Genomic DNA, 72,089 nt, shown 5'->3' on the forward strand with positions numbered 1-72,089 from the left:
ATGCAATTCATAGCTACTAACATCACAAGGTCATTCCACGAGGGCATATACACGAAATATTACAGTAACACGGAAATGGGCGTGGCACTTGACGGACAACGTATTGTAAAATTGACGATATCCCGGAAAATTATCGTCAGATTTTCATGAAACAAAGCTCGTTTTACAAAAAAACTACAAAGCATTAGAAAAGACCATAAGAGAAATTTCAATTTTTTGAGCCGATTTCGCGCATGTCTCCCCTTACGGTGTTGATTATTATGATTATTTTTTGTTATAATAATAATAATAACAATAATAATATTAATTATTATTATTATTCAGCCTAAATTTACCTTAACTTCGACTATCTAATGAATTCAATGGAACTCTCCGTAGAAACTATAGAAAGAAACCCGAAATTTATAACTGCTGCAGCGATGGCCTCGAAGATCTCTTTGATCAGCTGCAGAACTGTTAATGATAGCTCGATCGCCTGGAAAAACGAAAATGATTCTTTACTTCCACTTTAGAACTTTCTGTGACTGTAAAAGTGCAAAGCAGTTCAGATATGAAAAGTAGAGAACCGTCCGTTTGGGTAGGAAATTCACCGAAAGTTATTCACCAGTTAATAAATATTGTTCTCGGTGTATCAACTGTGCCTTCAGATTCGTCAGGGAGCATTCAAAAATCATTGTGCAAAAGTTCTATACCAGTCACTGTCGAACAATATTTTATGTAGATCACTTTAAACAACATGAAATTAGTATTTATCTTGTGACGTAAAATAGTGCATTTTCTCAATTAGAACACTCTTTGGCAATGAGTGACGTAATTAACGTCGTACAAAATAGCAAATTAAATTCGATAGATTCTAATGGCTGCAAAAAGGTGGGCATAATTTCTCCACGAGACCGGCTCTATAAGCATCTTTTATCCTCACGTCTGATTACATGGTGCTATATGCAGCTAATGAGAGGCACTCAAGAATCACCCTACACCCCAATTCTGAACTGGGAAATATGTCACTTCGGTTCTAACAGTGCACCAGGCTAAAGAGGGCAAGTAAACAAATTAATTGCAACCAATAAAACCTTAGGGTAACGACCTCACCATTCTAAATCTCATAGACATATCACTATTATAAGCAAAACCCCATTTAAATGAGCAGAAGCTTACAAATGACCAAAAATGGTCAATAATAGAAATGTGCAATGTACCAATACCATGGAGCACAGTAAAGTGAGCTTCAGAGAGTTGTGAAAATATCATGATCTATGGATCGAACTAGCATTCCCAACAGTGGGACCTACAATATGGCAATTTTGCACAAACCAACTCACCAACTCTATCAAAACACCCTCATACTGAGAATAAAAGAGGAAAAGACTGCTGATGGAGAATGGTTTAGCATACAGGAAACACTATGGTCAAAGACGGAAGATTTTGGATTAATAAGGAAGTACACAACAATGTGTAAAACAAGAAAACACCCATCAGCCTAAAGAACACAATAAATTATCATGTGTCAATAAACCCTAATGAAATTGGTAGTATAATGTCAAGGACAGAAACTAAGTATGATAACGTCTAGGCAATAAGCTAGATATCACACTCACAGAAAAGACTATACCCGAGTGAATCTGCAGTGAAATATAATATCAGTAAATATGGGTCACCAAGGAAATTAATAATGGACATCCAATAAGTAACAGGAGGTCCATGCACTCCCACAAAAGACAGTAAAAACCATCCAAAGTCCAGTAGGTTTTGCCAAGCTGTTATGTGACAAGTACTTGTGTTAAGCAATGTACTCTTTGACACAAAACTGACAGAGCCATCTTGGGAAGGACGCAACCACTCTGTAATGAAACAGGATGGTCATAAGTTTGCAATATATATATATATATATATATATATATATATATATATATATATATATATATGGAAAAAGCCTTGTGAAAAGTTAATAGAATCTAAGGTCAGGTGCACGATACTAGCTTTCCGCACCCTCGGCAGGCCTCCTCAATTTTATAAATGGCACCTGTACTATAGAAGGCGCCAGCGGCCATTTGCAGCAACAAGCAGCAATACTCAAACTAAAGTTTTATTCGGTGGTTTTGATCAAGTTAGAATTAGAATATTATTATAATGAAGTTTTAATACCACCTTACAGAATTTATTAAATGAAATATGCCCATGAGTGGGACATAGACAGGTGATTAATTCAAATACGCATACCAAATATTCTGTGAAATGATAAGGGAATATGGTGTGGCTGGGAGAAGTCACTGTAACATATTTATATAATAACACAATCACATTTATTCAATAAACATTATCATCTCAAATATTCCCTCTCACTTATCACAGAATGCTGGCGTGATAGAAATAGTATAATATCTAAGTAAACTTAGTTAAACATCCGGCTAACATGTGCCGTGAATCGACAATGACTGCCGCCTGCACATTTCTATCATCATTTAGCCACACACTAACATTCACTCTATTCATTTTATCTAACAGATAAAAGAGGAAGGTTCCCATACACCAAGTGGGACAACATTGGGAGAGAGCACTTGGTTCCAACTGTAACTTTAATTTGGGCAAGTCCTGTCTTCACGTTTAACTAACTCCGCGAGTTTTACTGAATAATATGAAGGAACAATTAAATCACACGCATGAATTTACGTAGAAGATCCAGCTCGATCACGAAATGTGATTACCTCGAGCTGAAGCTTCTCACCAAGAACTGCACGGGGTCTGCGGACAACGTGTTACCAATCTCTCCACAATCAGTAGTCAATAAACACATTTAAATAAAATACACTTTGCATATATACTTCACACTCACACTGAAATGCAAATTGAGCAATTCTGAGTATTACTCGGCAATGAGCGCCTGTTCACTCCCAAGTGCAGTGAACACAATTCCCATGAAATTACTTTGCAAAAGAAATCATCTCCCTATCTCTCCTAACCGAGATGATTCTAGGAAATACCATAGTAACTTTCCTCAGCAGGGAGCTGCTTCCAAGTTCAAAGTGAACATGGAGTTCTAAATCTTTGCTATCGGAGCGATAGAGCAGACCGTGCTTACTCACCCAGGTCTTCCCAGCAACAACCCCAATATGGTCTCCCTCGTCCGGGTCCACACATCGTGGCCGCAAGGACTCAGAGATACCGCACACGGTTATTTGCCAACCTAACGAGCGCTAATGACGCGTGTGGAGCTTATGCCTCTCTGGTCCAGTGCAGTCGCGCTCTACTAGATTCGAGGTTGGCTACACTTCCACTGTGCCTATAGCACACCCACAGCCGACATCTCACGCATACCACATCATACGTTCGCATTCACAATTCGCAGACAATTATCATATCTAATATTCAAATGATCGTCTATATTTGAATAACCCTATCTTACTAATTATCATGAGGCTCTTCGCTGAGTGTCGGAAGGGCACTCAGGTGTCTTTAGTTGTGGGGTCGAGCCATGTAGCGGCTTACATGGAGCCGTTACACAGGTACACTTCAAGGTAGGATGTTCTATATTTGAAATCACACCATGTTATAATGGTACAAGTGTGCAATAAAAGAAGTGCTGGTGTGTGCAGTTATTACTGAAATAAAAGCGTCGTAGTAAACCACCACTAAACTGAGGCAACACCTGCGGTTTATACAAAAAAATGTTAAAAGAGAAGCAAGACGAACTAACTTTAAAGCCCTGAGCTATCGAAAAAACCGCTTAAAAGGAAACTACAAAATCGTTATTATAATTGCGGCGATCAGATCAAATCATCCCTGTGGGGAGAGGGGTATGACCGTAAGATCACTACTATATCTTCTTTCTTTTATATTTGATGATAGGATTCCTAAAACAATCGAGGTTATGAACCCACATGCCCCTAGGATAAGAGCAGATAGGAAGGTGCATAAAGTAAATGTTCCCCTGGTACCAGTCATTAGTTGTGTAGGGGCTCGAACCTATAAGTTACGCTGCAAGTTATTTGAAATTCTTGTTATCAATTACAGAGAAGTTTCCTTGTCAAGAATACTTACGATTTAGAGGGTGGATTTAGGGATTTAAAAGCCCAAATTGCCTAAAAATGGGTATCCTTAGATGTAACTATCCACTAATGTGGCCATTATGGAAACCATTGGCCGTGTCAACACTTATTTCCTTAGATTTAAATTGTTATTAGTAGAGAAAATTAGGAATTTATACGATTACTTGAACTAGTTCTCTGTTGTAACTACATACACTTCAGTGATCAAATTCTGCAGCGATAAGATGGTTTAGCATTGTTTTTCTGGGAAATTATCCAATATTTTTCTCAACCATATTGAAATATCCGCCTTTACACAATACCCACAGTTGAAAAACATCATTTTATATTACTATTATCATGTGGACAGTATTATTATGTTATACCAAAAGGATAATTATGACCTGTATGACCAAATCTTAGAATTCACGTTGTCACTTCTGTGATGAATAGGTGTTGTGTACATAGTTTTGCTATTTTCAGAAAGCACCCTACCTCAGACACATTTGAGTACGAAAAAAAATCTCTTATTTTATAGTCTTGTTTGTTTGTTAAATAAAATCCCTTGGATATTTCAGAAATGCTTAGTGATACAGCGGTGAAGAATAATCACTAACACCTGAGAAATTGATAAAATTAAAAAAAATTCTTAGGAAAAACTGCAATTTTCTGCGCAAAATCACGCATAACCGAGTTGAAACAGGAAAAACAATGCACCCAACTATTAAGTTTAAACTTTCCATTCCTTGCAATGGTACAAAGATCTTCCATAAAATCAAGCTCAATGCCGGTTTTGCTAGCAAAAATACTCTGACTAAGTCACTGATCCATTCCCTCGAAGGACATGGTCTCTAATTGAGTTCTGGGGATCTGTAAAATTAAAAGCAGTCCTGTAATGCAATACATATCGAACAAACTGGTAGGATTTTCAGAGAATTATTTCAGGGGCATACAGTCCTGCATGTCCTCAAGTATTCTATTTCTATGGAACATCTCGGAAAGGCAAAACATAAGGTCGTTGGAATTAATGGTGATCTAGGGCTATTGCACATAGTGGATAAAGGTGAGACGGTGTAAGTTCCTGAAGACATATAAATCTATGTTCATTCGAAAAAGGAAAATGAGAAACTTGTAAAAGAGCAAATATAATCAAGGAATAAGTTCTTTTTCGAAAATATTCGAAATTTATTGTGAATTTAGTTCCAGAATCATGATCAGAGTTTTTATTGCTTACCACATCGATGCTCTAGGGCTTTCTATGACTTGCTTCACCTTCTGATTTGGCCTTTTGAAGTCTTTATTTGGGACTAAATCGCATATGTTGTATTTGTTCCGACTGTAAATGGAAATCAGATTGCAAGTCTGTTCTTCCCTTGGTCCGCCTGACCTCTGAGTATCCGTTCATGACGATATGACATACCTATCAATGCCAACGACAGCTATCTTTTATTCTATGACTCTGTTTTGCCATCTTTGACAACTTTCTTCGACTGCTGGTGTGTTCAGTTGTCAAGTCTTCGAAGTACACAGTCCACAAAAGTGAGTTGGCATTCAGTATGTTTGGGTTCGATATTCATCTTGATTTGTAACTGAAGATTAAACTTTTGTGCTTTCGTTTCAGAATTCACGGTATCCAGATGCTCCTGTTTGGCAAGCATCAATGTTCCTGTTTTTCTGTACATGAAGTGTATAGCTGAGTCTTTCTCTTGCTGCAGTTGTTCGTAAGACAGGCTTTGCAGAGTGGTTATTTTACTTACTGTTTAGATATATTTCGCTACTGGTTTATTGTAAATATAGATGCGGTATCATTATTACCTTACTATAATACATTTCTCGTCATTTTCCTCACATGGAGGTGTCATTTTGAAATCTTCGTGACAATGCCCTTATTGTAGAGGGACTTTTTGCCTATGTAGTAAATAACATCTTGGTGTGGCACTTATCTGACGATCAAACACCTCCACACAGGGGTGATTTCATTTGGTAATGTGGCATGATATTAACGGTAGCGTAGTATCCTTTGAAACGGTTTGTGCGACGGCTGAGGACTCTAAAATTAGTTCGTCTTGTTCCTCTTTTACATCTTTTCACATAAGTCACAGGTCCTGCCACAGTGTAATGATCGTTTACTATTGACTATATTTCAGTAATGATTGGGCATTCAAGCGTTTTTTTACGGCTACTTGGACCACTATATCATGATGTGGTTTGACGTGTAGGACAACCTGTGAATGTGATATCTAGGTTTCACATACATATTACTTACTTACCGTACTTACTTATATTGGCCACACAAACCACAGCCGGTCCTTGGCCTCACTCAGGCCAGCCTTCCTCACTTTCCTGTCATCTGCATCTTCATCTCCCACACCCAGTATCTGCATGTCTTCCATGGTATTATCCTTCCATCTCTTTCTCGCCTGGCCCAGTGATCTCTTTCCTTCAGCTTCTCCATCCATTACAGACTTTATTACCGTGTTCTCCCCTCTCCTCCTCACATGTACATACCATTTTAGTCTCTTAATTTTCACGTTCGCTAAGACGTCAGGCAGTGCCTATAATTGTATATGTTCTCTATTTTTCCTTATTCTCCACTTTTCATTTTCTTTCACTGGTCCATATATTTTTCTCAGTACTTTATTTTCAAAAGTGATGAGATTTTTCTCTGTTTTCTTTGTCAGAGTCCATGTGATCAAATTCTGCAGCGATAAGATGGTTTAGCATTGTTTTTCTGGGATATTATCCAATATTTTTCTCAACCGTATTGAAATATCCGCCTTTACACAATACCCACAGTTGAAAAACATCATTTTATGTTACTATTATCATGTGGACAGTATTATTATGTTATACCAAGAGGATAATTATACCTTGATAAAATCCTAGAAATTTTCAACAACTTTCACCAAATTTGATCACTATTAGCTTGATGATGGTCTGATATATTCTTATTTTTGCCTGCCTAGATAGTAACTTCGATCGTATGACATCGTGCATAGCACCTAGACATCTTTCCCCAGCTTGAATTCTTTATACTATCTCTTGTTCTATAAGGTTTTTTGATTGATATTGACACCGAGATACGTGAATGTGTCTGTCTTCTGTATTGTTAGATTTCCGCTTTTTAGATGGTTTGTCCTAAATGAGCTCTTCTTCCTACTACCATAAACTTTGTTTTATTTTCATTTATACGTGCACCTACTTTCTAAGCTTCTTCCATTAGCACAGTCACCATTTTCTCCAGGTCTTCCATGTTCTTTCCTGTCTGTACAGTATCATTCGCAAAATCCAGAACATTTATCTTTTTTCCTATGGTGACTCCTGCACTTTCACATGTTTCAGTCCTCAGGGTGTTGTTGAGGGCCAAATTGAACAGAGTTGGTGATATAATATCGCCCTGTCTCACTCCTGCTTTTACTTCAAGCCTTCTGAGAACTCCCCCTTTACTTTCTCTCTAAACTTTGATTAAATAACACTCATTTTAGTTAGCTTTATCAGCTTTTCAGGTATCTCATACTCTGCCATTATCCTCCACATTTCCTCTCTTACTATGCTGTCAAGTGTTTGAAATCTATAAATAGGCAAAAGGTATCATGATTGTGCTCCCAATTCTTATCTAATATTTGTCTTAGTGTGAACATTTGGTCGATTGTTGATTTACCATTTCTGAATCCTGCTTGTACTGTGTCTAGTATTTCCTCAATGCATGGGTTGAACCTGTTCGTTATAATTCTTGATATTACTTTATTGCATGTGCATAGGAAAGATATCCCTCTGTAGTTCTGTGTCAGCATTTTGCCTTCTTTCTCATATATGGGACATACAGCAGCAGTTTTCCATTCCTCTGGCATTACTTCTTTTCTCCATACCTCTTTTATCAGTTCAGCTAACCATTCATGTATCCTCTCTCCCACTTCTTTGATGAGGTCTGCTGATATCATGCTTATCCCAGGGGCCTTACCAGTTTTAGTCTTTTCATTGCCTCCTTCACCTACATCAGAGTTGAGTCTTCGACTAACGGTTGTACGTTATGATTAATTTCTGCCTTATTTTCATTGTTGTAGGCACCTATCAGTTTGTTCAGCAGTTCTTTGAAGTATTTCCTCCAGTTCTCTAAATTTACTTCATTCATAGTGATCAGTTTTGCATTCTCCTCCTTCATTATCACTGACTTAGCTCTTTTCTATAGCTATGCATTGTCCTGTAAAACTATTTACTAATGTTCTGGTCATAGTCCTCCTCAGCCTTCATTATCTGTTTATATATGAGTGCACTTTTCTGTCGCCTTATTATACTCTTCCTTTCTCTTATGGCTTTTCTGTGTGTTGTTTGGTTTTCATGGTTGTTATTGTTCATCATTGCCTGTATGGCTCTCTTCCTGTCTTGAACTGCTTTTCTAAATGTCTTACTGAACCATAATTTTTGCTTTATATTGCAATTATTATTATTTCCTGAGATGTCATGCGCTGTCTCCCTCATTAGTGTTCTCATCTTCTTCCATTTTGTGTTGATATCTTCATTTTCTTCTCTATTGTTGTCATTGTTTAATTTAGCATATCTATTTAAGCTTAATCTTCAACTGTTCATTCACATCTTCCTCTTTTAGCCTTTTCAGATCTACTCTTTGAGTTCTTTTACCACTGTTGTCCTTACTTGGTGATTTTGGTAGCGATTGTTTAATCTTTAATAGCACAAGACAATGGTCTGATCCTATCCCAGCCCCTCTCACTATTGTAACATCTGTTACTGCCTTTTTATGTTTTTTCTCTATCAAAATATGGTCTGTTTGGTTCCTAGTTAATCCATGTGGTGAGGTCCATGTTGCTTTATGTAGGTCTTTATGGGGGAATTATATACTTGCTATTCTCATGTTTCTAGCTGTGGCGAAGTTGATAAGCATTATACCATAATCATTTGTTTCAGTGCGAACACTGAACATGCCTAAATGTGGTTGCCATTGCTGTTCTTGTCCTGTTTTGGCATTTCAGTCACCCACGACATTTTTGATGTCATACTGTGGTAATCTGGAGTATATCTGGTCTAAGGTATCATAGAATTCGTCTTTTATGTCTTCCTCCTTGTCCTCAGTTGGAGCATGGACACTTACTAGTGAGATATTTCTATATTTTCCTTTGATTCTGATATGTCATATAATTTCACTGACATTTTGTAGTGCCATCACATTGGCCATTATTTTATTATGAAGCTCAGATCCTGTCCCAAATATGTGGTGATCATGCTTGTTTCCGCTGTATATGATCGTGTAGCTTTTTCTCTGTGCATATCTCGTCCAGTCCATCTTATCTCCTGCAGAGCTGTAATATCCATCTTGTATTCTGTTACTTCTGCGTCAAGTATCTTTGTCTGTCCTGCAGTTTACAATGTTTATACGTTCCATGTACCTATTCATAGTCCTAGGGTCATTTTCCGTTACATCCACTCCAATCCGACGCTGGTTGTGAGTGTATAGGAATGCGTCAGTTTTTTTACAGTGTTGGATGGTTATCATAACAAATTATGTTATGTAATTCCCATGGAACGATTTCTGTCCTTGACACTACACTACCGATTTTATTTGACTGTATTGACCCACTATATTTTATTGTATTCTTTAGCCCGATAGATGTTATCTTCTTTTACACGTAGTTGCCCACTTTCTAATGAACCCAAGTTAATTATGGAAGTGTGCTGAATCGTCCAGCTGTTACATATTGTAGACCCCCTTTTTAGGTGCACGGGTACAAGACACAGTTCTTAACATTCCTGCAACTCTAAGCATATTTCTTCACAATACTCCATACAATGAGTATGTCGCATGTTTTTATTACTGGCACCCTCTGATCATTTGTAAGCCTGTTCTCAACTAAGGTAGGATTTTTCTTATGATAGTGATGTCTATTTGAGATTTAAAACTGTGAAGTGGTTGTTGTTCCCCTACGCCTTGATTTGTGGTAATCAATTTCTTTGCATTCCTTTTTTAGCCTGGTGCATTTTTAGATCTAAATTAACATATTTCCCAGTTCATAGTTGATGTATTCGGTGTTCTTTGTTTGCGTCTCATTAGTTGGGTTTCGATTTGTTTAGTATAGTTGTAGCTGTGTGACCCTTACTTCACCATATACGTTATGGAGAAATTTATGGTTGTGTTCTTACCATATACACGAATTTTTCGGCTATCAAGAGCTTTGATTGACGTGAACCTGATGATAGTTATAAGTTTTGAGTAAGTTATGATCCACTGTCCCCCCATGAACCATGGACCTTGCCGTTGGTGGGGAGGCTTGCGTGCCTCAGCGATACAGATAGCCGTACCGTAGGTGCAACCACAACGGAGGGGTATCTGTTGAGAGGCCAGACAAACGTGTGGTTCCTGAAGAGGGGCAGCAGCCTTTTCAGTAGTTGCAAGGGCAACAGTCTGGATGATTGACTGATCTGGCCTTGTAACAATAACCAAAACGGCCTTACTGTGCTGGTACTGCGAACGGCTGAAAGCAAGGGGAAACTACAGCCATAATTTTTCCCAGGGCATGCAGCTTTACTGTATGATTACATGATGATGGCGTCCTCTTGGGTAAAATATTCCGGAGGTAAAATAGTCCCCCATTCGGATCTCCGGGCGGGGACTACTCAAGAGGATGTCGTTATCAGGAAAAAGAAAACTGGTGTTCTACGGATCGGAGCGTGGAATGTCAGATCCCTTAATCGGGCAGGTAGGTTAGAAAATTTAAAAAGGGAAATGGATAGGTTGAAGTTAGATATAGTGGGAATTAGTGAAGTTCGGTGGCAGGAGGAACAAGACTTCTGGTCAGGTGACTACAGGGTTATAAACACAAAATCAAATAGGGGTAATGCAGGAGTAGGTTTAATAATGAATAGGAAAATAGGAATGCGGGTAAGCTACTACAAACAGCATAGTGAACGCATTATTGTGGCCAAGATAGATACGAAGCCCACGCCTACTACAGTAGTACAAGTTTATATGCCAACTAGCTCTGCAGATGACGAAGAAATTGAAGAAATGTATGATGAAATAAAAGAAATTATTCAGATTGTGAAGGGAGACGAAAATTTAATAGTCATGGGTGACTGGAATTCGAGTGTAGGAAATGGGAGAGAAGGAAACATAGTAGGTGAATATGGATTGGGGGACAGAAATGAAAGAGGAAGCCGCCTGGTCGAATTTTGCACAGAGCACAACATAATCATAACTAACACTTGGTTTAAGAATCATGAAAGAAGGTTGTATACATGGAAGAACCCTGGAGATACTAAAAGGTATCAGATAGATTATATAATGGTAAGACAGAGATTTAGGAACCAGGTTTTAAATTGTAAGACATTTCCAGGGGCAGATGTGGACTCTGACCACAATCTATTGGTTATGACCTGTAAATTAAAACTGAAGAAACTGCAAAAAGGTGGGAATTTAAGGAGATGGGACCTGGATAAACTAAAAGAACCAGAGGTTGTACAGAGATTCAGGGAGAGCATAAGGGAGCAATTGACAGGGATGGGGGAAATAAATACAGTAGAAGATGAATGGGTAGCTTTGAGGGATGAAGTAGTGAAGGCAGCAGAGGATCAAGTAGGTAAAAAGACGAGGGCTAGTAGAAATCCTTGGGTAACAGAAGAAATATTGAATTTACTTGATGAAAGGAGAAAATGTAAAAATGCAGTAAGTGAAACAGGCAAAAAGGAATACAAACGTCTCAAAAATGAGATCGACAGGAAGTGCAAAATGGCTAAGCAGGGATGGCTAGAGGACAAATGTAAGGATGTAGAGGCCTATCTCACTAGGGGTAAGATAGATACCGCCTATAGGAAAATTAAAGAGACCTTTGGAGATAAGAGAACGACTTGTATGAGTATCAAGAGCTCAGATGGAAACCCAGTTCTAAGCAAAGAAGGGAAAGCAGAAAGGTGGAAGGAGTATATAGAGGGTCTATACAAGGGCGATGTACTTGAGGACAATATTATGGAAATGGAAGAGGGTGTAGATGAAGATGAAATGGGAGATATGATACTGCGTGAAGAGTTTGACAGAGCACTGAAAGACCTGAGTCGAAACAAGGCCCCCGGAGTACACAATATTCCATTGGAACTACTGACGGCCGTGGGAGAGCCAGTCCTGACAAAACTCTACCATCTGGTGAGCAAGATGTATGAAACAGGCGAAATACCTTCAGACTTCAAGAAGAATATAATAATTCCAATCCCAAAGAAAGCAGGTGTTGACAGATGTGAAAATTACCGAACCATCAGCTTAATAAGTCACAGCTGCAAAATACTAACACGAATTCTTTACAGACGAATGGAAAAACTAGTAGAAGCCAACCTCGGGGAAGATCAGTTTGGATTCCGTAGAAACACTGGAACACGTGAGGCAATACTGACCTTACGACTTATCTTAGAAGAAAGATTAAGGAAAGGAAAACCTACGTTTCTAGCATTTGTAGACTTAGAGAAGGCTTTTGACAATGTTGACTGGAATACTCTCTTTAAAATTCTAAAGGTGGCAGGGGTAAAATACAGGGAGCGAAAGGCTATTTACAATTTGTACAGAAACCACATGGCAGTTATAAGAGTCGAGGGACATGAAAGGGAAGCAGTGGTTGGGATGGGAGTAAGACAGGGTTGTAGCCTCTCCCCGATGTTGTTCAATCTGTATATTGAGCAAGCAGTAAAGGAAACAAAAGAAAAATTCGGAGTAGGTATTAAAATTCATGGAGAAGAAATAAAGACTTTGAGGTTCGCCGATGACATTGTGATTCTGTCAGAGAGAGCAAAGGACTTGGAAGAGCAGTTGAATGGAATGGACAGTGTCTTGAAAGGAGGATATAAGATGAACATCAACAAAAGCAAAACAAGGATAATGGAATGTAGTCTAATTAAGTCGGGTGATGCTGAGGGAATTAGATTAGGAAATGAGGCACTTAAAGTAGTAAAGGAGTTTTGCTATTTGGGGAGCAAAATAACTGATGATGGTCGAAGTAGAGAGGATATAAAATGTAGGCTGGCAATGGCAAGGAAAGCGTTTCTGAAGAAGAGAAATTTGTTAACATCGAGTATTGATTTAAGTGTCAGGTAGTCATTTCTGAAAGTATTCGTATGGAGTGTAGCCATGTATGGAAGTGAAACATGGACGATAAATAGTTTGGACAAGAAGAGAATAGAAGCTTTCGAAATGTGGTGCTACAGAAGAATGCTGAAGATTAGATGGGTAGATCACATAACTAATGAGGAAGTATTGATTAGGATTGGGGAGAAGAGAAGTTTGTGGCACAACTTGACCAGAAGAAGGGATCGGTTGGTAGGACATGTTCTGAGGCATCAAGGGATCACCAATTTAGTATTGGAGGGCAGCGTGGAGGGTAAAAATCGTAGAGGGAGACCAAGAGATGAATACACTAAGCAGATTCATAAGGATGTAGGTTGCAGTATGTACTGGGAGATGAAAAAGCTTGCACAGGATAGAGTAGCATGGAGAGCTGCATCAAACCAGTCTCAGGACTGAAGACCACAACAACAACAACAACATGATCCACTGTTTTGAGTCATAGGATTTATTATGTGGCTCAAAACTTCTGACATATGTAGTCTCATACTACTACATTGGTTGTAATATTCACCTCATGTTCCTGACTATTTGCTCCATTCGATGACTGGTTTATAGTGTGAGATCGTTTAACAACGCTTATTCCGCTCAAAAATATCACTCCTTTTTTTGTACCAGTATGTTCTTCATCTTTGTATTCTTGCTGGTTCTCACACACTCACCCCACTTGCTTGGCCCATTCCCACAGCACCTTTCGCGAAACAGCTTGTCGTTTGTTAGTGCATATGTGGCCAGGTTTAGTCATTCTGTAAATAGGTTGGTGATATAATACCTTATATTCGCAAAGGAAAAGTAATTACACAGGCGACTGAGATTTTTGGGGGACACTGCTTTGTTAATATGGTGTTTGGGGTGCGTTTGTGGTGCCTTGATGTTCAAGGGACTACAAGTATCACGTTTTTAGTTTTTTATTTTAAATATAGCATCACATCCTCTAGACATTTTATGGGCATTCCCCGTAAGGTCTTTTCTTACCGTTATTCACTTGGTACTTTGAAAACCGTTCGGTTTCCTTCTGATTGTGTTTTTTTTTTTTGCATTTTTACAACTACGTCTGACATATCACAAGTGGTGATATTAACTGGTTGATAGATACGCACACTATTGTGTACTTCATATGTCAAATGACGACTTTTACTTGGAACGAGGACTTTTTTTCTAAGAAATATGATTATTTTCATCTATTCGAGATATGGCTTTTATTTTTTTTTTAAAAAAAGAGAATACGCAAGCTATATTCTTTTGTGTATCCGAGATTTATAGTGTCTAAATTGTTGTTTGTAATGTCTGGCACGTTCTATCATAACTCCGTTATGGCAAAGTAGTTAGTTTCGATACTAACCAGTATGTGTCCATTCTATACGTTGTTCTTTGTTTGCACAGGTGCTCTTCTTTAACCTGCCGTTGCATTTTGTGGGTTTTAGATACTTCTACTATTACGCTTCATTTTCTGTAATGTCGACAAGTGGTATACCTTGACATATACACATTTTTTTTAACGTGCAGGGGCCTGAAGGTGACAGAATGAGATGCCGAAATAGGTCATGTAAATAAAATAACAACTTGTTAAGACACACGGCTGTTGGTTATTAGGTGATTTATCTTTGTTACATGTTAATAACTGAGTCTACCATGAGCAGTTGCATGGGGAAAATTTGACACGATTCGTCGAGGTTAGAACGTCAGTTAATGCATTATGTTTTAAGATGCCTGAGTTAGAGATTGTTAACATTGTTGTAGAGGGCATGCATCATGTGGAACAGTCTCGAGAGCTCTTTGCAAATAAACCACAAGGCTGTTACGATTTAGAAAGGTTGCTGGCAAATATTGAGAGGTTTTTTTTTATTTTTATTTTTTTTTAGTGACAAGAACCGTGATCCTATTGTTCTTAACATTTGTTTAGTGGGTGGAAAACTCCCAATAGGCAACGTGCACTATGATATAGACCAAGCAGGGCAGGGGGTGTTTCTGACGCAAGCTAGAGGGATTTTCCTATACCGTGAGAAAGAGGATATCAAAGCTGATGCCAGATGCACGCCGATTACTGGGAGAAGGGGATGGGGGCTTAACCGATTGAGCAAAAAAATAGGAATATCGGAGCGTGCTCCCAAACCAGTTTCTCATTTGTTTGTGTCACTATGGGCCCCCGAAAATATTTCGGGACCTATTTCTAGGGTTGTATCCTGGTATCGCACGTATAGCTGTCGGAGTGTCAGTGGCGTCTCATTTCCGTTGTCTGGAAAGTGGTGCTTCATCTAAGAATTTAGCAGCGGTCACGGCCAATTGAGTTCACTGTGCGATTTCTTTTTAACATGCGGGGTGCCTTTTGAATGCTGTTGATCAGGATGCTATGTTTAAATTTTGAACTGAGCGGAAATATCATTTGTATGACCATAAGCGTCATGGAGAAGTGTGTTCAGTTGTAGAGACAGGGTCTCTTATTCAGTTGCCTCACTTGAATTCGAAACAGGCTGTTGCCTTATTACACATTTTTTGAGAAACATCCCGAGGTTTTGACGAACAGATCTGTTGTCACCAATAAAATGGAACGTAGTATTCAGTTGATAGACAGGGTACCGGTATGTCAGGCGCCTTACCAATCATCACCCTTAAAATGAACACTTAGAAACATAATACACCATCAACTGGCGGACGGCGAAATAGATCCAGCCATACCGTACCATGGGCCCCAAAAAGCGCACGAAAGCCATCCAACAATTTCCAGGGCAAAGGATTAAGAATGAAACTGAGAGGTTTATCGACATGGCCAAATTTTTTGGAAAACTCCTCTATAACTTCGCCGAGTGTTCAGCTCCCCTTAACTGAGCCGAAATGGAGAGACTGTTAAGCATATACTGAGTGAATTAATTAACCTCTGAGACCATGTAGTAACAATAACTATAAATTCCAGACGACTGCAAGATGGAAGAAGCCAGCAGTACACAATGTGTAATTTACTCAAACATCACGAACATGTCCTGAGTATCTCCACAATTGACCGATGAAAGCTTCACAAATGTTTTTACCCTCAGAGCCATTTGAACTATTTTAATGACGTGATGTGCGAGGGCGTGCGTAAAAGATATGCCCACGAACTTTCTATTGTTTTCCCAATACCGGTTGATGTATTCCATGCCTATTACTCGGTCGGCTTTCAGTGTTTCTCTGACAGCAGTTGCTATCAGAGTTCCTTAACTTCATCTACTTCGTGGTCTCCAAACCTGGTCTTAAGTTGCTCGTTGTTCTCATTTCTTTACTTCTATTACTTCCGTCCTTTTTCGATTTACTCTCAAGCCAGCAGTTCGTTGTTGGTCTTCGACTCGACTCGTTTTACCTCCTAGCACTTCTACATATTATATATTACCCGTCTTTACGTACAGCTTACCCTATTTTTCTCTTAACTTCAAACATTTAGCACCATCTGACACTGTCTAAATCTCCAACTCGGCAGATCTTGTGAAAGTGTTTTGATTTTTCTGTACACTTGCTTCCATTATTAACTGCACCGTCAGAACTGCCTCTCTCACGCTTTTACCATTCTAAAGCCAAACCGGTCATCATCCAACACATCCACAATTTTCGTTTCCGTTTTTCTATATATTATTTTTGTCAGTAACTTTGATGGGATAAGCTGTTAGCTGATTGTGCGATTATTCTGGCACTTGGCAACTCTTGCAACGTTCGGAATTGTGTTTATGTTGTTTCTCTGAAAGTCTGATGATATATAGAAAGTCTAAGACATCCTACACCAACATTGACGGTCATCTTGTGCCCCAACGATTTTAGAATGTTATCTATAACTTCAGTCTTATTTGATTTTAAGCCTTAGAAAGCTTTTTTAAATTCTGATTCCAATACTGGATTCTCTGTCTCTTCTATAACGTCTCTCGTTTCTCCTACTATCATCCCATTTGACACTTACTCATTTCAGTGTACTCTTTCGACCCATCCGCTTCCACCTCTGCATTTAACAGTTGAATTCCCATAGCACTCGTAATAGTACCACTCCCCCGAACTCCCTCCGTCCGAACAGGCCTTGCAAGGCCCAACGGTACCGACCGGCCGCGTGTCATTCTCAGCCCACAGGCGTCACTGGATGCGGATATGGAGTGAACGTGGTCAGCACACAGCTTTCCCGGTCGTATGTCAGTTTACGAGACCGGAGCCGCTACTTCTCAATCAAGTAACTCCTCGGATTATCTCACATGGGCTGAGTCCACCCTGCTTGCCAACACCACTCGGCAGACCGGATGGTCACCCATCCCGGTACTAGAGAAGCCCGGCAGCTGAAATCGCCTTGCAACTCAGACTTCCTATGCACCGCTATCATATTACCCGTTATATGGCTGTAATATGGGGCTTTACCAGAACACGTCTCTTCGGGCCGTATGTCAGTTTACGAGACCGGAGCCGCTACTTCTCAATCAACAAAATCCTCGGGTTGTCTCACAAGGGCTGAGTCCACCCTGCTTGCCAACAGCGCTCGACAGGCCGGATGGTCACCCATCCCAGAACTAGACCAGCCCGACAGCTAAAATCGCCTTGCAAATCAGACCTCCTGTCCACCACTATCATGTCATCCGTTATTTGGTTATAATTCGGGGCGTTACCAGAACACGTCAACGATTTAAAACTACAAATAGGGTAACAGATCCACTGTATCCTGGAAATAAAGTGAAGGCCATAGCAGGACTGGAGCCTTTAAAAGCGGAGATATTGCCCATCACATCATTCAAGAAAACGAGGTGTACAACCAGGTGATTGGTCGGTCCTATTTCACGTCAAATATGTCCATTGTTGTGAGGACCAGGAATACCAGTAAAATAAATAAGTGTCGCGGTATGGTTTAAAGTCCAAGGAAATTGTACAAAAATGAAAGTGTCTGGTAATCTTGCATTTCATTATAGAATGTCATATAAAGTATCTATCTGTTCATTGTGTCCTGTGAGATCTCCATGCTACTGTCTGAGCGTTATTATCTAGAGATTAAAGTGGAAATTGTTTCTTTTCCCTGAGTCCTGCTCCAGAGATTCTTAAGATTCACCTTTATGTAGCATAGCGATTGTCGGAATTGAATTGTAAGTTACATCCCAAAAATATATGCAATTACGACTTCATACGCCGCCATTATCACTTAGCCAGATATTTGGCTGCCGACATTGAGATCTTCGTTGTTCCTGACATGAACAGCACGCTTTAGAGTATGAAACATATTCAAAGATATCGGAAACCCCTCTGCCTCACTCTCAGTTAACCGGTACTCGCCCGAAAACGTCCGTACTCTCCAGAGGGCTGAATCTCTGTCTTTCTGTACCCGTCAAGGTAAAAATTAAACCGTATTGAAAACCTGTGGGTTATTATGCCTCTACAAGTAACTCTCCTGTACATGAAAGGGCAGTTCGCGTCATTGTTATTTGTTTGGTTTTCTGATGCAGTTGGAACAAACTTAAAGAGAATATTCTTTGGACTTACCGTTTCTCTTCTCTTGTTCGGACGTTAAACATGTTATACCATGGAGGCATGCAGGCATCAGAGCTGTTCCATTGACTACATTAAGTCCATCACAGCAATACACATCAGCAAGTCAATACGGTGGCGCAATCTGCTATCGTGGTTTTGATCTTTGGCCTGCAGATCACTACATCATTTTCTGCCGTTTACAGCGCAATGTCAGTGGGACATGGTGTCAATAATCGGTCAGCGAGACAAAGCTTAACAAAAATCTGGTGGCCCTGTATTTAAGGTGCTTTTATTGCACAACAACCCGTTCTTTCTAATGAAGATCATAACGTGACAGCTAAGATTCCCCAACAGTCTTCGTAACTACATCTCTCAAAATCGCAAATATGTGTCGGTGTCATGACCCATGATTGTCTAATCGTCACACATAACGCTAGAAGGAAAATTCTGGCCCCTCCTGGCCGAGTTCCAGAAAGTAGCTTTTAGCGTTATGACGCGGGTGGACATATTTGATTCATTACAGGGATGCGTTTCCGCCATTTTGTGCGAATAATCTTTGGTTCTCTACGTTTAACCAACGGCTATTTAGAAAAGTTTTTCTGTCACTCTAGTGTTTCCTGAATGTTTCTGCACACCGTATGTGCTTCGACGACTTTTAAGCACCTAGCACCACGTTTCTGTATTCTTTTGGTGTCCAGACTCGGGTGGGTTCGGTAAAAGATCCAAAAACACTCATTGTACTCACGTTAGTTGGACGAGAACTGTATACGACGTTTTCCTCTCAGGCTACGCCATTTTTTCCGAATCTTAAGTAAACACCGAGGACTTCATTACGATTATGTTTCTGGATAGCACGCTATTCCATCGATAACGATTTAAATAACAAACGTTTTGCATCAAGTTTACACAAGTGTATTCCAAAACTAAATGCGCCACTGATCTAGGGTTGAAGTCTTCTATTAGTAATCTAAAAGTCGTCCGACCTGGTTCCGAAGCACGGAAAACTTTACCAATAACGAAGCGAGAAGAACTACAATGGCAATGGTCTTGCTTACCTGGTAAATAAATTCCGGTACAATTAGGAGCATTTTAATGGACTGTATCGTCTTAGCGTGATTCACGAAGTTTTTCATCCCTGTTAGCGATGATGTAGCCTTACATTTGCTCTGTCAAGCGAAATTTCTACTTTCTAGCGTTATTCGCCTCTAATTGCTGGTTATCAGAAATTATAAAACTTAAAACTGATCATTTTTAATTCCCAATTGTTTTTCTCTTCTCGTGGCTTGTCGACTTGAGTTCCTCTTACCCAAATGTGTTTGCTTCACTGCGTATTACTGGGGTCGTGAAGAACCCAAGAAATTTACATGGAGTACATTAATAGTGTTTTAATGAACTAACATGAAAACATACATTACAGCTGTTAAAACGTAAGTCACATTCCCAATGTCTGAGATGCTATATTCAAGATATGAAAAGAAACTGAGACTGGTGTCATATTGACCACAGTGATTCTCAGTGGAAACACCACTCTTAAATATTGGTGTGGTGTAAATATAAAACTGAACCGAACTTCACTGGATAATAATGACTGCGAGGGACAAAGGCATGAGGTTCCAAAATAACAGGTTTGAAAACAAGTGTGATATGTTTCCAATTGCTTATGCGATCTTATTGACCGAATGGTACAAGTTGGGTTACAGGTGTATGCATTTGTTCACTAAATTAATGCTTTTACTAACTAATATAAGTCAGTGTCTGTAAATCAAAAATCACTTCAATCAATGAAATTAACAATTACTGTGCAAAATTTTTTCGCACTTGATAAGAAATAATATATTACTGATAAAGAAGTGATGTGCGATGGCGTGCTAAAAGGTAGGCTTACGGACTTTATATTGTGTTCAGAGTACCAGTTGCTGTATTACATGCCATGCATGGTAGTTAGTCGACTTTTACGTTTCTCTGCCCCAAGTAGCAATCCTCTGCCGATAGTGGTCCCCTAAACGCAGCGTGTAGAATGGCTGTGTGCTACATAGCTATGTCGGCGAGTGAGAAGCAGCGTTTTGGAATCCTTCATAAAACTGGAAACACGAATTGGAAGAGTTCTTCCAAACATGGAGCACGCTTTCTTTTGGCATGAGGATATCTGTGACAGTCGGACACCTTGGGCTCAAATCATCGTTCATCCTCCATATACTCCGTGATTGGCTTCATCCGATTTTCTTTTGGTTCCACAGCTCTAAGAACCCTTTTAGCGATTTCACATTGACAGTGACGAGGCAGTGCAGGCAGAGGTAACGTTTTGGCTCTTTTAACAAAGTCAGGCATTCTACAATGGCGGTATCAAGAAACTGGTGTCTCGTTCGTAGAAATTTGTTCGTCGCTATGGTGATAATGATGCGATGTAAGTATGTAGATTGGAGAATGAAGATGAAAATTGATAATAAAGTTTATTGTATTTAAAAAGCTTTTAGATTTTTCACGTGTATAATTCGTAGACATTGGCTTTTAGCACGCCTTGGTATTTATATTTCAGTCTAGAAGAGCCAGAGACTGAGACGGTACACGATCACTTTTTTTACAGCGATAATGCAAACTTGCATCTTGGTGTGGTATTTTACACATTCCTTTGCGTAATAGCTTGCTAAAAACTGTTTTGCTTTCCGCCTTGGGCCGCCATACGTAACAGCCAGAGAAGACACCATGTATTCTGTGCTGCAAGTATTTCAAACTTTATCCAGGAAAGACAAGGACAAGCCACTGTGTCAGTAGTAAGTCTCTGATGTGTCCACCGGTGTCGTCGTTCCAGTCAACGTGTTAAGGCGGGAATTGGGTATTGGGATGGTACGAGATTAGCATGAATGGATGAATTGCATTTTGTATGATTAATATACAGTCATAATTTGCCAATAACTATGTGAATCTGCAGGTAAGGAAATGTATTCAACGAAAACAGAAAAACAGAAAACAGAAAAAAACAGGGAAAATCATGTTTTTAAACACACGTTTTTGGAATCAGTTTCTCATGTAAATATAATGCTGGTGTTGTTTATTGCATATCGTGAAGCAATCAGAAACAATGATGAAAGAGGATTAGTCGATTCCTCCAGTTTTTTTGCTAGAAAAAGAGGTAAGTTCTGACGCTCTTGGGATTTCTTGCTTCCTCAGAATATTGTAGATGTCTTCAGTCAGCAGGCCAGATATCTGGTCTTCACCCAATCGCAGAGGAGTCAGTCTCTTCAAGCTGAACCAACAGACTTGCAATAGTCCTAGTTCTTGGGACAGCCTGACAGTGTTGGTTTACAGAGACTCGTTGCTTTCACCACGTAAACTACAACAAACAGAGGGAAATATGTTTTATTATAATTAGAAACTATGAACGGAATTCTATACTCTTTGATAGTTACTACTGATAACACTGCGATATGTTATAACTTTTTTTACACGGCGTAAATTTCGTTTTCAGCACTGTGAAAAGATTATGTTACGGTCGCATAACAGTGAAAATATGAGAGACCTCTGGTAACAGATGCACTACAGAGAGTGTCGTTTCCACATGTACCAGTGACAGGTCGTCGGGATCTCGTATTCATTTTGCACCTCTCCAGAACAGTAACTACCTTTTTTTTGTTCATACGTTTTGAGTAGGCTTTCCTTCAATGGACTGTGAAGTACCCTGTCTGATCTGGCCCCTATTTTTACGAAGACATGTTTTAATAGGCGGTGACTGTTGTTACGATTACTGTGAAGCTGACGCATGCGTCCTAACTGCTGACAAGCGACTTGTGTTAGCGACTTTCTATTCTTACTGGCATTACAGTAGACGGCTCTTTAGCAGATGGACCATGCGAGTAAATCTGAAGCTTGGTGCATTTCGAGCGAGTTAGGATGTCACTAGAAAGAAGTTCTTCAAAGTGGGTAATTGCTGTTCAGGTGCGCGGCATTCAATAATCCAGATATCTATCCTGTGACATGACAAATGATCACCACATCAGGGCCTCAGTTTCGCATACAGGGAAAGGATTTGGCCAACCCGGCATTTGGGACTTGGGGAGTGGCGAGCACCGCCAGCCACAAATTATATCCCATGTCTTTCTGTGCTGCAAGTCTAAACTCGATTGCTTCCCTCGTCGGCTCAACCAGTAATGGCAGGGTAGGGGTGTGACTGTCTCGGGGTTACCTGGCTGGGTGTTCACCAACGTCGCGAGTCACCAGTTGCCGTAACTTCTGAGCGTGCCTCAACGACTACAGTTGTGCTGAAGGAGGCACGTTGTATGTCACACAAGGCGGAGATCTCGCCTTAACTGCACGGCTTGCGAGATGGGTCCTGACCGTAAATTTAAACAAAGTAAGAATAAGCAGTCTACAGGAGTGGTTCGTTCCCAAGAGTCAGATGAAAGCTGAGGCGAGGCAGTCGACCTTTAGAAAACTTGTCATACGCGATATCTTCAGCAGAAAGGTATTTTGTCCTGGTGGACTGTATCGACCCATCTGTACTTGAAAAAAATAACGTTGCTTTCCGTTTCTCAATCTAGCAATTCTCAAAGTGGTTCTTTGACCAAAAGAGATGAAAATACCCAAATAAGAAATCTGAGGTAGATAGTGCCCCCGATCAAGTGTCTCTGGGAGAGTATTACATAAAATATCACTTAATACAGAAAATTTTTACAGTAACAATAGATACGTTTGATAATTTGTCAGTGTTATGTATATGTAAAGGATTTACAGTTTGGATGGCACACGTAAATCTGTTAAACGGCAAAGAATGATACTCTTTTCGTCGACACGAAAATACGTCAGCAAGTGCCAAACATGACAAAAAGTATAGAACTTCGAGAACATCCACTCCAGGTGGATCTGCACTTAAAAAAGTGTTCATTCAATTACAAATGTGGTGGCATAGTGAGACACAATGAACATATGCACATAGAAATTGCAGAAAGAATTACTATCGTGCGAATGTACGCAATGTAACGACATAAGTTGACAGAGGAAACAGTCACATATGCGTTGACTTGGAGTATGTCGTTCGGCCATAGTCTTGTGAAGCTGCATAGGGGAAGAAGCTGAGTTTTAAGTTGAACAAGAAAAGGAATACAGCCATCCATTCATATTGATGAATGCGAAACACGAGGAGCTTTCACCTTCTCGCATTGACCTTCCTGAACAGAAGTTATTTTCTCTGTAGCTTCGGAAACGAGCTGTGGGATCGTATTCTTCAAATAAAGGCTGTACTAAGAGGAACTTTTTATACGGCAATAACAGCATAATGTCCACAGCTATACTTTCAGGAATGCACCCATGGTCTAGGTGTAGCGTCTTTCATTAATAGACCAAACGTTTCTCGTTTCGTGTTCGATTCGTTCTCAGTGCTTAAATTTAGAATAAAACCCTTCAGAAATAGTGGACGAAGACATCCGGCGTAAAGTCACCCTTACCCTGCCAACGGCTTTGTCAAAGAGAGCGGAGGTGCCGACAGAGCTTCAGATCTCTCTCTTTCCCTTAGAGTGGCAAACTGCCCCTACAAGGCGGAAGACTCAGTAATGTTGAGTGGCATGATGATGCAGAACACAATGGGAACCACTGCATTAAGGACAGATAATGCGTATCTGCAAGACAGGTGACCTGTAACTGAGAAATTGCCCTGATGACCTCTCCAGTGGGAAAACATTCCTAACAAGTACCGCATTCAGATCTCTGGGAGGGGACTCCGAAATGAGAGGAGAACATGGCAAATGATTCAAAAACCAAAGAAAGAATAACATTTCACGAATCTGGACGTGGATAGGCGAAAGTTTCGACATGGTAGGGAAGTTAGAAAATCTGAAAACGGAAATGCTAAGGCTCATTATGGAACAGTGGGCGTCACTGATGTGAAATGTGAAGGGACATATCCTTTCTGGTCAGATGAGTATACAGTAATATGAAAAGATGCAGAAAATGGTATTACTGGATTAGAATTTGTTATGAATGGACAACGAGTGAGTTACTGCGAACGTTTCACTGATGGGGTTGCTCTCATCAGATTGGACAGCAAACCACCACTGACTACAATAGTTTGTTTATGCATGCTTCGTCGCAAAGAGATGAAGAGGTAGAGAAAGTATATTAGGATTTAACGGATAATTCAGTGTGTAAAGGTATATGAAAATCTTGTAGTCATGGGGGATTGGAAAGTGGTTGTGCAGGAAGGCGTGTAGGATAGGTTTACATTAAAAAATGAACTTGGTAGTAGGAATGAGATCGGAGAAAGATTAATATGTTCTGCAATAGGTTTTAGATGGTAATAACGTAAACACTGTACAAGAATCACACAAGGAGGAGGTAAACTTTGAGAAGGCTGCGAGATACATGAAGATTTCAGTTAAATTAAAAGGCAGATATTTCGAATTCAGATATTGGATTGTAAAGCGTAATAATGACGATGAGTTGGCTAAAGTTGAAGGGACAGGTCAGGAATAATCAGTGCACAAGCAAATAACATAGGGAAGTAGCAAGGGGTGAAGAGACACATCTGAACGTCTTTGAGGCTATAGATACAGCCATAATGAATACCTCACCAGGCAGTTCAGCTGAAGAGTAATGAACATCTCTGAAAGGGGCAGTCGCAAAATTTGAAGAGAGAAACGTAGGTAAAGGGAGTGTAACTGCGAAGAAACAGTGGATAAGATAAGAAATACTTCCGCTGATCGACGAAAAAAAGAATTAAAAATCCGATCAGTGAAATTGAGAAATACAAGTCAGTTAGGAATGAGCCAAATAGAATCTGCAGGGAACAGAAGGGAATATAAGCATTTGTGATGTGGTGCTCCTGAAGAATGTTGAAAATTAGGTGGGCTGATAAAGTAAGACATGAGGGGGTTCTCCCCAGAATATGCCAATAAAGGAATGACGACGGAGTGATAGAACATCTGCTAAGACATCAGAGAATAACACTTAAGTTACTGGAGAGAGCTGTAGAAGGTAAAAACTGTAGGTGTAGACATAGATTGGGATACAACCAGCAAATAACTGAGGACATAGGTTGAAAGTGCTACTCTGTGATGAAAAGTTGGACAAAGGAGAGAAAATGGTGGTGGATCACAACGAACCAGTCAGAAGACTGACGAGTCAAAAGAAATCCAGTTTAGTGCTCCCTGTTCGTGGCTTATTTCTCAGTTTTCTGTTCGTCATGAAGTCTCCGCTCGACACTATGTCTAAATGTTTGTAGAGAAACAATTTTATAGACTATAATTCTTCATATTGTCTTTTTAACTGAACTGGAACATTTTTACTCTAGATTACTGTAGCAAATCAGTTACATAACTGAGCCAGCTTTTTGGTGATAAATGGAGATGTCTGTAACACGTCAGGGGAGTGAAAGCAAGGTGCCAGGAAGCACATAAAATCATAAAGTGCCTTAGGCCTACAGCTCTCAAGTCCTGCAGCTTTACATTGCATTTCTTCGGTTCTGTCTTGGATACGACTTCCCTGTATATGGACTTGCAAGGCAAACATATATGCAGTTAGACGTTGTCCATAATGAGATAATGAGATCGTCATTATGTATCTAAAGAACCAGCTTGATTTCTAACACACGCGACAAGGCTGAGGAGCCATGCTCTCCACAAGTCTTCATTTTCTCACCGTGAGACATGCCATGTAGACAACGGAAACATTACCATTGAATAAAGGAGTTAATTCACATTTTGATCGTCTGTGCAGAAACTGGCAGCACACAAAAGTATTTGCGCTGCCTGAGTGAGAGGAGACGTGTTCATACCTCTCTTCCAAATACACAGTTTTATTTGCCTTCTCATAGTGCAGTCTACAGCGTTCACAATACACCTCTTCTGGAAATGGCATGCTGACTAACAACCGCCAATTTGAGCCCTTTAAAAATACCATCATCGTATTCCTCATCATGTCAGCTTATTCACCGACCGGTAGTCTGTCCGGACGTGATTGGATATCAGCTGTATTTTGCAATCGGATGGCATATACTCATCGAAAGCTCCGGCGTCTGTGTTAGCCTGTTGTTCAGTTACAGACTCTGAGAAGTATATAAACAATGCTTCCGTAACCTCAATATTGCTCAGGATACTGTGCGTGAAAAGAACAAAATAACCGAAATGTTAATAGTTTGGAGAGAGAGTCAAATATATGTAATGGTGAGCCCCCTCACCTTCATCTGCTCTAGTAGATTCCGATTTTACTAGAATTTTAGGAATTATTCTCTGTATCCTGTGTCACTACTGCTCTGTCCGATCCCTGTCGAAGATGACTGACTGTTGTGATGTGAGGTGACCTTCTGTTCCTTAGTCGACGGCAATATTATTGTTCCTGCGAGTGAAGGCGCTTCGGTCTGCTTATCGTGAGATTTTATCGTAATATTTCACGAGGACACTATGAACCACTTGACAGTATACGCACAGCTGTGCTGAAATGCATTTTTTTTAGCCATCCCTGTACTTGTTTACTATGAGGTCACCGCCTCTTTCCGGTGGCGGCCACGGAAAGCCAGGTGCAATAATATCGTGGTTGTGTTGTAACAAATTCACTACAAATGTAAACTTCTCCGCTTGATTTGTATACATGTCCATCTTCATATTCATTATGCTACGAGCACAGCAGGAACGGTACAAGTCAATATGTGCTCATATCTGTTTGTCTTCATCGGCCACTTGTTAGTTCAATAATATCTGTTCTACGATGCTTTTACACAAATGATTACTAAGCAAGATTGTTGGTATTCTTTCGACGGCTTAGGCCTCTAAATACTCGACACAACTTCGAAGGACACATACACATGAACTAATTTTTAATCTTAAGTTACTTCAGGTGAATACAGGGTTATAAAAACAAAATCAAATAGGGGTAATGCAGGAGTAGGTTTAATAATGAATAAAAAATAGGAGTGCTGGTAAGCACCTACCAACGCATTATTGTGGCCAAGATAGACACGAAGCCCATGCCTACTACAGTAGTACAAGTTTATAATCCAACTAACTCTGCAGATGATGAGGAAATTGGTGAAAGGTATGATGAGATAAAAGAAATTATTCAGGTAGTGAAGGGAGACGAAGATTTAATAGTCATGGGTGACTGGAATTCGAGAGTAGGAAAAGGGAGAGAAGGAAACATAGTGGGTGAATATGGATTGGGGGAGAGAAATGAAAGAGGAAGCTGTCTGGTAGAATTTTGCACAGAGCATAACTTAACCATTGTTAACACTTGATTCAAGAATCATAAAAGAAGGTTGCATACATGGAAGAATCGTGGAGATACTAGAAGGTATGAGGATTATATAATGGTAAGACAGAGATTTAGAAATCAGGTTTTAAATTTTAAGACATTTCCATGGGCATATGTGGACTCTGACCACAATCTATTGGTTATGAACTGTAGATTAAAAATGGTTCAAATGGCTCTGAGCACTATGGGACTCAACTGCTAAGGTCATTAGTCCCCTCGAACTTAGAAATAGTTAAACCTAACAAACCTAAGGACATCACAAACATCCATGCCTGAGGCAGGATTCGAAACTGCGACCGTAGTGGTCTTGCGGTTCCAGAGTGCAGCGCCTTTAACCGCACGGCCACTTCGGCCGAATGTAGATTAAAACTGAAGAAAATGCAAAAAGGTGGGAATTTCAGGAGATGGGACCTGGATAAACTGACTAAACCAGAGGTTGTACAGAGTTCCAGTGAGAGCACAAGGGAACAATTGACAGAAATGGGGGAAAGAAATACAGTAGAAAAAGAATGGGTAGCTCTGAGGGATGAAGTAGTGAAGGCAGCAGAGGATCAAGTAGGTAAAAAGAAATGTTGAATTTAATTGATGAAAGGAGAAAATACAAAAAAGCAGTAAATGAAGCAGGCAAAAGGGGATACAAACGTCTCAAGAATGAAATCGACAGGAAGTTCAAAATGGCTAAGCAGGGATGGCTAGAGGACAAATGTAAGGATGTAGAGGCTTATCTCACTAGGGGTAAGATAGATACTGCCTACAGGAAAACTGAAGAGACCTTTGGAGAAAAGAGAGCCACTTGTATGAATATCAAGAGGTCAGATGGAAACCCAGTTCTAAGCAAAGAAGGAAAAGCATAAAGGTGGAAGGAGTATATATAGGGTCTATACAAGGGCGATGCACTTGAGGACAATATTATGGAAATGGAAGAGGATGTAGATGAAGATGAAATGGGAGATACGATACTGCATGAAAGAGTTTGACAGAGCACTGAAAGACCTGAGTCGAATCAAGGGCCGGGAGTAGACAACATTCCATTGGGGCTACTGACGGCCTTGGGAGAGCTGGTCCTGACAAAACTCTACCATCTGGTGAGCAAGATGTATGAGACTGCCGAAATACCCTCAGACTTCAAGAATAATATAATAATTCCAATCTCAAAGAAAGCAGGTGTTGACAGATGTGAAAATTACCGAACTATGAGATTAATAAGTTACAGCTGCAAAATACTAACGCGAATTCTTTACAGACGAATGGAAAAACTGGTAGAAGCCGACCTCGGGGAAGATCAGTTTGGATTCCGCAGAAATGTTGGAACACGTGAGGCAATACCAACCCTACAACGTATCTTAGAAAATAGATTACGAAAAGGCAAACCTACTTTTCTAACGCGAATTCTTTACAGACGAATGGAAAAACTGGTAGAAGCCGACCTCGGAGAAGATCAGTTTGGATTCCGCAGAAATGTTGGAACACGTGAGGCAATACCAACCCTACAACGTATCTTAGAAAATAGATTAAGAAAAGGCAAACCCACATTTCTAGCATTTGTGGACTTAGAGAAAGCTTATGACAATGTTGATTGGAATACTCTCTTTCAAATTCTAAGGGTGGCAGGGGTAAAATACAGGGAGCGAAAGGCTATTTACAAGTTTTACAGAAACCAGATGGCAGTTGTAAGAGTCGAGGGGTATGAAAGAGATGCAGCGGTTGGGAAGGGAGTGAGGCAAGGTTGTGGCCTGTCCCCGATGTTATTCAAAATATACATTGAGCAACAAAAGGAAACAAAGGAAACAAAAGAAAAATTCGGATTAGGTATTAAAGTCCATGGAAAAGAAATAAAAACTTTGACGTTCGCCGATGACATTGTAATTCTGTCGGAGACAGCAAAGGACTTGGAAGAACAGTTGAACGGAATGGACAGTGTCTTTAAAGGAGGATATAAGATGAACATCAACAAAAGCAAAACGAGGATAATGGAATGTAGTCGAATTAAGTCGGGTGATGCTGAGGGAATCAGATTAGGAAATGAGACACTTAAATTAGTAAAGGAGTTTTGCTATTTGGGGAGCAAAATAACTGATGATGGCCGAAGTAGAGAGGATATAAAATATAGACTAGCAATGGCAAGGAAAGCGTTTCTGAAGAAAAGAAATTTGTTAACATCGAGTATAGATTTAAGTGTCAGGAAATCGTTTCTGAAAGTATTTGTATGGAGCGTAGCCATGTATGGAAGTGAAACATGGACGACAAATAGTTAGGACAAGAGGAGAATAGAAGCTTTCGAACTGTGGTGCTACAGAAGAATTCTGAAGATTAGATGGGTAGATCACATAACTAATGAGGAGATATTGAATAGAATTGGGCAGAAGAGGAGTTTGTGGCAGAACTTGACAAGAAGAAGGGACCGGTTGGTAGGACATGTTCTGAGGCATCAAGGGATCACAAATGTAGCATTGGAGGGCAGCGTGGAGGCTAAAAATCGTAGAGGGAGACCAAGATATGAATACACTAAGCAGATTCAGAAGGATGTAGGTTGAAGTAGGTCCTGGGAGATGAAGAAGCTTGCACAGGATAGAGTAGCACGGAGAACTGCATCAAACCAGTCTCAGGACTGAAAACAACAACAACAACAACAACAAGTTACTCCTACAGGCGAATCTATAAGCCATTAGAAGGATATACTTGCGCTTCTTGGCTTACGCATAACCTTTACTTTCGTGCTAATCAACGCATTGCAGACACAGTTTCTGACTCGATGGAAATGTCAACTAGTACTACGACTACGCTATTTTCCACTCCTTCTACCTCGATATTCTGGTCTGATGCAGTTAATTAGCTTTTACCAAGTTGTGCTTTCACGCTGCACTGGCTCCGAAATACTATGTGATGGCTGCTGCTCTTTATAAATGCCTCAAATATGGGGTAATTTTTTACAATGGTTGTGCGGTTGATTACTAATATGGCGTATCATCACCTGTCTTAGGGACACAGGTTGGTGGCTAAATTTTGAACTTTTCCAATCTTGTACCCTATTTCTATTTTTTTCATGAACGTATAACAAGTATTGTTGATGTACACTAGTTCCTCTGTTGGCCTTCAACACACTACAATGAAAAGTGTGCCGTGCCTATCATTTTACAATGTTTTACTGTATGTAGATCTAGGTACAAAACTAGCAACATATTTACTTCAAAATAAACCACTTGGTACTAGTGCTAACAACCGTCGCCCATTAAAGTATCTCTTCGCTAAATGTTGAGACTATAGCCCATGGAGAACTTCATGTCGCATTATACAATATTATCCAAATAAAAGAACTCAGTTTCTGAACAGTAGAAAGTTAAAAAATTCAGCAGAATTAAAGGTATGACATTTCTTTTTTTTGTTTTTTTTTTTTTTGTCATCAGTCTACTGACTGGTTTGATGCGGCCCGCCACGAATTCCTTTCCTGTGCTAACTTCTTCATCTCAGAGTAGCACCTGCAACCTACGTCCTCAATTATTTGCTTGACGTATTCCAATCTCTGTCTTCCTCTACAGTTTTTGCCCTCTACAGCTCCCTCTAGTACCATGGTAGTCATTCCCTCATGTCTTAGCAGATGTCCTATCATCCTGTCCCTTCACCATAGCAGTGTTTTCCACATATTCCTTTCCTCTCCGATTCTGCGTAGAACCTCCTCATTCCTTACCTTATCAGTCCACCTAATTTTCAACATTCGTCTATAGCACCACGTCTCAAATGCTTCAATTCTCTTCTGTTCCGGTTTTCCCACAGTCCATGTTTCACTACCATACAATGCTGTACTCCAGACGTATATCCTCAGAAATTTCTTCCTCAAATTAATTCCGGTATTTGATATTAGTAGACTTCTCTTGGCCAGAAATGCCTTTTTTGCCATAGCGAGTCTGCTTTTGATGTCCTCCTTGCTCCGTCCGTCGTTGGTTATTTTACTGCCTAGGTAGCAGAATTCCTTAACTTCATTGACTTCGTGACCATCAATCCTGACGTTAAGTTTCTCGCTGTTGTCATTCCTACTACCTCTCATTACCTTCGTCTTTCTCCGATTTACCCTCAAACCATACTGTGTACTCATTAGACTGTTCATTCCGTTCAGCAGATCATTTAATTCTTCTTCACTTTCACTCAGGATAGCAATGTCATCAGCGAATCGTACCATTGATATCCTTTCACCTTGTATTTTAATTCCACTCCTGAACCTATCTTTTATTTCCATCATTGCTTCCTCGATGTACAGATTGAAGAGTAGGGGCGCAAGGCTACAGCCTTGTCTTACACCCTTCTTAATACGAGCACTTCGTTCTTGATAGTCCACTCTTATTATTCCCTCTTGGTTGTTGTACATGTTGTATATGACCCGTCTCTCCCTATAGCTTACCCCTACATTTTCAGAATCTCGAACAGCTTGCACCATTTTATATTGTCGAATGCTTTTTCCAGGTCAACAAATCCTATGAAAGTGTCTTGATTTTTCTTTAGCCTTGCTTCCATTATTAGCTGTAACGTCAGAATTGCCTCCCTCGTCTCTTTACTTTTCCTAAAGCCAAACTGATCGTCACCTAGCGCATTCTTAATTTTCTTTTCCATTGTACTGTATATTATTCTTGTAAGCAGCTTCGATGCATGAGCTGTTAAACTGATTGTGCGATAATTCTCGCACTTGTCAGCTCTTGCCGTCTTCGGAATTGTGTGGATGATGCTTTTCCGAAAGTCAGATGGTATATCGCTATACTCATATATTCTACACACCAACGTGAATGGTCGTTTTGTTGCCACTTCCCCCAATGATTTTAGAAATTCTGATGGAATGCTATCTATCCCTTCTGCCTTATTTGCCCGTAAGTCCTCCAAAGCACTTTTAAATTCCGATTCTAATACTGGATCCCCCCTCTCTCTTCTAAATCGACTCCTGTTTCTTCTTCTATCACATCAGACAAATCTTCACCCTCATAGAGGCTTTCAGTGTATTCTTTCCCCCTATCTGCTCTCTCCTCTGCATTTAACAGTGGAATTCCCGTTGCACTCTTAATGTTACCACCGTTGCTTTTAATGTCACCAAAGGTTGTTTTGGCTTTCCTGTATGCTGAGTCTGTCCATCCGACAATCATATCTTTTTCGATGTCTTCACATTTTTCCTGCAGCCATTTCGTCTTAGCGTCCCTGCACTTCCTATTTATTTCATTCCTCAGCGACTTGTATTTCTGTATTCCTGATTTTCCCGGAACATGTTTGTACTTTCTCCTTTCATCAATCAACTGAAGTATTTCTTCTGTTACCCATGGTTTCTTCTTTAACTGTACTGCCTACTGCGCTATTCCTTATTGCTGTATCTATAGCGTTAGAGAACTTCAAACGTATCTCGTCATTCCTTAGTACTTCCGTATCCCACTTTTTTGCGTATTGATTCTTCCTGACTAGTGTCTTGAACTTCAGCCTACTCTTCATCACTACTATATTATGATATGAGTCTATATCTGCTCCTGGTTACGCCTTACAATCCAGTATCTAATTTCGGAATCTCTGTCTGACCAAGATGTAATCTAATTGAAATCTTCCCGTATCTCCCGGCCTTTTCCAAGTATACCTCCTCCTCTTGTGATTCTTGAACAGGGTATTCGCTATTACTAGCTGAAACTTGTTACAGAACTCAATTAGTCTTTCTCCTCTTTCATTCCTTGTCCCAAGCCCATATTCTCCTGTAACCTTTTCTTCTACTCCTTCCCCTACATCTGCATTCCAGTCGCCCATGACTATTAGATTTTCGTCCCCCTTTACATACTGCATTACCCTTTCAATATCCTCATACACTTTCTCTATCTGTTCATCTTCAGCTTGCGACGTCGGCGTGTATACATGAACTGTCGTTGTCGGTGTTGGTCTGCTGTCGATTCTGATTAGAACAACCTGGTCACTGAACTGTTCACAGTAACACACCCTCTGCCCTACCTTCCTATTCATAACGAATCCTACACCTGTTATACCATTTCCTGCTGCTGTTGATAGTACCCGATACTAATCTGACCAGAAATCATTGTCTTCCTTCCACTTCACTGACCCCTACTATATCTAGATTGACCCTTTGCATTTCCCTTTTCAGATTTTCTAGTTTCCCTACCACGTTCAAGCTTCTGACATTCTACGCCCCGACTCGTAGGACATTATCCTTTCGTTGATTATTCAATCTTTTTCTCATGGTAACCTCCCCCTTGGCAGTCCCCTCCCGGAGATCTGAATGGGGGACTATTCCGGAATCTTTTGCCAATGGAGAGATCATCATGACACTTCTTCAATTACAGGCCACATGTCCTGTGGATACACGTTACGTGTCTTTAATGCAGTGGTTTCCATTGCCTTCTGCATCCTCATGTCGTTCATCATTGCTGATTCTTCCGCCTTTAGGGGCAATTTTCCACCCCTAGAACAAGAGAGTGCCCTGAACCTCTATCCGCTCCTCCGTCCTCTTTGACAAGGCCGTTGGCAGAATGGGGCTCACTTCTTATGCCGGAAGTCTTCGGCCGCCAATGCTGATTATTTATCAAAATTTAAGCAGTGGCGAGGATAGAACCCTGGACCGAAGATGTTTTTGATTATGAATCAAAGACGCTACCCCTAGACCACGGGTAGACATTTAAGTGAAAAAAGAGAATTAAATATGTGCAGGAAATTGCTTTGATAGTTTTGGTGAAGATTTCGATGAGTTTGCAATATCGAAGAGTGCAGAATCTTGCATTGTTCATGGGGAGGTTACAATTTACTGTTTCCCTTGATGGTTTTATGTAACTCATATTCTCACATTCACTTTCAAACACTTCACGAATTATTATATTTAACAGTCCTTGTTTATCTTGTCAATCACGAATAGATAATCTTGTTATTTAAAGTAACGTACCCTTCGGTAGCAGGTTGTAGCAAGAATACAGCTTCAGTGAATTAGCATACAAGCAGAACTTGTTGTCTGCCTGGACACAAATGGTATCCTCGTCTTCTTCCGCGTACGACGGCGCCGACAGTCTCACCCCAGCCGAGAAGGTGGCGGACGGCTCTTCCGCACCCGGGATGGTGGCATTGGTCGACTCTTCTGGTTGTCCGTGCACCACCGCAACTGCCACCAGTGCAGTAGAAAACGATGAACAGTATTACAGCTCGTAACTTTGTCCACTGCCTGTTAGTGCAACTTCACCATCTAGCACTCTGATACAACTGTCTGGTACCGCGACTCTGGCAGGTGCTAGCTTTACAATAGTCTGCTGACTCATGCCACAACTCAGCCACTTGCTAATGTATTTTCTCTGGATGGTAATGATACTCTGTTGTCTGTTAGTCCCTAAGTTCTACATGAAACCCAACGTAACTGATATTAGGGAAGCTATGGTAGGAGGAAACCTCATATTTGTAACATTTATGTAGAATGTTTTAAGACAACTGTACCAAAACAACGGACTGTTTTCGGTACCTGACTGCTGATATAACTCAAGATATCGCTCTTAATGGTGCAAAATCGATAGTTGGAAAGATAATTTGAACGGTACGACGAGGAAGTGTCACATGGCCACTACTGCTCGCGATATACACGGTGTAAAACAAAAAATACTACATATTTTGAGAGGTTGCAGTTCGGATAATACCATGAGAAATGCCCAGTACAAATGGGATCTAATACGCTTACCTTAAGAGCTTTGAGCAGTTGTTGAAACTGTAAATCGTATTCACAGTTCTGGGTAAGTGCACTTACATTACTTCTAACAGAGCCACTATGTATTGTAAACAGCTTGTAGTTTTTTTCTACAATTTCCAACATAATGGAAGCCTGTTATTAGAGATGGTGAACAGCAAACACCATTTCGAGCACGTCCTTTAGCGGCGTCTCACAATATCAGGTCGTATGTAATACCCGATGTCTCATGAATTTTTCAGCTACCGCCTGAGTTTATAATCATTTCTTGTAACTGTATGTATTTATGAATTTTGTCATTAAGTGGATTTTACCAGAAGGTAATATAAGATGGGTGAATAAATAAGACATAAAAAAATACTAATTGCATTAAATACGCTGGCAGTGTCAAGGGAATTATATTGACCTATTACGAAGAATACATTTCATGGAAAGATAAAGACGTTGGCGCAAGAGCATTCAGTCCTAGAACTAAGTCAGAGATGAGTTTGGAAGCATCTCTTGTGTGATAGAGACATGTGTGTTGGCGCACAAATGCCAAGCGGAGATTGTTGTGGAAATTGTGATATAATATGGTTGTGGCAAGGCGAAATATAAGTGAGCCAGCACATATATGGACACAGAACATGATCACAAGAAAATGTTGGAATTAATGAAGACTGCTGTGTGCATATATTTTATTCAGTCTGCTCACTCATCAATAAGAGTCTACCGCCAGTAATCAATTTCGTAATAAGCATTACATCGTGCCAGAAGCAACTCATCGCAAAGTATTTTTATTGCTGTGTAATAGGCACGCCAGCGAAATAGTTAATTTTTGGGACATTGTTCAATGCAAACTTTACAGACTCAGGTCGTTAACCACGAACAGCGTATTGCCCTCAAACCATAGCTTCCGAGAAAATAGAGGGTAAAAGAAATAGTTAAAAGAAATTCGATTCCGTTAAAGTTACAACAGATTTTCAATAAAATAATCATTGTAATAAAAAGCAGTGGTATCTACATTTGTTCATAGAGTGGTGCACAACTATGGTAATGCAGACAAGCGGTTCACTATACAAGTGATTCATACGCAACTTGTATTTTATTGACAAAAGTAAGCTGGTCATCTTACAGTCAAAGAAATTTTACTATTTTATGTTATGTTCTGTAAATGAGATTACTTGCATGCGTCAACCTAACATTAGTATTCGCAAATAATAGTTGCCATAAATGACGGTTTCTACGGCATCATTTGCGAGGTAACCGGCAAAGAATATTTCCCAGTCCTATACACGATTAAACATATTTTCAAACAGACAACATTTTCGTGAGTTACGTAGTACAGTGTTGTTTCTATGGAGTGTTGCTAGTCATTGCAGAATTATAATTAACGTTATTTCAGGCTAGATTGACGTGTTAAGTGTTCATGTTACACGTGTTCCTAACATTGAAGCTTGGGCGAATGCATTTTATTTATTTGCGCATTACTTTTCATGCCAAATTTTTGGGTGATTGGCTATTTAGCAAATTTAGCTGTTGCCCGTTTTGGATCTTGTGACGTTTCTATTGTCCAATCGAAATTCATTCAGACGACACTGGCATATCAGATTACGGCTAACTACAGTAAAACATTATTTATTTCAATTCAATTACATTTATATCGTTGCCTCACACTGTAAACAATCGTGTGATAACGATCAGGTCGTAGATCTCTATAATGTATCGGTAAGCGGCGATATTTGGATTAGAAGCATTTTTTCCATTTACTATGGGAAAGCAGGTACATAAGTCACATAAAAATATTTTTTTAGTCCAGGCACAATATGTAGATTATATGCTGCTATACAACAACAGAATAATGTGATCTCATTTGATTACTCATTAGCTTATTACATTCTGTGGATGATCGCGATAGCAACTAGTTTAAGTAGACTTGTGTTTCACAGTAGTGAAGATGAGCAAGTGCTCATGCCTGTTAAGGTGTGCATTTCAAAGCACAAATCATCTCTCAAAAGATGGAATACTTTCTTTTAACATCCTGTATATAAATGATCCAGTTGTAATGACGGAAGCTCTATGAGACATTTCGCAGTGACGCTTTAGTGTGTAGCGATGCTGCAACGTCACAAGACTGTAGGGCATTGGAAATCTGGAGAGGATCGACAGTTGGTGGAGGTCCTCTAAGTTAACCTTGTAGGAACTGAGTATAATGCATTGCACCTAAACACGTGACGCGATCCATTGCTGTTCAATTACACTATTAGCGACTCATCACTGGAACCACAACATGTGTGGGAGTAACTTTCCGAAGCGCCCGGAAATGGAAATGACCCCAGAAAACCGGTTGCAGTGAAAGCGGTTGCCAGTCTCAGATCTTAGAAAACCTCTCACGGAAATAAAATTCTTCGCCGGCCAGTGTTGCCGAGCGGTTCTAAGCGCTTCAGTCTCGAACCGCGCGACCACTACGGTCACAGGTTTGAATCCTGCCTCGGGCATGGATGTGTGTCAAGTCCTTAGGTTAGTTAGGTTTAAGTAGTTCTAAGTTCTAGGGAACTGATGACCTCAGACGTTAAGTCCCATAGTGCTCAGAGCCATTTGAACCATTTTTGAATAAAATTCTTCCACCTTAGCAATACTCGCTCAACAGGTTTGCGAGTTCTGCTCGTCCGTCTGGCGTCAAAAGTGAAGACAAAGAAAACAGATAAGACACAAAGACGAGCGGCGCGTTGGTAATTGAGGGAGCTTAAGAAGATACTGGAGAAACTTCACCTCCTTATCGTCAAACTGATAATTAGCAACTAAAACAATATTACTACGGCTATAACTGACTCTGTGATATAACATGATGGGTTTGGTTTCCCTCACTGCGTTTCTGTTTACGCTTTTTAAGACTAGATAGTATTTCGTCCGGTATGCAGTAAGAGATTACTTCTCTCATTGTCTGATATGTCGTTCGTTAATTTCTTTATTCAAAACTCAGTCATTCCATTGGTTTGGTATGCTTCATCTCGCCTTATCTTGTGTTATCCTTTTCGTTTTGCAATCCTGTAAAATGCAATATAGTCTGTTTCCAATTATTTTTATCTTCACGTGCCACTGCTAGTCTTCCCGTCTATTACTTGTTACGATTGTTAGTTAGCTACTCTTGTGTATATAAGTGCTAAGCTGTGGCGCTTTACATTCGTAATCACTCGAGACGTGCTCTCAGACGACTGAAATTGTTGATATAGACGACGCGAACACTTTTTGTCGAGTATCTATGCGCTAACACAGATCGAGACTACAAGCAAATGGAAAAATCTTCCTAGAACCATCTCAATACTCAAAACTGTTTCCCATTTCTATTACGTCGCTAATTGCGGCAGTGAAGAATTATCCACCGAGTGTAGAAATAGATTTTCAAGCGAATTACTACCTCAGGAATTGTATAAAAGAAGGGTAAGAAAAAAAGTTAATCGTGAACAAAAATTTATAAATTCTGCCAATACTAACCAGCAACAAACAACAAAGCAGCCTTCATTGTACTCGCTAAGATATACTACTGCTATCGGTCTTACATTTTCATTTATATATATTTAAACACCCGATGACATCATCGAATGTTATCGTACCGTTCCTTTCTGATTTTACGTTCCAGGAACTGTGGTTGCTGCAACAAGTAGCAGATTGACTTTCCCTGTTTTTGTCAAGCTACATTATCGTTCGCTCTGTCATATTTATTACTAACGCTATTTCAACAACCTTGTCAAAAAGACGGGTTATCATACTGCACCGTTCACTTCCTTCTCATTCGATGTAGCCTCACGGGGTAGGCACGCGGTCTGAGTCGCCTTGTCACGGTCCTTGCGGCTCCCCCCGTCGGAGCTTCGAGTCCACTTCTTTCTCATTCGGCGTCATTGTATTTATTTATTTATTTATTTATACATTTATTTTACCTGGCAAGATTAGGGCCTTCAGGCCCTCTCTTACACCTAACCAGGCATAGATTGAACAAATTTCAGTTTCTACAGAACATCGAGGACATATAACATGTTATACAGTATTAATGTTAAAAAAAAGAAATTATAGCAGTAGTGCAATGATAATAATTAAAACAATCAAGAATAATAATAATAGTAATGACTACGTATATGAAAGTAAACATATTTTTCTTTTATGAATGTCAGTCCTATTGCTAGTTGGGAATTTTCTCGTTATATTCTTGCAGCTTGTGAGTTATTCTCATCGAGTAGAGACATAAGACGATAGAATGGGGTGAAAGAGATATAGAAGAGGTAGATAGGTTAGAGGAAGAGAAATAGAATGGTAAATTTCGAAGCTATGATGGAGAGGAGATAGAAAGAGATGAGAGGGGCACAACAATGGTGGCTATACCGTTCCTAATATGTAAGTTTTGAGTTCCCTCTCGAATGTTGAGTGGTTCTGGATAAGACGCAGATCACAGGGGAGCGCGTTCCATAGTTGTATGGCTGAGATGGAGAATGACACGGAGAAAGATTTTGTGTTATGTAAAGGTACGCCAAGATGCTAGACGTATCCGATCTGGTATTAGGGTTGTGGAATGATGATAGGTGTTTAATGTGAGAAGATAAGTACTGGGGGCACCAGTGGCTAAGAAATCGATGAAGTAAGCGCATCGTGCGGAGATCGCGTGCCTTATGTGGGCGTATCCAACCTAGCTGGGAGTATGAAGGACTGATATGATCATACAACCGTATATTGCACACGTATCTAACGCAGGCATTCATCACTCGCTCGAGGCATCTCGAATTTTCACTATTTGTGCCGTGTTGAACTACATCACAGTAAAAAAGCTTAGGCAAGAGTAGTGTTTGGACTAATTTTTGTTTAACATGGGTTGGAAATATTTTTCTAAATTTTTGAATTGCATGTAGGGAGGAGAGCGATTTTCGGCAAGCTGTGACTGTTTGTTCTTCCCAGTTTAGGTGTTCATTCAAGATTATTCCAAGGTCTTTTACCGTTTTTTGGTGTGGTAGTTGGGTACCATTGAGGAGTATTTGAGGGACTGTTTCGCGAAAGTACTGGCTGATTAAGTTTGGATGAGATATAAGTATGACCTGGGATTTCTTGGGGTTTAGTTTCAGACCTAGGTTCAGTGCCCATCGAGAAACAGAGCAAAGATCTGCGTTCATACTCGCTACTGCGTCAGGAATGTTCTTGGGGCTTGCATTTATGTACAGTTGGATGTCATCGGCATATAGATGGTAGTTGCAGGAGTGAATCACTGAAGAAATATCATTAATGTACAGTGAGAAGAGTAATGGACCAAGAACGGAGCCTTGGGGAACTCCAGAGCGCACGTTTTTCCATGATGACTTTTCCGACCCACAAATGACTTGTTGACTTCTGTTTTTGAGGTAGCTGTCGGACCAGTGTATTGCGCTGTTTGAGAAATTCAGCTGTTTCATTTTAATTAGTAATATATCAAAGTCAACTGTATCAAAAGCCTTGCTAAAGTCAAGCAGTATTAGGATGGTAGCTTCACGTCTGTCCACAGCATGTTTAATGTCATAAGTTATTTTGATTAATGAAGTTGCTGTACTATGGTGCTTTCGAAAGCCTGACTGATATTTGTCATGGATGTTATGAGTTTTGAGGTAATCCGTCAGCTGTTCATGGACGATGTATTCTAGGGCTTTAGATATTGCAGGTAGCATGCTGATCGGCCTGTAGTCACCTGGCGACTTAGGGTTGAATTAAACTTTGCTTCCACTCAGTAGGATATGTACTACTGACAAGAGACAGGTTGCAGATGTCTGCGATAACTGGAATAATGGTGTCTACGACGTTCTTAATCATGCCAAAGCTCACCCCATCATTTCTTACTGCCTCGGAAGAGATTCTCATAATTGCCTTGTGTACTGTGCCGGTAGTGACATGTTTTAGGAAAAACTTGTCTCTCGAGAGATTGATATCATGGGGCTGGTAATTTGTCGCTGCGTGGCAGTTTACAGCTGTTGAGAAGAAATCGTTTAATTCTTCTGCAGACGCTTGATAAACAGCGTCAGATCTTCGCTTCCCTATACCGAAACTGCGCAGCTTTTTCCACAGTGCAGCAGGTTTTGATATGCCGCATACGACAGAGCGGGCATGTCTGATTTTGGCATTCCTCACGTTTTGCTTGGTTCTGAGTTTCCTATAAGCTTCGTACGCCTCGGGAATTGGGTTACGCTTGAAGGCCCTATGTGCAGCATCACGTTTATTCATTAACTGACGTAATGCAGTGGTGAGCCACGGAGCGGGAGCTCTCTTTACCTTGACAGTGCGTTGAGGAGCATGTTTATCATACAGTGCAATAATTTTTCGACATAAATCCCGAATTTTTCCGTCTAAAGTCGGTTCATTGCTTATATCATGCCAAGGGATGCCTGAGCAATCCTTTTGAAGAGCGTCATGGTTAACATTTTTTAGGTTTCTGTAGGATACCAGATGAGATTTTTCTTTGGTAGTATGCATTGAGTAATTTAAGAATATCACGTCATGAGCAGAGAGTCCCGGAGCGGATGTCTGATTGGCGCGAATTATTTTATCTGGTCGCTTTGTTGCTATTATATCTATGAGTGTATGGCTGTGTGACGTGTGATGAGTTGGGTCCAGCGGTGTTAAACTCATATCATTGGAGTGGAACAGTCTCCTTAGTTTTTCTGCAGAGGGAGATTTTAACTGTAAGTCGATGTTTGTGTCGCCCATAATGATTATGTGTTCATACAGTGTCACGAGCGAGGACAGGGCAGACTGAAGGGAGGACATAGCACCGACGTTTGGAGATTTATAGATTACTCCAATTAGCAGTTTCTGATTTGATGTATTTGTTTCGAAAAACAAGGACTTTGCTTCTCCTTCGCTCTTTGCATCCGATGTGCATAGTATAGTAGGTGTCAGATCAGACCAAACATAGGCATCCACACCACCCTTCCGTCGTGTTTCACGATCTGCCCTTAGGAGAGAGCAACCAGTGATTCGGATAGCGTCGGAAGAAATGTTTGGTTTCAACCAAGTTTCAGAGACGAGGATAATATGGAACAGCGACTGGCAGAACAGGTCACAGAACTCGTCGAAGTGAGCCGTTAGCGACTGCGCGTTCGCTTGGGCCACAAAGAGCCCGCCGCCGGAACCGGTCCGTCCCATTGTGGCCGCCTGTAGGACCGAGCGCGCTCCGTTTACCTGCTGGCCGGAAGAGGGACAAAAGCTGGATTTCGCAGGGGAAGACATTTTTACAGGTGTGCCCAAGGTCGTGAATGACTCAAGCGTCTGTGGGCTAACGGTGAAAGACAGGCTGGTAGCATCGGAGAAGGGAGCGAAAAGAAAGATGGAAAGTGGCAGTATAGTGGTTACGAAAAACATAATAGTAGTAGTAGTGGTAGTGACGAGGATGAAAATAACAGATATAGAACGGCGGTTTTAAGGAGATTCCTGTTAATGGAGATTGTTAATTCCCGTTTGACTGACAATATGAATATACAGGAGCACTTGTGATAGACAAATAAAGAAGCAACTTTAATGTGAAACAATGGACTGAGTTTAAATAGAGTACTTATGGTACTTATAGAAATAACGGAGCAATATTTACGTTAAAAAATGAAAAGAAAGAATAAAAATTAACTTATATTAGACAGAGTACAGTATGAGACTTTGTGTCTCGCGAGATTTCGCTCAGTCTTTCAGTTCGGACATGTTCGTCACCGTTTTCCTCCCTCCTGCCGTCTTGACTACGATCCCGCCATCCTGGGTCCATACATTTTGAAAGCCGAACTGTGTGATCGAAGCGTTCAAATCTTTTAGTCTTTCGCGCGTCAGGTCTTCCCTCTTGGCGAGTTTTCTTTTCTGAGCAAATACTTCAGCTCTTTTCCGGTATGACACAAATTTAATTATTATGGGCCTGGGTTTCATGGCACCTGGTATTCTGCGCCCAACACGGTGACTTCTGTCAATATCGGCCACGTCGATCTGCACGCCAAGTTTCTCACGCACGAAGCTAATGGCCAGGTCGTCGGTGTTTTCACGATCGTTTTCAGCAAGGGCAAACTGTTCCTTCACTGATACTGCTCAATTTCATCGGTGGCCGCAGACAGTTTAGCTTCTAGGTCGGCGGCTTTTTTCTCTTGTGCGGCCAGGGACTTTCTAAGAGACTGGATATCGGTGCTGTTGCGCCCGACAGACTCTTGCAGTTTGTCCATGACCGCGGCCGTCACAAAGTCCGTGATGGATTGCACGATTGCGTCTAGCGTGTCCTTACTGTGCAGCGCCGCACTCACCTGGCACCGGACGAGCTCCCCGATGTCGGGAAGCGAGGCCTCACCTGCCGCCGGAGACCGGGCGCCCGTGCTGCCTGCGCCCCTGTAGCCACGCCTGCTGCCGCTTACACGTGCTCTTCCCATTTTTCACTCACTTATCACTTATCACTTGTGGTAATCAACGGAGAACAAAAGACCACGGCAAGTAACACTTGTTTAGTCGGATGCACACGTTGTGGACTGCCGCACTTTTCTGTAACACCTACAATGAACGGAAAATCTCGCGAGCCAAAGAAACGAGCTTCACTCAGAGCCGAGAAAACAAAAACTCGGGTGTCCTCGTAAGTTAACTGCCACGGCTCACCAACACAGCTGAGTTGTTATGTCACACATATCTTAGCGGTAGTATTTGTTAAATTTGCCGAACAAAAGAGAAAGTGCGAGTAAAAATATGAGTTCCTTGAAATAGCTCACAACCTTCTTTAAAATTAGAACAACACTATTTAGACGCAGGCACGAAATGAAGACTTTTTTTCTATCAAAAAAGCCTCTGATAAAGAAGTACGGCTCAAATCCTGATGCAAGGAGATGTAGTCAAGCCATTGATAATTTCTACTACTCATTTTGCAATCCAAACAGTTTTTTTTTTTTTTTAAGAGGAAAGTCTTGCACTGAGGGGAAGGTATCATTTTGTTTGTGACGGGAATGAAACAGACGCTTTTTCGACGCCATGCGACGCATGGAAGTCGCGACGACTACTTTCTTGGGCAGAGTCCAAGTACACAATCAAACACGAAACTGCAAATACCTGCTGAAACGCCGGAGAAAATGCTCGTGACGACTCTTCAGAGATCAGTTATATGCATATTTTACGTGTCTTATTCAGTTGAGCACTCCACAGATTTAATCTAGTGCGACATTCGTTTTAACGATATGTGTCAACAGGGACAGTGAAACTCGAAGAATAGCGAGTGCTTGAGCAGCGACATTATAGCCCTGTCATGATTGCTTGCCGCGGTGGTCACGGGAATGAACGCTCGTAAGGAGACTAGGTTCCTGACCATCGTGTTTGGCGTATGGCTGTGGCATCGTACTATATGTGCGTCTGCAGCAGCAATTTGATAGTTTGTATCGCAGTGGTACAACGAACTATTACATATCAATTACTTAAAGAACAGCTCCGAGATAGACGCACTGTAACGTAGATTCCATTGAACCAAAAACACTGTCGTCAGCGAAATCAGTGGTGTGAAGCGAGAGGTAACTGAACGCAGGATGCAGGTCTGTTACGTTTTCTGGTGAAAGATGGTTGTGCCTAGCTGACGGTGAATGCCGTTGCCTTTCTGTATGCGTGCTAAACATGCCCCGTTTACACTGGGAGTTATGGTCAGGGTTGCGAGTTTACCCGTTGTGCTGCCATTAACGAACAGCATTCCAGTGTGTCATTTCCAGCAGAATAACGCTCTCCTACATACCGCTTTTGCACCCCAGCATACTATACATACTGCCGCCTTGGCCTGGTCCATCACCAGATCTGTCTCCAGTCGAGCACAATTTGACGACACCTCCAGCTTAATCCACAACCAGCATTGACTGTCCCTGTACTGACGAACCAAGTGCAGGCATGGAACTCCATCGCACATACTGAGATGCGGCACCTGTACAACGCAATGCATGGCAGTTTGCATACTCGCATTCAATATTCTCGAGGTTACACCGGTTATTAATGTACCAGCGTATCTTATTTGCAGTGCCTTACGTCGAACTTGTGTTAGTCTTGTGATATTACGAAGACAATCGCTTACATGTGTTGCCTAGTCAAATGTAGTCCCGATATTTCATTGCTTTGCGTTAATTATTTTTGGTGTTGCGATTGTATTCCCTCAGTGTAAATTAGAGGCTAGTCCAATAGTAGATCACTGTCTTGTATATACGTTGGAAGAGCGCGGATTTTGTTATTCACTTAAATACAAGTCCTTACCATTCCATTCATGGATGGAGCATAGACGGATGATTGCTCGTATGTACCTGTGCCAGAAGTCATGAGCTTAATTTTATGTTCATAGTGTCTGCCACGATGCTCAAAGGGATGAAAGGTTTTCTCAGATTCTGTAGGAATGTCTAGGCTTCCACGGAATATCTGGCGTCATTGTAACAATATTTGCTACTGGAGACTCGTCCATGACTTTTATTAATTCCCTGACTGTTTAAACCACCCTTTCGTTTATGTAGTGTATTCGCTAGACGTCGGTGCATAGGGGCCGGCCGGAGTGGCCGAGCGGTTCTAGGCGCTACAGTGTGGAGCCGCGCGAACGCTACGGTCGCAAATTCGAATCCTGATTCGGGCATGGGTGTGTGTGATGTCCTTAGGTTAGTTATATTTAAGTAGTTCTAAGTTCTAGGGGACGATGACCTCAGCAGTAAAGTCACATAGTGCTCAGAGCCATTTGAACCATTTTTTGACGGTTAGTGCGTCCTGTTTTGAATTCGACAGGCTTGAGTAATAATATAGTACACACTGCACGAGATTTCTGTGAGCAATGAATAGCGTAGATAACATCGTTCCAGGAACTGTGGTGGCAGCAGGTTGACATTCATTGTACTTGAAAAGCTGTATTACCGTTCGCTCTGTCATATATATAATCAACGCTATTTCAACAAACGTTGTCAAAATAGTGGTTATTATGTTACACCGTTCACTTCTTTCTCACTGTAATAGAGCCTAGGAAATGAAAAGACGGATGTCCACGTAAGTTAACTGCCATGGCTCACCAAAACACCTGAGTTTGTATGTCACATATGTCTTAGGTCAGTACTACTTAAATGTGCAGTGAGAAGAAAAAGCTCTAGTAAGAAAGTGAGTTCCTACAAATAGTATTGAAAACATTTTTAAAATTATTACAACGTAATTTAGACAGAGGCTCGATATAAAGATTCTTTTTCTATTAACAAAGCCTCTGACAAAGCAGTCACATTGTTCAGCGCATCAGAATGTTCATAGGAATGTGTACCTCACCACAGAAACCGTACCAACCATCGTGGGTCACTGAATAGTATGGTGGAACATCAAACCAACATCCACCACACAGCTATGTTTCGAATCCACACCAGGTTGTTCTTCTCTTATTTTAGACTTCTATTCCCTAGTTCTTGTTTTTAATAATCAAGACGTGGTTTGGCACTTTACAATAGCCTACCACTTCGTAGTTTGATCCCTTAAAGTGTAAGCTTATGTCCACTAACCACGCAGTGTCCAACCATTGCTGGTCCTTTCAAGGTCATGTAGAGCAGCTCTAGATGCAATACACTAACGAAGAATACGTTAATATAATTTTTTCTCTTTGTCGACCTTGTGTACATTGGGAAGCTGGTAATCTTCGTCGATAACTAATGGACAAAGATCGTCCAGGGACTAAACATACTCTAGAAACAGATGATGCATTTCTTGAATCCATTCACCAACCACCTGGACAACGTACCCTTGTTACTGCAAGGCAGTTCTAGATGTGTCAAAGACTGAAGTGTTACATAAAGAACTGCTTTCATATCTGAACACTTTAATTCAACACCCAGCGACCAGAAGACCACTTCGACAAGTGCACTTTTGTTAATGACATTTGAAACAAGTGGAAGACGATTGACATTGTATTAATAGCGTGATATGCACTGTCATTACTGATCGGAATACAGCCTGCATGTCGCCTGTGAATGTGGTTTTCAGGCAGAAACCTATTGGCTATCGTCATGGGAGTATTTCTTTTGGGCCCTTAACTATTGATGGACAAGCTGAATGTGCCCATCTATCTTACAACTTTTTAGAACACACTGCCTGACGAATTTGAAATTTTTCCACTTGGTGTTCGATGACAGGTACGATTTCAGTATAATGATGCACTGCTACACGTTGGAATGAATGTACATAACTACTTAAATGAAAGATTTCCAGGTGAATGTGCTGGTCAAGCAGATCCTATGTTCTGGGCTCCACATTCATCGGATATTAATCCAGTAGATTTTTACTAGTATGGACACTTACAGGAACACGTTTCTGGTTGTCGTAGGGTCGAACGAAGTAAGATTCAGGGAGTGGTGAAGTGTACGTTATTGCGAGATGGTCGCATTGAACGTTGCTCACATGTATACATACTGGCTCTGTGAAGATAAGTCTGGATGTCAAACGTACTGAATAGAATTATTTTGTGTATAAAAATTAGCAGTCTAGTGTAGCCTGCCTATTGTGATTCCTGAGCCTTATTAATACAGACGACGTTACTGTATCTGCTATTACTTTGTATTAACTTTATTTGTTTCATGGACGAAACAATGCGGTCGTTTTGCATTTGTAAGAAGTTCCTGTTATGTATTACCGTTTAAACAAAATTAACAGTGACAGCGAGTCCGCCCCTGGCAGCTGAGTGGTCAGCGAGGCACAATGTCAATCCCAAGGGCCCGGGTTCGATTCCCGGTTGTGTCGGAGATTTTCCGCTCAGGGGCTGGCTGTTGTGTTGTCCTAATCCTCATCATTTCATCCCCATCGATGCCCAAGTCACCGAAGTGGCGTCAAATCGAAAGACTTGCACCCGGCAAACGGCATACCCGGCGGGAAGCCCTAGTCACAGGACATTTACATTTATTTTAGTGACAGCAAGAAATACACAAGATACCGCATTGTGAAGGTGTAAAATAGATACAGTTTGATGCTTTAACTGTGAAAAAAGAATGTTTCGAGAGTCTGAATATCCATTCCCCACGATACTGGCACCGAGCGAGGTGGCGCAGTGGTTAGCACACTGGACTCGCATTCGGGAGGACGACGGTTCAATCCCGTCTCCAGCCATCCTGATTTAGGTTTTCCGTGATTTCCCTAAATAGCTTCAGGCAAATGCCGGGATGGTTCCTTTGAAAGAGCACGGCCGATTTCCTTCCTAATCCTTCCCTAACCCGAGCATGAGTTCCGTCTCTAATGACCTCGTTGTCGACGGGACGTTAAACTCTAACCACCACCACCACCGATACTGGCTTGTCTCATAGGGCTGGTGGGACAGCTGTGTCACAGTGCAGAGTCCATTGTGCCTGTTCTCGTCTACGCTGCTTGCACTTGCAGCGTTGGTAGAGCCCTGTTTTCCAAATCGCATTCCTGTCAAACATATAGGGGAGACTAAGTTTAAGTAGATACAATATTGTCTTGAAGTGTGATGAGGAATTGCATTCCGACAACCAAGTGTGGCTCTTTTTCTTCATTTTGTATGCTTTTTGGTACTCCTGTCAAGTAACAGACCAGTTTTGTAGCCGTATGAGATTTACGTTTAACACTAAGCTAAAATCCAATCGATCCAAACAAACAATTTTCTGTAACCATTATCGAAGTACAAAACAGTGGTTCCTAACGGAGCATCGAAATTTTATCTCTATTAAAATAAAACTTTCATTAATGAACTTTCAGTTTTACCTGTAAAAGAAGGCTATATTACAGAAACGATTGGATTCTCGTGAGGCTGGAGGCATTTTCCCTCATTTGCCGTGGAACTTCACTGAATGGACAGGCAGAATAAGAAACTAATCCAGGATGCAGTATCAAATCCAACCCCATGAACCGCAAGAGGAACATCAATGATGATGACACACACTGTCTACTGATAAAAGCCAGACAGATTGTCGTTTTGTAATGTATTCGTGCTCTGAATAATTTTCTGTAAAAAAATATTTTTGTTGTGTAATTTCGTCAGTTTGTAAATTACGCTGATACTCAGTGTTGATGTGGTGATAAAGAGAAGCACCACCCTGTATTCCACGACAATCATATCACCAAATTCGTATATCAATCAAAGTAATAAAACACCCCTCTGAATCGAAATATAAAATATAACGCGTTAACGTGAAGTAAAAGGAAAGGAAAACTATATCAAAAATTAAGCAAGAAAACTACAATCGCAGTGGTCTTGTTTACCTGAAAAAAAATTCCGAGGGAATTACGGTCGTTATAACGCACTGTATCGTGTTAGCACGATTCACGAAGTTTCTCATCTCTGTTAGCGAACGTGTAGGATTCCATTTGCCCTATCAAGGGTAGTTTTACCCTGTACTTGATGCTTATCAGAAATTATAACATATAATTTTGGTCGTTTTTAACTCCTCCAGTTCGCAATTCTTTTATTCTCGTAGCTTGTCGACCTGTGCTGCTCTTACACAGATATCTTTGTTTCACAGCGTACTGTTGGGGTCATGAAGAACCAAAGAAATTTACATGGAGTATATTGAAAGTGTTTTAATGAACTAACATGAAAACATTTATTACAGTTGTACCAACATAACTCACATTTCCAATGTCAGAGATGCTGCATTCAACATTCGAAAAGAAATTTAGACTGGAGTCATATCGACCCCAGTGTCCTTCAGAGGAAACACCACTCTTAAATATTGGTGTGGTGTAAATATAAACCTGAACAAAAATCCCCTGGATGAAAATGACTTAAAGGTACAAAGTCTGGTTGTTTGAAAATAATAGTTTTGAAAACAAGTGAGATATGTTTAAAATTCCTTATGTGATCATATTGACCATAGTGGTATTAGAAGGGTTAAAGGTTTGTACAGGGTGGTCCATTGATAGTGATCGGGCTAAGTATCTCACGAAATAAGCATCAAACGAAAAAACTACAAAGAACGAAACTCGTCTAGCTTGAAGGGGGAAACCTGATGGCGCTATGGTTGGCCCGCTAGATGGCACTGCCATAGGTCAAACGGATATCAACTGCGTTTTTTTTTTTTTAATCGGAACCCCCCTTTTTTAGTAAATAGTCTTGTAATACGTTAAGAAATATGAATGTTTTAGTTGGACCACTTTTTTCGCTTTGTGATAGATGGCGCTGTAATAGTCACAAAGGTATATGTAGGTGGTACCACATAACATTCCGCTAGTGCGAACGGTATTTGCTTCGTGATACATTACCCTTGTTAAAATGGACCATTTACCAATTGCGGAAAGGTCGATAACGTGCTGCTCTATGGCTATTGTGATCAAAATGCCCAATGGGCGTGTGCTATGTATGCTGCCTGGACGACATCATTCAAGGGTCCGGACCGTTGGCCGGATAGTTACGTTATCTAAGGAAACAGGAAGTGTTCAGCCACATGTGAAACGTCAACCACGACCTGCAGCAAATGATGATGCCGAAGTAGGTGTTTTAGCTGCTGTCGCTGCAAATCCGCACATCAGTACCATATAAATTGCGCGAGAATCGGGAATCTCAAAAACGTCGGTGTTGCTAATGGTACATCAACATCGATTGCACCCGTACCATATTTCTATGCACTTTGAACGTCGTGTTCAGTTCTGCCACTGGGTACATGAGAAATTACAGGACGATGACAGTTTTTTTGCACGCGTTCTGTTTAGCGACGAAGCGTCATTCACCAACAGAAGTAACGTAAATCGCCATAGTATTGGCCAACGGAAAATCCACGATGGCTGCGACCAGTGGAACATCAGCGACCTTAGCGGGTTAATGTATGGCGCGGCATTATGGGAGGATGGATAATTGGCCCCCATTTTATCGATGGCAATCTAAATGGTGCAGTGTATGCTGATTTCCTACGTAATGTTCTACCGATGTTACTACAAGATGTTTCACTGCATGATAGAATGGTGATGTACTTCCAACATGATGGATCTCCGGTACATAGCTCGCTTACGGTTGAAGCGGTATTGAATAGCATATTTCATGACAGGTGGATTGGTCGTTGAAGCACCGTACCATGGCCCGCATGTTCACCGGATCTGACGTCCCAGGATTTCTTTCTGGGGGAAAGTCTAAGGATATGTGCTATCGTGATCCACCGACAACGCCTGACAACATGCGTCAGCGCATTGTCAATGCATGTATGAACATTACGGAAGGCGAACTACTCGCTGTTGAGAGGAATATCGTTACACGTATTGCCAAAATGATAAGTTAACCAAGGTTCCTGTATGACATTGGAAGAACCGAAATAAAATGTTCAATCGTACCTACGTTCTGCTTTTTATTTTAAAAAAATTACCTGTTGCCAACGGTTCGTCTAATGAGCCATATGTTTGTGACTATCACAGCGTCATCTATCACAAAGTGAAAAAAGTGGTCCAACTAAAACATTCATATTTCTTTACGTACTACACGAATATGTAATAAAAAAATGGGGGTTCCTATTTTAAAAAAAAACGTAGTTGATATCCGTTTGACCTATGGCAACGCCATCTAGCGGGACAACCATAGCCCCATCTGGTTTCCTACTTCAGACTCGACAAGTTTCGTTGTTTGCAGTTTCTTAGTTTGACGCTTATTTCGTGAGATATATGGCCCGGTCACGATCAATGGGCCACCCTGTATACTTGTTCACTTGCTTAAAGCTGTTTGTAACTGAGATTCGTAAGTCAGAGTTTATTAATCGAAAAATCACTGAAACCAATCAAATTAATAGTTATTGTGCAAAATGGTTTCGCATTTGATAAGAAATAATATATTACTGATAACGACATGATGTGCGAAAAAGGCATGCCCACGAACTTTCTATTGTTTTCCCAATACCGGCTGCTGTATTCCATGCATGTTACTCGGTCGACTTTCATGTTTCTCTGACACCAGTTGCAACCAGAGATCCTTAACTTCATTTACTTCGTGATCTCCAAACCTGGTCTTAAGTTGCTCGTTGTTCTCATTTCTTTTACTTCTATTACCTCCGTCCTTCTTCGATTTACTCTCAAGTCAGCAATTTGCGGTCTTCGACTCTTATTTTTACCTCCTGGCACTTCTACATATTATATATTACCTGTCTTTCCGTACAGCTTACCCTTATTTTTCTCGTAACCTCCAACATCTAGCACCAAGTGACATGTCGAACACATCTCCACCTCGGCAAATCTTTTTCTAGTCTTGTTTCCATTATTAACTGCGTCAGAACTGCCCCTCCCACGCTTTTATCTTTCTAAAGCCAAACCGGTCGTCATCCAACACATCCACAATTCTCTTTTCCGTTTTTCTATATATATATAATTTTTGTCAGCAACTTTGGTGCGATAAGCTGTTAGCTGATTCTGCGATTATTCTGACACTTGGCAACTCTTGCAACCTTCGGAATTGTGTTTATGTTGTTTCTCTGAAAATCTGATGATATATAGAAAGTCTAAGACATCTTACACCAACATTGACGGTCATCTTGTGCCCCCAACGATTTTAGAATGTTATCTATAACTTCTGTCTTATTTGATTTTAAGCCTTAGAAAGCTTTTTTAAATTCTGATTCGAATACTGGATTCTCTGTCTCTTCTATATCGTCTCCCGTTTCTCCTACTATCACCTAATTTGACACTTATTCATTTCAGTGTACTCTTTCGACCCATCCGCTTCCACCTGTGCATTTAGCAGTTGAATTCCCATAGCACTCGTAATAGTACCACTCCCTCACAACTCCCTCCGTCCGAACAGGCCTTGCAAGGCCCAACGGTACCGACCGGCCGCGTGTCATCCTAAGCCCACAGCCGTCACTGGATGCGGATGTGGAGGGCACGTGGTCAGGACACAGCTCTCTCGGCCGTATGTCAGTTTACGAGACAGGAGCCGCTACTTCTCAGTCAAGTAACTCCTCGCATTGTCTCACAAGGGCTGAGTCCACCCTGCTTGCCAGCACCGCTCGGCAGACCTATGGTCACCCATCCAAGAACTAGAGAAGCCCGACAGCTAAATTGCCTTGCAAATCAGACTTCCTATTCGCCACTATCATGTTACTCGGTATTTGGCTGTAGCCGCGTGTAGTGGTCGCGCGGCTCTAGGCACTTCAGTCCGGAACCACGTGACTGCTACGGTCGCAGGTTCGAATCCTGTCTCAGGCATGGATGAGTGTGATGTCCTTAGGTTAGTTAGGTTTAAGTAGTTCTAAGTTCTAGGGTACTGATGACCTCAAATGTTGAGTCCCATAGTGCTCAGAGCCATTTGAACCAGTTGAACCAATTTGGCTGTAACATGGGGGGTTACCAGAACACGTCAACGATCTAAAATTACAAATAGGTAATACAGTGTAGGCCATTGCAGGACTGGAGCCTTTAATAGCAGAGATATTATTGCTCATCACATCTTTCAAGAAAACGAGGTGTATAACCGGATCATGGGTCAGTCCTATTTCACATCAAATATGTCCATTGTTGTTAGGACCAGGAATCCCAGTAAAATAAATAAGTGTGAGTCTGTCGCGGTGTGATTGAAAGGCCAAGGAAATTGTGCAAAAATTAAGGTGACTGGTGATCTTGTTTTTCATTATAGAATCTCAAATAAAGTATCTATCCTTTCCTTATGTCCCGTGAGATTTCCATGCTTCTGTCTGAGCGTTATTATCTAGGGATTAAAGTGGAAATTGTTTCTTTTCCCTGAGTCCTGCTCCAGAGATTCTTAAGATTCACCTTTGTGTAGCAGAGCAATTGTCGGAATTGTAAGTTACATCCCAAAAATATATGCAGTTAATACTTCCTTCGCTCCATTACCACTTAGCCTGATATTTGGCTGCCGACTTTGTCATCTTCGTTGTTTCTGATATGAACAGCACGCTCTAGAGCATTAAACGTGTTCAAAAATATTCGATACCCCTCTTCCTGACTCTCAGTTAACTGGTACTCGCTCGAAAATGTCCGTATACTCCAGAGGGCTGAATCTCTGCCTTTCTGTATCCTTCAAGGTAAAAAAAAAAAAACTATTGAAAAATAACTCTCCTGTACCTGAAAAGGGCAGTTCGCACCATTGTTATTTGTTTGGTTTTCTGAAGCAGTGGCAACAAACTTAAAGAGAATATGCTTTGGACTTACCGTTTCTCTTCTCTTGTTAGGATCTTAAACATGTTATACCATGGAGGCATGCAGGAATCGGAGTCGTTCCATTGTCTACATTACGTCCATCACAGCAATACACATTAGCAATACACATGGACATGACACATCAGCAAGTCAGTACGGTGTCGCAATCTGCTATCGAGGTTTAGACCTTTAGCCTGCAGATCACTACTTCATTTTCACCCGTTTGCAGTGCAATTCCAGTGGGACATAGTGTCAATAATCGGTCACCGAGACAAAGCTTAGCAAAAATCTGGTGGCCCTGCATTTAAGGTGCGTTTATTGCACAACAACCAGTTCTTTCTAATGAAGATCATAACGTGACATCGAAGATTCCCCAACAGTCCTTGTAACTACATCTCTCAAAATCGCAAAAATGTGTCGGTGTCATGACCTATGATTGTCTAATCGCCACACATAACGCTAGAAGGAAAATTCTGGCCCCTCCTGGCCCAGTTCCAGAATGTAGCTTTTAACGTTATGACGTGGGTGGACATACTTGATTCATTACAGCGATGCGTTTCCGCCATTTTGTACGAATAACCTTTTATTTCTCTACGTTTAACCAACTGCTATTTAGAAAAATTTTCTGTGACTCTTATGTTTCCTTAATGTTTCTGCACACTTTGTATGGGCTTCGACGACTTTTACTCACCTAGCACAACGTTTCTGTATTCTTTTGGTGTTCAGACCCGGGTGGGTTCGATAAAAGATCCAAAAACACGCATTGTACTCATGTTAGTTGGACGAGAACTGTATACGACGTTTTCCTCTCAGGCTATGCCATTTTTTCCGAATCTCAAGTAAACATCGAGGACTTGATTACGACTATGTTTTTGGATAGCATGCTATTCCATCGATAACGATTTAAATAACAAACGTTTTGCATCAAGTTTACACAAATGTATTCCAAAACGAAAATGCACCTCTGACCTAGGGGTTGCGTCTTCTATTAGTAATCTAAATGTCGTCCGACCTTGGTTCGATACCCGGTATGTGAAAAAAAATGAAGGAAAGATTTACCAATAACGAAGCGAGAACATCTACAATGGAAATGGTCTTGCTTACCTGATAAATAAATTCCGGTACAGTTAGGGGCATTGTAACAGACTGTATCGTGTTAGCGCGATTCACGAAGTTTTTCGTCCCTGTTAGCGATCGTGTAGCCTTCCATCTGCTCTGTCAAGCGAAATTTCTGCTCTCTTGCGTTCTTCGCCTCTAATTGCTGGTTACCAGAAATTATAAAACATAAAACTGGTCATTTTTAATTCCCAATTGTTTTTCTTTTGTCGTGGCTTGTCGACTTGAGCTCGTTTTACCCAGATATGTTTGTTTCACTGCGTCCTACTGGGGTCGTGAAGAACCCAAGAAATTTACAAGGAGTATATTAATAATATTTTAATGAACTAACATGAAAACATACATTACAGCTGTTCCAACGTATGTCACATTCCCAATGTCTGGCGTGCTACATTGAAGATATGAGAAGAAATTGAGATTGGTGTAATAATTACCCCAGTGATTCTCAGTGGAATCACCACTCTTAAATAGTGGTTTGGTGTATACATAAAATCGAACGAAACTTCACTGGATAGTATGACTGCGAGGGAAAAAAGGCATGAGGTTGCAAAACAGTAGGTTTGAAAACAAGTGTGATAGGTTTCCAATTGCTTATGGTACATGTAGTGTTATAGGTGTATGTGTTTGTTCACTAAATTAATGCTGTTAATAACTGACATTCATAAGTCAGTGCCTGTAAATCGAAAAATCACTTCAATCAATGAAATTAACAGTTACTGTGCAAAGTGGTTCCGCACTTAAAAAGAAATAATATATTACTGATAAAGAGATGATATGCGAGGGCGCGCTAAAAGGTATGCCTACGGACTTTATATGGTGTTCAAAATACCAATGCTGTATTAAATGCCATGCATATTACTTGGTCGACTTTTACGTTTCTCTGACGCAAGGTGCATTTCTCTGCTGGTGAAGGTCCCCTAAACGCAGCGTGTACAATGGCTGTGTGCAACATAGCTATGTCGGCGAGTGAGAAGCAGCGCTCTGGAATACTTTATAAAGCTGAAAACACGAATTGGAAGAGTTCTTCCAAACATGGAGCACACTTTCTTTTAGCATGAGGATATCTGTGACAGTCGGACACCTTGGGCTCAAATCATCGTTCATCCTCCATATACTCCCTGATTGGCTTCATCCGATTTTCTTTTGGTTCCAGAGCTCTAAGAACCCTTTTAGCGATTTCACATTGACAGTGACGAAGCAGTGCAGGCAGCGGTAACGTTTTGGCTTTTTTAACAATGTCAGGCATTCTACAATGGCGGTATCAAGAAACTGGTCTCTCGTTCAGAGAAATTTGTTCGTCGCTATGGTGATAATGATGAGATGTAAGTATGTAGACTGGAGAATGAAGATGAAAATTGATAATAAAGTTTATTGTATTTAGAAAGCTTTTAGATCTTTCACATGCATAATTCCTGGCATTAATATTTAGCACACCTTGTGATTTATATTTCTGTCTAGAAGAGAGAGCGATTGAGACGGTACATGATCACTTTTTTTACAGCGATGATGCAAACTTGCATCTTAGCATGGTATTTCACAAACCAATTTGCATAATACCTTGCAGTAAAACTGTTTTACTTTTCGCTTTGAGCCGCCAGATAGAGCTGCCAGAGAAGACACCATGTATTCTGTGCTGCAAGTATTTCACGCTTTATCCAGGAAAGACAAGGACAAGACACAGTGTCAGTTGTAAGTCTCTGCTGTGTCTACCGGTGTCGTATTTCCAGTCAACGTTTCAGGGCGGGAATTGGGTATTGGGATGGTACGAGATTAGCATGAATTGCGTTCTGTATGATTAATATACAGTCATAATTTGCCAAAAACTATGTGAAGCTGCAGATAAGGAAATGTATTCAACGACTGAATTATAACAATTGACGACATGAAACTACAGTTTTATTGCGTCAGTATCAAACTATTACAAGGCCAACAGAAAGATAAAAAACAGGGAAAACCATGTTTTTAAACACATGTTTTTGGAGTCAGTTTCTCGCCTAAATGTAATGCTGGTGTGATTTATTGCATGTCGTGAAACAATGAGAAACTATCACGAAACAGGATTAGTCGATTCCTCCAGTTCTTGTTGCTAGAAAAAGTGGTAAGTTCTGTCGCTCTTGGGATTTCTTGCTTTCTCTGAATATTGTAGATGTCTTCAGTCAACAGGCCAGCCATCTGGTCTTCACCCAATCGTAGACGAGTCAGTCTCCTCAAGCTGGGACAACGGACTCGCAATAGTCCTAGTTCTTGGGACAGTCTGACAGGGTTGGTTTACATAGACTCTTTGGTTTCACCACGTAAACTACAACAAACAGAAGGAAATATGTTTTATTAGAGTTAGAAACTATGGATAGACTTATATACTATTTGGTATTTACTACTGATAACACTGTGATAGGTTTTCACCTTTTTTACATTTCATGAATTTCATTTTCAGCACTATGAAAGGATTATGTTACGGTAACATAACAATGAGAATGTGGGAGACCTCTGGTAACAGATGCACTACAGAGAGTGTCGTTTCCACATGTAAGAGTGATAGGTCGTCGGGGTGTCGTATTCATTTAGCACCTCCCTAGAACAGGAACTACCTTTTTTTTGTTCATGCGTTTTGAATAGGCTTTCCTTCAATGGACTGTGAAGTCCCTTGTCCGATCTGGACACTATTTTTACGAAGACATGTTTTAACAGGCGGTGACTGTTGTTACGAGTACTGTGAAACTGGACCAAGTGCCCTAACTGCTGATAAGTGCCCTGTGTTAGCGATATCCTATCCTTACTGACATTATAGTAGACGGCTCTTTAGCAGATGGACCACGCGAGTAAATCAAGCTTGGTGCATTTCGAGAGAGTTACGATGTTACTGGAACGAATTTCTTCAAAGTGGGTAATTGCTGCTCATGTGCGCGGCATTCAATAACCCAGATATCTGTCCTGTGACATGACAAATCATCACCTCAGCGCATCAGTTTCGGATACAGGGAAAGGATTTGGCGAACCCGGCATTTGGGACTTGGGGAGTTTTGAGCGCCGCCAGTCCCTTGTAACCGTAACGCCTTTTGCCGAATGTGAACGATCTGATGCGAGAGCGACTGTCTTAGACCGCCCTGAATTGATCCAGCGTGAAGCAATGCGAAGCGGATACTCTGTTCTACGCGTGCAGCGCAGCCACGATATTCCCCCGTCGGCACACTCGCCCACCCAGTTCAGTATATTCACTGTGGACGGACGAAAACATTTGATGATAAATTTGTAAGAATTTTTGAAAAAAATTAGTTACTGAACGGATACGTACTTAAAGAGGATATATTATATTTGACATATGAAATACAGAGGTGTATGTGTGTGTGTGTGTGCTGTGTGTGTTTGTGTGTGTGTGTGTGTGTGTGTGTGTGTGTGTGTGAGTGTGTGTGTGAGTTTGTGTGTGTGTGCGTCATGATCTTAAGACTTCTCATTGTTTTCTAACTTACGTGACCTGCAACTGATGGACACAGTCTTACATTTCAAATGTTCTGTGGAGTTTTTGGGCCCCATATTTGATTCAAAGTAATCGTGCTGGCCAAAAATGAGCCTATGATACTGCCACAAAATACTTCCCTAGTCTTTCTGTGCTGCAAGTCTAAACTCGATTGCTTCCCTCGGTGGCTCAACCAGTAATGGCAAGGTACGGGTGTGACGGTCTCGGGGTTACCTGGCTGGGTGTTCACCAGCGTCGCGAGTCATCAGTTGCCATAACTTCTGAGCGTACCTCAACGACTACAATTGTGCTGCAGGAGACACGTTGTATGTCACACTAGACGGACATCTCGGCTTAACTGCACGGCTTGCGAGATGGGTCCTTACCATAAATTTGAACAAAGTAAGAATAAGCAGTCTACAGGCGTGGTACGTTCCCAAGAGTCAGATGAAAGCTGAGGCGACCACTGAAAACTTGTCATACGCGAGACCTTCAGCAGAAAATCGGTATTTAGTCCTCATGGACTGTATCGACCCATCGGTGCTTGAGAAAATAACGTTGTTTTCCGTTTCTCAATCTAGCAATTCTCAAAGTGGGTTGTTTGGGCAGAAGAGATAAAAATACCCAAATAAGAAAGGAGAGGTAGATAGTAATCCCAATCAAGTGTCTCTGGGAGAATATAACATAAAACGACACTTAATACAGAAAATTTTTACAGTAATATAAGATTCGTTTGATAATTTGTCAGTGTTATGTGTACGCAAAGGTTTTAACAGTTTGGATGGAACACGTAAATCTGTTAATCGACAAAGAAAAATATCCTTCTCGTCGACTCGAAAATAGGTCACCAAGTGCCAAACATGACAAAAAGTACAGAACTGCGAGATCTGCACTTAAAAAATTGTTCATTCAATTACAAATGTGGTGACATAGTGAGACACAATGAACATAGGCACAGAGAAATAGCAGAAAGAATGACTATATTACGAATGTACGCAATGTAATGACATAAGTTGATGGAGTTCTAGAGGAAAAGTCACATATGCTTTGAGTTGGGGGTATGTCTTTCAGTCATAGACTTGTGAAGCTGCAGAGAAGAAGAAGCTGAGTTTTAAGTTGAATAAGAAAAGGAATACAGCCATCCATTCATATTCATGAATGAGAAATACGAGGAGCTTTCACCTTCTCGCATTGCTCTTAATGAACAGAAGTTATTTTCTCTGTAGCTTCTGACGCGTGCTGTGGGATAGTATTCTTAAAATAAAGGCTGTACCAAGTGGAAGTTTTTGACATCGCCATTAACAGCATCAAGTCCACAACTATAATTTCAGGAATGCACCCATGGACTAGGTGTAGCGTCTTTCATTAATATTCCAAACTTTTCTCGTTCGGTGTTCGATCTGCTTAAATTTGGATTAAAAATCTTCAGCAATAGCGGCCGAAGACTTCCAGCGTAAAGTCACCCTCACCTTCCCGAACGGCTTTGTCAAAGAGAGCGGAGGTCCCGACAGAGCTTCAGAACTCTCCCTTTCCCTTAGGGTGCCAAACTGCCCCTACAAGGCGGAAGACTCAGTAACGTTGAGTGGCATGATGATGCAGAAGACAATGGTAACCACTGCATTAAGGACAGATAATGCGTATCTGCAAGACATGTGGCCTGTAACTGAGAAAGTGCCCTCATGACCTCTCCATTGGGAAAAGATTCCTATCAAGTACCGCGCTCAGATCTCTGGGAGGAGACTCCGAAATGAGAGGAGACCTTGACAAGTGATTGAAAAACGAAAGAAAGAATAACGTTTCACGAATCTGGACGTGGAATGGCAGAAGATTCAACGTGGTAGGGAAGCTAGAAAATCTGAAAACGGAAATGCTAAAGCGCGTTTACAGTAGGCGTCACTCATGTGAAATTGGAAGAGGACGTACGCTTTCTGGTCAGATGAGTATACAGTAATATGAAAAGATGCAGAAAATTGTGCTTCTGGATTAGAATTTATTATGAATGGCATGGTAGGACAACATTTCACTGATAGGGTTACTCTCATCAGATTCGACAGCAAACGAACGCTGACAACAATAGTTTCGATATGCTTGCTTCGTCGCAAGCAGATGAAGAGGTAGAGAAAGTATATTAGGATTTAACTGGTAATTCAGTATGTAAAGGTATATGAAAATCTTGTAGTCATGGGGGATTGGAAAGTGGTTGTGCAGAAGGCGTACGGGATAGGTTTACGGTTAAAAATGAGCTTGGTAGTAGGAACGAGCCCGGAGAAAGATTAATATGTTCTGCAATAGGTTTAATAACGTAAAGACTGTACAAGAATCACACAAGGAGGAGTTAAACTTTGAGAAGGCTGCGAGATACATGAAAATTTCAGTTAAATTAGGTCATGATCAGGCAGGTATTTCGAATTAAAATATTGGATTGTAAAGCGTAATAATGACGATGAGTTCGCTAAATTTGAAGAGACAGGTCAGGAAGAATCAGTGCACAAGTAAGTGACATACAGAAGTAGTAAGGAGTGAAGGGACACCTCTGAAGTTGTTTGAGACTATAGATACAGCCATAATGAACAACTCACTAGGTAGTTCAGCTGAAGAGTAATGGACATCTCTGAAAGGGGCAGTCGCAAAATTTGAAGAGAGAAACGTGGGTAAAAGAAAGATAAATGCGAAGAAACAATGGATAACAAAAGAAATACTTCCGCTGATCGAGGAAAGAAAGAATTAAAAATCCGTTCAGTGAAACTGAGAAATACAAGTCACTTAGGAATGAGCCAAATAGAGTATGCAGGCAAGCTAAGGCAAAATGCCTCCAAGAAAAAAATAAAAAAAAGTAAAGTTTGTCGGAACGATTGACTCAACTTTGACGGAAGGATTGACTCAGCCTATAGAAAAGTAAAAACAACTTTCAGTGAAATAAAAGAAGCGCGGCAACAATACGCGTGCAACAGGAATTCTACTGTTAAATGAAGAGGAGACAGCGGATAGATGGAAAGAGTACGCAGAGGGCATCTATGAGGGCATCACTCACGTGATGACAGAACAGGAAAAGGAATAGAAGTCGATAGGGAAGGCTTAGGGGATAGAATATTAGAAATTATAATGGCCTTGGAAGACGTAAATCAGATGAGGCAGAAGGGATAGACAAAATTATATCAGAATCTAGTTGATATGTACGAGTATTATAAGGAGACTGGTGATATACCATCAGACTTTACGAAAAAAAAACATCCGAACAGTTCCCAAGATTGTTAGAGTAGACAAGTGCTGCAATTGTCACACAATCAGCATATATGCTCATGCACTCAAGTAGCTGACAGGAATAATATACAGAAGAGTGTAAAAGTAGACGGAAGATATGTTAGATTACGGTCAGTGTGCATTTAGGAAAGGTAAATATGACATTTCTAAGATTGTGGTTGACAGAGGCAAGCTCGAAGAAAAATTAAGACATGTTCGTAGGATTTGTTAACGTGGTAAAAGCGTTCGACATGTTAAACGCTGTAAGATGCTTCAAATCCTGAGAAAGAAAAAGGTAAGCTACAAGGTAATATGGTAATATACAAGTACAAGAACAGTAAGAATGGAAGACGAGGAACAAAACTCTGTGATTGATGAGGATGTAAGAGGAAGGGGTAATCTTTCACCCCATCTGTTCTAGATGCAAAACGGAAATAAAAGGAAGGCTCATGCGTGGGATTAAAATTCATGGTGACAGGATATAAGTAATAAGATTACCTGACGACATTGCTGTCCTCATTTAAAATGATGAAGAATTACAGGAACTGTTGAATAGAACCAACGGTCTAATGAATGCAGAGTATTGATTGACAGTAAGTCGCAGAGAGGTGAAAGTGAAAAGAAGTAGCAGAAAAGAGGACAGTCGGAAACTTAACTGGCAATCACGATCAAGATGGCGTGAAGGAATTTTGCTAATCAATCAGCAAAAAACACATGACGGACTAGAGAATCAGGACATAAGAAGGAGACTTGCGCTGATAAAAGGGCATTCTTGGCCAAAAATCTCCCAGTTTCAGGTGTCAGTTTAGGGAAGAAATTTCTGAGAAAGTACGTTTGGAGCACAGCATTCTGTAGCAGTGAGAGCTGGACTGTGAGAAAACCGGAACAGAAGGGAACATAAGCATTTGTGATGTGGTGCTACTGAAGAATGTTGAAAATTAGATGGTCTGATAAAGTAAGACATGAGGGGGTTCTCCCCAGAATATGCGAATAAAGGAATGTATGGGAAACACTGAAAAGAAAAACAACGGTATGATAGAACATCTGCTAAGACATCAGAGAGTAACTCTTATGTTACTGGAGGGAGCTGTTGAAGGTAGAAAATGTAGGTGTAGACAAAGTTTGGGATACGTTCAGCAAATAACTGAGGACATAGGTTGAAAGTGCTACTCTGTGATGAAAAGTTGGACAAAGGAGGCAAAATGGTGGTGGATCACAACGAACCAGTCAGAAGACTGACGAGTCAAAAGAAATCCAGTTTAGTGCTCCCTGTTCGTGGCTTATTTCTAAATTTTCTGTTCGTCATGAAGTCTCAGATCGACACTATGTCTAAATGTTTGTAGAGAAACAATTTTATAGACTATAATTCTTCATATTGTCTTTTTAACTGAACTGGAACATTTTTACTCTAGATTTCTGTAGCAAATCAGTTACATAACTGAGCCAGCTTTTTGGTGATAAATGGAGATGTCTGGAACACGTCAGGGAAGTGAAAGCAAGGTGCCAGGAAGCACATAAAATCATAAAGTGCCTTAGTGCCTACAGTTCTCAAGTCCTGCAGCTTTACATTGCATTTCTTCGGTTCTGTCTTGGATACGACTACCCTGTATATGGACTAGCAAGGCAGACATACATAAAGTTAGACGTTGTCCGCAGTGAGATAATGAGATCGTCCTTATGTATCTAAAGAACCAGCTTGATTTCTAACATACACGACAAGGCTGAGGAACCGTGCTCTCCACAAGTCTGCATTTTCTCATAGCGACACATGCCGTGTAGATAACGGAAACATTACCATTGGATAAAGGAGTTAATTCACATTTTGATCGTCTGTGCAGAAACTGGCAGCACACAAGAGTATTCGCGCTTCATGAGTAAGAGGAGGCGTGTTCAATCGGTTTTTCTAATACACAGCTTTATTTGCCTTCTTATAGTGTAGTCTACAGCGTTCACAATACACCTCTTCTGGGAGTGGCATACTGACTAACAACCTCCAATTTGAGACCACTGAATGTACCGTCATCGTATTCCTCATCATGTCAGGTTATGAACCGACCGATACTCTGTCCAGACGTGATTGGATATCAGCTGTATTTTACAATCGGATGGCATATACTCATCGAAATCTTCGGTGTCTGTGTTAGCCTGTTGATCAGTTACAGACTCTGAGAAGTATATAAACAATGTTTCCGTAACCTCAATCCATTGCTCAGAATACTATGTGTGAAAATAACAAGATAACCAAAATGTTAATAGTTTGGAGAGAGAATCAAAGGTATTTAATAGTGAGCCCTCTCATCTTCATCTGCTCTAGAAGATTCCGATTTTACTAGAGTTTTAGGAATTATTCTCTGTATCTTGTCCACTACTGCTCCGTACGATCCCTGTCGAGGTTAACTGACTGTTGTGATCTGAGGTGACCTGCTGTATATTAGTCGACAGCAATATTATTGTTCCTGGAAGTGGGGGCGCTTCGGTCTGCTTATCGTCAGATTTTATCGTAATATTTCACGAGGACACTATGAACCACTTGACAGCATACGCACAGCTGTGCTGAAATGCGTTTTCCTTAGCCATTCCTGTACTTGTTTACTGTAAGGTCACCGCCTCTTTCCGGAAAGCCAAGTGCAATAACATCGTGGTTGTGTTGTAACAAATTCACTACATATGTAAACTTCTTCGCTTGATTTGTACACATGTCCATCCTCATATTCATTACTCTACGAGCACATCAGGAACTGTAAGACAATGGTACAGCTCAATATGTGCTCATATCTGTTTGTCTACATCTGCCACTTGTTAGTTCAATAATATCTGTTCTACGATGCTTTTACACAAATGATTACAAAGCAAGATTGTTGGTATTCTTATGACTGCTTAGGTCTCTAAATACTCGACACAACTTCGAAGGACACGTACACATGAATTAATTTTTCATTTTAAGTTACTTCTACAGGCGAGTCTATAAGCTATTAGAAGGACATACTTGCGCTTTTTGACTTACGCATAACGTTTCCTTTCGTGCTAATCAACGCATTACAGACACAATTTCTGACTCGCTGGAAATCTCAACTAGTACTACGACTACGCTATTTTCCACTCCTTCTACCTCGATATTCTGGTCTGACATAATTAACTCGCTTTTACCAAGTTCTGCTTTCACGCTGCACTGGCCCCCAAATACTATGTGTGGGCTGCTGCTCTTTATCAAATGCCTCAAATACGGGGTAATTTTTTACAATGCTTTTGCGGTTGATTACTAATATGGCGTATCATCGCCTGTCTTAGGGACACAGGTTGCTGGCTAAATTTTGAACTTTTCCAATCTTGTATCCTATTTCTATTTCTTTCATGAACGTATAACAAGTATTGTTGATGTACACTAGTTCCTCTGTTGGCCTTCAACAAAGTACAATTAAAAGTGTGCCGTGCCTATCATTTTACAATGCTTTACTGTATCTAGATCTAGGTACAAAGCTAGCAACATATTTACTTCAAAATAAACCACGTGGTACTCGTGCTAACATACGTCGCCCATTAAAATATCTCTTTGCTAAATGTCGAGACTATAGCCTATGGAGAACTTCATGTCGCGTTGTACAACATAATCCTAATAAAAGAACTCAGTTTCTAAACTGCATAAAGTTAACAGATTCAGAAGATTTAAGGGTATAACATTAAAAGGAAAAAGTGAATTAAATATGTGCAGGAAATTCATTTGAAAAGTTTTGGTGAAGATATCAATGAGTTTGCTGTTTCGTAAAGTGAAGAATCTTGCATTGTTCACGGGGAGGTAACAATTTGCTATTTCCCTAGATGGTTTGATTTAACTCACATTCTCACATTCACTTTCAAACACTTCACGAATTATTATATTTAACAGTCCTTGTTTATCTTGTCAATCACGAATAGAAAATCTTGTTATTTAAAGTAACGTACCCTTCGGTAGCAGGTTGTAGCAAGAATACAGCTTCAGTGAATTAGCATACAAGTAGAACTTGTTGTCTGCCTGGACACAAATGGTATCCTCGTCTTCTTCCGCGTACGATGGCGCCGCCAGTCTTCTCACAGCCGGGTTGGTTTCGGACAACTGTACCAGACCCTGGATGGTGGTATTGTTCGACTCTTCTGGTTGTCCGTGCACCACCGCAACTGCGACCAGTGCTGTAGAAAACGATGAACAGTATTACAGCTCGTAACTTTGTCCACTGCCTGTTAGTGTAGCTTCACCATCTAGCGCTCTGATACTACTGCCTGGTACTGCGACTCAGGCAGGTGCTAGCCTTACAATACCGAGATGCAATGCAACTCTGGTGACTCACGCCACAACTCAGCCACTTGCTAATGTATTTTCTCTGGATGTAAACGGTTCTCTATTGCCTCGTAGTCTCTAAGTTGTACATGAAATCCAATGTAGCTGATATTGGGGAAGCTATAGTAGGAGAATACCTCATATTTGTGACATTTATGTAGAATGTTTTAAGACATCTGTATCAAAACAAGGGACTGTTTTCGGTACCTGACTGCAGATATGACTCAAGATATCGCTCATAATGGAACAAAGTCGATAATTGGAAAGATAATATGAAAGGTACCACGAGGAAGTGTCACATGGCCACTACTGCTCGCAATATACACGGTGTAAAACAAAAAGTATTGCATATTTTGAGAGGTTGCAGTTCGGATAAAACCATGAGAAATGCCCAGTACAAATGGAATCTAATACGCTTACCTTAAGAGCTTTGAGCAGTTGTTGAAACTGTAAACCGTATTCACAGTTCTGGGTAACTGCACTTACATTACTTCTAACAGATCCAGTATGTATTGTGAACAGCTAATGAATACCATTTACGTTGTAGTTTTTTTCTGCAATTTCCAGCATAATGGAAGCCTGTTATTACAGACGGTGAACAGCAAACACCATTTCGAGCACGTCCTTTAGCGACGACTCACAAAATCAGGTCGTATGTAATACCCGATGTCTCATGTATTTTTCAGCTACCGCCTGAGTTTATAATCATTTCTTGTATCTGTATGTATTTATGAAATTTGTCATTAATTAGGTTTTATCAAAAGGTAATATATGCAGAGTGAATAAATAAGGAATATAAAAATATTAATTGCATTAAATACGCTGGCAATGTCAAGGGAATTATGTTGAACTATTGCAAAGAATATATTTCATGGGAAGATAAAGACGTTGGCGCGAGAGCATGCAGTCCTAGAACTAAGGGCAGAGATGAGTTGCGAAGCATCTCTTATGTGGTACAGACGTGTGTGTTGGCTCGCAAATGCCAAACGGAAATTGTTGTGGAAATTGTGTTATAATACGTATGTGGCAAGGCAAAATATAAGTAAGCCAGCACATATATGGACACAGAACACGATTACAAGAAAATGTTGGAATTAATGAAGACTGGTGTGTGCATATATTTTATTCAAGCTGCTCTCTCATCAAGAAGAGTCTACCGCCTGTAACGAATTTCGTAATAAGCATTACATCGTGTCAGAAGCAACTCATCGCAAAGTAAGATCTAGCAAGTATTTTGATTGCTCTGTGATTGGCATGCCAGTGTAACAGTAAATTTTTGGGACATTGTTCAATACAAACTTTACAGACTCAGGTCGTTAACCAGGAACAGCGTACTGCCCTCAAACCATGGCTTCCCATAAAGTAGTAAGTAAAAGAAATAGTTGAAATAAATTCGATTCAGTTAAAGTTACAACTGATTTTCAATAAAACAGTCATTGTAATAAAAAATCGTTGTATCTACATTTGTTCATACAGTGGTGCACAACTATGGTAAGGCAGAAAAGCAGTTCAAACTACAAGTGATTCATATGCGAGTTGTATTTTATTGACAAAAGTAAGCTGGTTATGTCACATTCAAAGAAATTTTACAATTTTATGTTATGTTCTGTAAATGACATTACGTGCATACGTCAACGTAACATTAGGATTCGCATATAATAGCTGCCATAAATGGCGGTTTCTACGGCATCATTTGCGAGGCAACCGGCATAGAATATTTGCCTGTTCTAGGCAAGATTAAACATATTTTCAAACAGACAGCATTTTCATGAGTTACGTAATATAGCGTAATTTCTATGGAGGGTGGCTAGTCATTGCAAAATTGTAATTAACATTATTACAGGCTAGATTGACGTGGTATCTCCATGAGACTTTGCGCAGTGACGCTGTAGTCTGTAGCGATGCTGCAACGTCACAAGACTGTAGGGCATTTGAAATCTGCAGGGGATCGACGGTTGGTGGAGGTGTTGGAAGTTGACCTTGAAGTAACTGAGTATAATCCATTGCGCATAAAAACTTGAAGATATCGCCTACTGTTCAATTACACTATTAGGGACCCATCACTGGAACCAGAACATACGTGGCAGTAACTTTCCGAAGCGGCCTGAAATGGAAATGACCCCAGAAAACCGATTGCAGTGAAAGCGGTTGCCAGTCTCATATCTTAGGAAACCTCTCACGGCAATAAAGTTCTTCCACGAAAGAACTGCCTTAGCGATACTCACTCAACAGTTTCGCGAGTTCTGCTCGTCCCTCTGGCGTCGAAAGAAAAGACAAAGAATACAGAGAAGATATAAGGAAGAGCGGGGCGTTTGGTTAGTAAGTGCGAGAGCTTAAGAAGATACTGGAGAAACTTCAATGTGATAATTAGCAACTAAAACAAGATTACTACGATTATAACTATCTCTGTGATATAACAGGATGGCTTTCGTTTCCCTCACTGCCTTTACGTTTACTCTTTTTAAGACTAGATGGTATTTCGTCCATGAAGTGAATTTTTCTTTATGTGGAACGGACTTTCTCTAGAGTTATCGTTGGTGTAGACGAGTAACTGCTCAGTATACAGTCGTTCGTTAATTCCTGTATTCAAAGCTCAGTCATTCCATTGGCTTGGTATCCTTCATCTCCCCTTATCTTGTGTTATCCTTTTCGCCTAGCAATCCTGTAAAATGCGGGATGGTCTGTTTCACGTTAGTTTTATCTTCACGTGGCAATACTGTCCACCCGTCTATTGCTCGTTACAATTCCTAGTTAGCTAGTCATGTGTATATAAGTACTAAGCAGTGGCGCTTAACATTCGTAATCACTTGAGACATACTCTCAGACGACTGAAATTGTTGATGCAGACAACACGAACACTTTCGTCGAGTATCTATGCGCTAACACTGATCGACACCACAAGCAAACGGAAAAATCTTCCTAGAACCATCTCAACACTCAAAACTGTTTCCCATTTGTATTACGTCGTTAATTGCGGCAGTGAAAAATTCTCCGCCGAGAATAGAAATAGATTTTCACACGAATTACTACCTCAGGAATTATATAAAGAAAAGGTATAAAAAAAAGTTAATCGTGAACGAAAATTTATAAATTCTACCAATACTTACCAACAACAAAAAACAGAGCAGCCTTCATTGTACTCGCTAAGAAATACTACTGCTCTCGGTCTTACATTTTCATTTATATATGTTTAAACACCCGATGACATCATCGAATGTTATCGTACCGTTCCTTTCTGATTTTCCGTTCCAGGAACTGTGGTTGCAGCAAAAAGTGGCAAATTGATTTTCCTTGTCCTTGTCAAGCTGCATTATCGTTCGCTGTGTCATATTTATTGCCAACGCTATTTCAACAACCTTGTTAAGAGGACGGGTTATCATACTGAACCGTTCTCCTCCTTCTCATTCGATGTAGCATCACGGGGTAGGCGCGCGGTCTGAGTCACCTTGTCAGGGTCCGTGCGGCTCCCCCCGTCGGAGGTTCGAGTCCTACCTTAGGCATGGGTGTGGGTGTTGTCCATAGCGTAAGTTAGTTTAAGTAGTGTGTAGGCTTAGGGACCAGTGACCGCAGTAGTTTAGTCCCATAAGACCTTACCACAAATTTCCAAATTTTATTAGATCTCATTGTAAAAAGACGAGTGCACTTCACTTTCTTCTCATTCGGCGTCGTTGTAGTCGTGCCGAGAAAACAAAAGGCGGATATCCTGGTAAGTTAACTGCCACGGCTCACCAACACTGCTGAGTTGACATGTCACACACATCTTAGGGGTAGTATTTGTTGAATTTGCCGATCAAAAGAGAAAGTGCGAGTAAAAATGTGAGTTCCTTGAAATAGCTACTAACCTTCTTTAAAATTAGAACTACACTATTTAGACGCAGGCTCGAAATAAAGATTATTTTTCTATCAAAAAAGCCTCTTATAAAGAGGCACGGCTCAAATCCTGTCGCAAGGAGATCTAGTCATGTCATTGATATTTTCTACTACTCATTTTGCAATCCAAACAGCTTTTCATTTTTAAGGGGAAAGTCTTGTACTTAGAGGATGGTATCACTTTGTTTGTGACGGGAATAAAACAGACGCTTTATCGAAGCTATGCGAAGCATGGAAGTCGCGACGACTACTTGCTTGGGCTGAGTCCAACTACACAATCAGACACGAAACTGCAAATACCTACTGAAAAGCCGGAGAAATTGCTCGTGACGATTCTTCGAAGGTCAGTTTCATGCATGTCTTACGTGTCCTATTCAATAGAGCGCTCCCAGATTTAATCTAGTGCGACATTCGTTTTAACGATACGTGTCAACAGGGACAGTGAGACTCGATGAATAGCAAGTGCCTGAGCAGCGACAGCATGGCCCTGTCATGAATGCTGGCCGCGGTGGTCTCGTAAGGAGACTACGTTCCTGACCATCGTGTTCGGCGTATGACTGGGGCATCGTACTATATGTGCGTCCGCAGCAGCAATTTGATAGTTTGTATCGCAGTGTTGCAGCGAACTATTACAAATCAATTACTTAAAGAATAGCTCCGAGATAGACGCCCTCTAACGTCGATTCCATTGAATCCAAAACACTGTCATTACCGAAATCAGAGGTGTGAAGCGAGAGGTAATTGAACTCAGGATGCTGGTCTGTTACGTTTTCTGATGAAAGCTGGTTGTGCCTAGCTGACGGTGAACGCCGTACCAACCTGTATGCGCACTAAACACACTGGGTCGATACTGGAAGTTATGGTCAGGGGAGTGAGTTCGTATGAATGCAGAAGCACTCTCACTATTCGCCCACGCATCCTGAATGGAAACTTGTACGTGAGTTGTTGATTCGACCCGTTGTGCTACCATTAATGAACAGAATTCCATTGTGTGATTTCCAACAGACTAACGCTTGCCTACATACCGCTTTTGCACCCTAGCATACTATACATACTGTCGCCTTGGACTGGTCTATCAACAGATCTGTCTCCAATAGAGCAACATCGGACGACAACTCCAGCTTCATCCACAGCCAGCATTAGCTGTCCCTGTACTGAGGGACCAAGTGCAACAGGCATGGAACTCCATCGCACATACTCACATACGGCACCTGTACAACACAATTCTTGGCAGTTTGCATGGTCGCATTCAACATTCTAGTGGCTACAACGGTTATTAATGTACCAGCATTTCTTATTTGCAGTGCTTTACGTCGCGCTTGTGTTAATCTGTGATCTTACAAAGACGATTGCTTACATATGTTGCCTAGTCAAATGTAGTCCCGAAATTTTATGAGTCTGAGGTTAATTATTTATGGTGATGCGATTTCTTTCCCTTAATGGATATTAGAAGCTAGTCTAACAGTAGATCACTGTCTTGTATATACTTTGGAAGAGCGCGGATTTTGTTATTCACTTAAATAAGA

General features: G+C 40.7%; 1 protein-coding gene and 1 long non-coding RNA gene across 2 annotated transcripts; both read right to left on the reverse strand.

Annotated features, from left to right (window-relative positions):
* Window positions 1-21,524: 21,524 nt before the first annotated feature.
* LOC124595872 lies at window positions 21,525-34,968 on the reverse strand. The gene is made up of 2 exons (XR_006978254.1): window positions 34,739-34,968; window positions 21,525-21,931 (listed from the first exon to the last, which is right to left on the reverse strand). It is a non-coding gene; the product is annotated as an uncharacterized LOC124595872 (long non-coding RNA).
* Window positions 34,969-57,566: 22,598 nt separating this feature from the next.
* Window positions 57,567-69,939, reverse strand: LOC124595873. The gene is made up of 3 exons (XM_047134779.1): window positions 69,801-69,939; window positions 66,321-66,545; window positions 57,567-57,986 (listed from the first exon to the last, which is right to left on the reverse strand). The coding sequence occupies exons 1-3, from the start codon at window positions 69,826-69,828 to the stop codon at window positions 57,925-57,927; spliced, it is 315 nt and encodes a 104-aa protein (XP_046990735.1). The 5' UTR covers window positions 69,829-69,939; the 3' UTR covers window positions 57,567-57,924.
* Window positions 69,940-72,089: the final 2,150 nt, after the last annotated feature.

This window comes from Schistocerca americana, chromosome 2, assembly GCF_021461395.2.
Source record: "Schistocerca americana isolate TAMUIC-IGC-003095 chromosome 2, iqSchAmer2.1, whole genome shotgun sequence".
NCBI lineage: Eukaryota > Metazoa > Arthropoda > Insecta > Orthoptera > Acrididae > Schistocerca > Schistocerca americana.

Excerpts from the sequence above, each read along its gene's own strand:
- LOC124595873 (XM_047134779.1), bottom strand. The coding sequence starts at position 69,828 with ATGAAGGCTGCTCTGTTTTTTGTTGTTG. Across the intron at positions 66,546-69,800 it reads TGCTCTGTTTTTTGTTGTTG|CACTGGTCGCAGTTGCGGTG; the intron begins GTAAGTATTGGT and ends CGTTTTCTACAG. Across the intron at positions 57,987-66,320 it reads CTACAACCTGCTACCGAAGG|TTTACGTGGTGAAACCAAAG; the intron begins GTACGTTACTTT and ends TGTTTGTTGTAG.